The sequence below is a fragment of the Pleuronectes platessa genome, chromosome 19 (assembly GCF_947347685.1).
Source record: "Pleuronectes platessa chromosome 19, fPlePla1.1, whole genome shotgun sequence".
Taxonomy (NCBI): Eukaryota; Metazoa; Chordata; class Actinopteri; order Pleuronectiformes; family Pleuronectidae; genus Pleuronectes; species Pleuronectes platessa.
The window spans coordinates 19,983,508-20,041,092 of NC_070644.1; the positions used below are offsets into that span (position 1 = coordinate 19,983,508).

At 45.8% G+C, this 57,585-nt stretch overlaps 5 protein-coding genes across 5 annotated transcripts; 3 read left to right on the forward strand and 2 right to left on the reverse strand.

Moving 5' to 3' along the window:
- Positions 1-213: 213 nt before the first annotated feature.
- vldlr (very low density lipoprotein receptor) lies at positions 214-28,988 on the forward strand. The gene is made up of 20 exons (XM_053411739.1): positions 214-547; positions 6,884-7,003; positions 8,421-8,543; positions 12,093-12,215; positions 13,326-13,534; positions 14,637-14,799; positions 14,936-15,058; positions 15,795-15,917; positions 16,256-16,375; positions 16,776-16,901; positions 17,257-17,428; positions 17,980-18,204; positions 18,299-18,417; positions 18,793-18,932; positions 19,766-19,907; positions 19,987-20,136; positions 26,281-26,346; positions 27,610-27,687; positions 27,813-27,982; positions 28,637-28,988. The coding sequence occupies exons 1-20, from the start codon at positions 430-432 to the stop codon at positions 28,670-28,672; spliced, it is 2,646 nt and encodes an 881-aa protein (XP_053267714.1). The 5' UTR covers positions 214-429; the 3' UTR covers positions 28,673-28,988.
- Positions 28,989-30,803: 1,815 nt separating this feature from the next.
- On the forward strand, positions 30,804-34,613 carry kcnv2a (potassium channel, subfamily V, member 2a). Its single transcript, XM_053410677.1, has 9 exons — positions 30,804-30,944; positions 31,236-31,367; positions 31,778-31,956; positions 32,037-32,208; positions 32,742-32,930; positions 33,041-33,295; positions 33,380-33,496; positions 34,118-34,243; positions 34,323-34,613. Exons 1-9 carry the CDS (start codon positions 30,810-30,812, stop codon positions 34,611-34,613), a joined length of 1,596 nt encoding a protein of 531 aa, XP_053266652.1. The 5' UTR covers positions 30,804-30,809.
- Positions 34,614-35,294: 681 nt separating this feature from the next.
- On the reverse strand, positions 35,295-40,947 carry pum3 (pumilio RNA-binding family member 3). The gene is made up of 18 exons (XM_053410897.1): positions 40,711-40,947; positions 39,810-39,877; positions 39,370-39,723; positions 39,059-39,242; positions 38,784-38,859; positions 38,528-38,621; positions 38,366-38,432; positions 38,071-38,245; positions 37,873-37,976; positions 37,702-37,780; positions 37,482-37,580; positions 37,333-37,386; positions 37,140-37,220; positions 36,910-37,052; positions 36,584-36,806; positions 36,377-36,464; positions 36,091-36,181; positions 35,295-35,969 (listed from the first exon to the last, which is right to left on the reverse strand). The coding sequence occupies exons 2-18, from the start codon at positions 39,874-39,876 to the stop codon at positions 35,840-35,842; spliced, it is 2,109 nt and encodes a 702-aa protein (XP_053266872.1). The 5' UTR covers position 39,877; positions 40,711-40,947; the 3' UTR covers positions 35,295-35,839.
- A 1,653-nt stretch (positions 40,948-42,600) lies between these two features.
- LOC128424484 (cilia- and flagella-associated protein 44) lies at positions 42,601-52,182 on the forward strand. Its single transcript, XM_053410678.1, has 34 exons — positions 42,601-42,658; positions 42,794-42,923; positions 43,094-43,256; positions 43,437-43,539; positions 43,626-43,842; positions 43,980-44,094; positions 44,188-44,352; positions 44,459-44,614; positions 44,704-44,751; positions 44,890-44,989; positions 45,079-45,173; positions 45,256-45,465; positions 45,555-45,665; positions 45,771-45,923; positions 46,077-46,265; positions 46,450-46,592; positions 46,688-46,961; positions 47,052-47,107; positions 47,255-47,417; positions 47,648-47,778; positions 48,113-48,321; positions 48,395-48,539; positions 48,628-48,805; positions 48,892-49,133; positions 49,211-49,442; positions 49,545-49,748; positions 49,842-50,043; positions 50,124-50,240; positions 50,355-50,485; positions 50,613-50,729; positions 51,030-51,231; positions 51,339-51,499; positions 51,701-51,835; positions 51,949-52,182. Exons 1-34 carry the CDS (start codon positions 42,601-42,603, stop codon positions 52,180-52,182), a joined length of 5,289 nt encoding a protein of 1,762 aa, XP_053266653.1.
- Positions 52,183-52,667: 485 nt separating this feature from the next.
- Positions 52,668-54,334, reverse strand: brcc3 (BRCA1/BRCA2-containing complex, subunit 3). The gene has a single exon (XM_053411111.1). It carries the CDS (start codon positions 54,251-54,253, stop codon positions 53,471-53,473), a length of 783 nt encoding a protein of 260 aa, XP_053267086.1. The 5' UTR covers positions 54,254-54,334; the 3' UTR covers positions 52,668-53,470.
- Between the last annotated feature and the right edge of the window lie 3,251 nt (positions 54,335-57,585).

The window sequence follows — 57,585 nt, forward strand, 5'->3', positions numbered from 1 at the left end:
CTGCTCTAAATTAATTAATAAAATATACGATATTAATCATACGAGTCGTTATTGAATATTGATTATTTATCTCTCCTTCTCTCTCTCTCCTTCCCTCTCTCTCTCCTTCCCTCTCCCTCTCTCTCCTTCCCTCCCTCTTTCTCCTCCCTCGCTCTCTCTCTCTCTCTCTCTTTTACCGGAGGCCGTGCCGCGGCGCGTGGTGGTAGAGGGACATCAAAGGGAGGCGCGTGCTGCTCGGTCCGGTCCGCACGAGCGCCTCTGGACCGTGTTTGTGTTTGCGTGCGCGTGCATATCTATATATATGTGCGTGTCGTGTGGTTTGCGCGTGAACCGGCTGATTGAAAGCGCGAGCAGGCCGAGCGCGAGAGGCAGGAACCGAGAGGACGCGACCCGCGAGCTCAGCTACAAGCGACCGATCCACCGGGAGACATGGTCCGGTCCACACCGGGAGACACGGTCCGGTCCACACCGGGAGACACGGTCCCGTCCAGCCCGGGGATCCTCCTGCTGCTGCTCCTGTGTCTCCACAGCACCGGGGACGTGCACGGTAAGTCTCCTCCACACCGGGGCCAGGTCGCTAACGTGGCCGAGCTGCGTGCACCTGTCTCGGCTGCTCCTTGAAGGAACGACCGCCTCGGGGCTCGTGCACCTCCGGAGCAACGCGGCCGACTCACCGCCTCTGTGGGGACCGACACCAGCCGTGCACCGCTGCCTGTGTGTTTCAACGCAGCGTTTAGAATCATGGTGGATTATTCGGAGTGTTTTGTCTTAAATGATGAGAATTGGGGGGGGGCTGGAGCGGCCCCGGCTGGTCGGAGCTGCTCCCCCCGTACATCGAGTCCTTGTCGCGGCTCTTTCTTGTCCAATCATCGGTCATTAAATTCCCTTTTTAGAAATCAAGACCCGGTTCTGTCCTCGTCCTCTCCGGATGTGTCCTGGTGCTGCATTGACATGTTCTCCTCCTCCTCTGTGGGTTTCTCCTCCATCTCCTCCACCCCCAGTGAGGACGCTCATTTATTTATTTATTCTCGGAGTGGGGGAGAGGGGGGGACAGTGGGGGGGGGGGGGGACAGTGGACTGTGAACGGAAGGAGGACACAGGTGATGTCAATGGAGGCCTCATGAACCTACTTCCTAACGACAGAAGACTTCAATCAGGGAAACATCCCATGTTCACTAATCACTATTAGTCTCCTGGTGATTTTGATTTGTAAGAACATGTTGAAATGATCAAAGTATTTTCAGTACATGTATATCGTAGTATACGTGAGTAGGAGTATTGTTTATGAGTAATCATTATCCAGCCTCTTGGTTGTAGCTTCTCTCTAAAGTGCAGATTTTCCTCTTTATTTCTTGGGACTGTTCTTTTGACTCTTACTCGGTTTTTATTCAGACTTTAACAAACTAAACGAGCAACTGGCAATTTATGTTTAGTTATAAGAGTTTTGATATCAAAGTGCGACACAATTTTGTTTGTATCGCACTTTTCAAGAGACTCAAACCTTTGTCGTACACCGACATCCACTTGATGAGGTGAGTTCAGGGACTTGATCTCTGAGTTGGGACTGAGTTCCAGAGGGGGGGGGGGGGGCAGCTACTGAGGAGCCTCTAATTAAGAGTAAAGTCAACGTGAGTCTGTCTGAGATTTGATTTGTAACATTTGAGAAATTGGAAGCAGCAAACGTTGTGTTTTTTATCTTTACCAGTTCAGTGTTTGTGTTAAACTTGCCTCTCGGGAGTGGGCTGATTTGTTTGACCTTGATTCGGAGCAGAAAAGGCAAAGATACAAGAGTGTGGATAATTATTATAATTATTATAAAGAGTAAAGAAACTACTAAAGGCTTCTTGAATTTAAACTTGTTGTGGTTTTCAGCCTTTGACTCTTATTGTTTAAGAAACGCAGTTAGAAAGAGAGAACTGTGGTATTTTCACGTTTGTGGTTATCATTTCCATATTAGCCTCGAGCTCCACCAATCAGATGTCGTTATTACACCTGAGGATTTTGGGTAGTGTAGTTCTTCTCCCTGACATCAGGAATAAAACACCTTTTCTTCTATAACTCAGTTGACCTCATTCAAACTTGTGGCTTTTACAGGAAGATCTGACATTGTTTCACTGACTCGTGGTGAGTCTACCCTGGATGGTTAAAACATTGTGGTTGAATATTGAATTCTCTATTCAGATGATGAATTATGCATTTTTACTTCTTGAACTCATCTGCAGCAGTGAAAAGTAAAGTCAACAGAAACCTGAAGTTGCTGAATGATTTATTGAACTTCTGTTATAGAGAGTTGAGACCCGAGTTCACAGCCTTTCAAAATAAAATCTCTGTAATTCAATTGCAGCAGCAACACAAGAATCATATTGTTTAATATCTTTATCAGAAATATGACTCCTTAATATCTGGAGGGACATCGACCCCAAAGAAAATCCATATCGAGTCCACGTCATGTGCTGGTGGAGGAGCTCGTCTGAAGGAGTTTGGTTCTTGTGGAAGTTTCTCTCTGACCTCATCTGCAAAAAGCATGAACCTTATTTTTATTTTATTAGTGCATTTACTAATTGTGTCGGCAGTGTTTGTGTTCTAACCAGTATATAGAACTGGGAGAAGCAGGGAGCTGTGGCTGCTTTTGTCTCAGATCCCCGTCTCTTGAATTCCCACCTACCGTGGAAAATGGCCTTTGGGGGGAAACACTGAATCAAAACTAGTACACACACACACACACACACACACACACACACACACACAGTGGGTAGCAAACACCCACCACCTCGTTCTTATTCTCATCTCCTCACACACACACACACACACACACACACACACACACACACACACAGTCTATTTGAACAAGACGTCACGCGTGTTAGATACCAGTGAGAGCGGCAGCGTGAACACTGGCCTGATTAAAATGGATGTTTTTCTTTTTTCCCTCCATGGTTACTGTGATATGTGCAAGACCCAGATCCTCGGCTATGGGGGGGGGGTTGCGTTCGGCTCTTGAAGTGGGGGGGCTGGTGGACAGGAGGAGGAGGAGGAGGAGGAGGACTCTGCAACCATTTCTGTTACTGGGGAAAATTGCATTACCATGACCTCCAGTGTGACAGCGTTTGTAGAGCGCACAATGATGGAGGGCCGTGCGGGGGAGACGGTTTGTTTCTGCTGCACGCCTGTTGGATCTGTGGTTTCAAACCCACGGGTCCTGTGTGGGGGGGGGGGGGGTGAAGCTTTCAGATAATCGCTGCATCACAACCAGAGGCTCTTCAGGGGATCGAGACTGTGATCGACACATTTTGAATCTCGGTTTGAGTCTTTAAGATTTGAGATATTTGGGGATTGAACCCAAACTGAAAGAGACTGTAAGAAGCCTAGTTTTGATTTATTGTGCAGCCTGATTGACATCAACTGATATAATTTTCACATGAAAACCTTTAGTTGCACAGAATAAACTTCGAGCTATGATGTGTATTTGTTTATTTTCTTCTTTGGGCCTTTGACGAGTTGATTGAGAAGCCGATAAGATGAGTAGTTCTCGATATGTGAGTCACATACACACAGAGATTCTGTGAATTATAGAGGAACTAAGTCAAAACTGGGATGAGACTCAGGATAATGTTTTATTATCATTATAAATAAGTGACGAAGAACTTGCTCCTTGGCGGTTGTTGGTTTTAAAATCTGCATAAGAGGAACTGAAGTGCTGGATCAGAGTTGGTGAGGAAATCTCAAAATGCTGACGCTGCAGAGGGAAACTAAGGAAGCAGGTCTGAAACTTAAAGTTTCCACAGAAGTCTCTTATTGTGCTGATTGGATCAAAGTGCCGAGTGTGCACGTTTCCAGACAGGAAGTCGATGGGATTCTGTAGAGACACTGGAACAGGGACTCCAGAGGAAACACTGGAATATCACCAGTCCCTGCAACTTGGGTTATTGGTTCCAGATTTTCATAATACAGAGTTTCTGTGGTGTACTTATCTCAATTTTAAAGTCTTTAAAATACATTAAAATATTACACTCGGGGTATCTGTGAACCTTTCTTCTTTTACAAAGGAATCTGTAATGATCATCCATCCATCACCCCTCCCATTAGATAAACTGTTATTCCAGTAATCCTTCATGCTGACGTTCACACCTTCAGGCTGTTTAATGATGAAACCGATGAGGAAAATGATCAGTGATGTTTCTGTCAATAGTTTGAACCGTTCAACTCGGGATCGAATCCCAAAACTAATATTGTGGTGAACAACATTTGTGCGGCAGCAGTTGACATACTTTGTATTTCATGAACTCTCCTGAAAACTGGCAACGGAGGATTATGTGTTCCATTATTCTTCTTTTTAAATTAATCTAAAATTAAAACCATATTTGCTAGAATGGTCACTTTATCAACTTGTCTGCTCCTGATGACATCACACTTGCAGAAGGTGTTGAAGTTACTCAGAAGCGCTCAGGGCTTGAATCCAACAATAAAAACATTTGCATAGTTCAAATAACTTCTCGGAGGATAAGAAATATTCTGTTCATATTTAGAAAATCCTTTGAATCAAGATGTTTTGTGTTGATTTAGCAAAACATGACGAAAAAAGTCAAATTCTTGTCTTCAAATGTATTGATTTGCATAAACTTTTTAGTTTTGGTTGCACAGAGTTTAGAGATATGAAGCATTTTGAGATTTTCCACTGGAGGAACATTGTGCAGAGTTTTTGTTTCGACTGCTTGTGTCTAAGCCAGGTTTTGTGTCTTTAGTTGAATGACACAGGTTTGTTAAACATCAGTATATGAACTTGTGTATTGCATCAGCTCAGCCTGAGGCTCTTTCTTCCCCCCCCCCCCCCCCCCCTCCGAGCTCCTCACTGTACGTCAGCAGGCGTCGGCGATGTTGTGATGAGTCAGGACTGAAAATCTCTTTGTCATGAAACGTCTCATGATGATGACTCATGTTTAGAGCTTGTTGCTTCTCTGGGGATGAAGTCGTGTGGGGGGGATTTAAGGCCTCAGGAAAATCGGACTCTCCACTGGATTGAAGTTAAAGCCGTGGTAAAAAGTGAAATTTGATTTTGTTTAAGATTTTTATTTTTGATCTGATTACAGCATCAGACACCCACCATCCAAACTACTCAGGCTCTTTTTTCTCCATGTTTTAAAATGAACAGGAAGTTCGACATCCTCGGCTTCAACTCTGTTTTTTTATCTTTTATGTTTCTCTGATTAAAACCAACATTAATTTACAGCCCCGGGGTGCGAGTGCGAGTCCTGAACCGGTGATCAGATATTTCCTGTTGACTTGAGCGGTCGTGTTTTTCCACCATGGCCTCTAAATTAAGACGTTGGATTCCCAAAGTGAAGCCAAAGTCTCTTGATGGAGTAAAACTGCTTGTTGGTATTTTAGCAGCTAATCTGAATAAAGACTGTCTGCAGGAAACTTTTACTTCCTTGAACAAAGTTTCTGGGACAAAGTAGTTCCAGGTTCTGTTCCTCAAAACATGAGTTATTGTTTTGTTAATGGCCCCAAAGTTTGCCCCAGTTATTCTATCTCCTATTTGAGCAAACACCTTTAACAGTGGAACCTTTAGTGACAGATATCCGACCCCTCGGTGGCATCACTCTGCTCAGCTTCCATCATATCTCTCTGCTCCACTTACCAACAGAGCCTCAGTCCAGACTACAGCCGGCGTCAAGGGCAGACGGTTATTTAAAGAGCCGGAGTCGTCACTATCTCACCAGACTGTACATCGTGCACATTGTGCAACAAACACTTTGTGGGACACAGTGGAAATCCTGCTTTCTACTGTCGAAGGGGAAACAAACCTTCACTTCCTTCAATTAAGAATCAGGGTCAATACTTTATTCAGATTGTAGTTAATCTCCAGATTATTTTTACTTCACTAAGTTTCATCTGTTTGTTCATTTGTCTGTTAGTTTGCCGGATTAAGTAGAAACTACTGGATGGATTAACCAAATGTGTCGGGTCAGATTAGAAGGAGATTTATATTAATGCTGAAGTGAAATCAATATTTAAAAACCCAGGAGGTTTTATCTAAATACATTTAATAAATCGAAGTGAGAAAATCCTTCTTTTTAAAAGGTTGAAAGCAGCAAATTGTGGACATTTGTTTGTAAAGTAATTTACAGATTGATTACTTCATTTAGTTTATTGTCTCTCTACTGATTTATTCTCCTGTTCAGCTTCGGTTCATCAGAATCAGAAGGTATTTATTGCCATGTAGGTTTACACCTACCAGGAATTTGCTCTGGTTATTGGTGCATAAAATGAACATGGAAACATAAAAACACAATAAATACAACACACATAACAAAAGCAATAAAAAAACAATATATATTTACTTCTTATTTACTCACTTTATACAAGTTACATTTATTTAGACTCAAACATATCTAAATAAAAATATATAAAAGATGTAAAAAGTGAAATGCAAAACAGTTCTGATGTGAACTGTTGAACAGACTTTGACCTGGAGACGCTTTCAGGTCACTGGAGTTTACGTCTCCACTAAAATATTGATGCCACTTTAGCTGCAATGCAAACATCCACACATCAGTTGTGTGTGTGTGTGTGTGTGTGTGTCTTTAAGTGTAACACACTGTTTAATTCAAGGACGTCTTATCTCCGCTGTGATAATTGATTTGTATAGAAAATGAGAATCGGTTGTTTTAGGAGGAAGAAATCAAATTGCTGTGGAGCTGCTGGTGCACAGACCCTCTGCTCTGTTTAAACCTTTTCTAACTGCATTACTGAGATCACTGCTCCGTGGGGGGGGGGGGGTGGCTAATTGCATCCAAACAGACAGTAAACGATGCTGATGAAAACAGTTGGGACAATTGACACTTAATTGTTCCTTCTTCTTCTTCTTCTGCTTCCTGTGTAGGCACGAAGACGGAATGTGAGGCCAGCCAGTTCCAGTGTGGGAACGGCCGCTGCATCCCGTCCATCTGGCAGTGTGACGGGGACGAGGACTGCAGCGACGGCAGCGACGAGAGCTCCTGTGGTGAGAACTGGGAACACTGGGAGCCGCTGACCACACCAGTGTCCGTACAGAGGACTGACTGTTCTCATGGGAAAACCAGTAACAGCTGGTGGCTTGTGGCCCCGACCACAGCGGTTTGGACCCGTCGGTGTCCAGTGAGGGAGGAGCCGACACCAAATAGCTTTAGACTTCTTTATATAGCGAGTGGGATGTATGTGGACAGGTCGCCTCACGGGGAAACCTGGTTCTTCACCTCCGCTCACATGGCTGTTGCGTGACAGATGTCATGTGATGTTCGACTGTCCCGTCCAATAAACCTTCCCAGAATCCCTCGGTACAGAATGACCTGGGGACGTGGGGGGGGGAGATGGAGCAGAGCTAAATATGGATACGACAGGAGTGAGCGTCGCTGTGTATCACAGACCTTCTTTCTCCATTCTCTTGTCGCGCATCTATCTGGGTCATATGATACTGGGAGGGAGGATGGAACAGCGTGAGGGAGGGAGGGAGGTGGAGGAAAAGAACAGCTGATCGCAGTGTGGGCGATTTTTATGAAAAATACAGAAATCCTGAAAAAACCCTTCGGACATCGATTTACTGGAAACTTCCTTCAGGGTTTTTCTTTGCACAGCAGATTAAATACTTTCATGCTTCAGGTGGTAAAACCCGTTTAATGTTTATTTTGTCACAGACGTCCCTGCAGCCAGAGGAACTCGACACTTCCTGTAGACGTTTCAAAATAAAGTCCCAACAGAATTGGATGAAACCAGTAACTTGTTGAAACTGTGTAATCCGACAGGAAGTCGTTGATATTCCCGATGACCTCATCCTTTCCCTCCTGTCTTCTGTGTGGACGACTTGTCATGTCCTCCGACGGCTTGAGAACCATCTGTCCCTCACTTCTTCTCCTTCGTCCTCCTTCTCTGCGTGTTCTTCAGCTGCTGGAAGCTCGAAGCTGTTGGACGTGATGCGTGTGAATCACGAGCATCCAAAACTGTATTAATGTAGATATCAGATGAATTTAAATTGCAGTTGCATTTAATTATCAATTCTTCCATAGAAATGTCCCAGTTATTCTTAAATATTCATCTGCTGTCATATCATTTTTAACAGTTTCCCTTCTTCACTTGTGATTTCACTTTGTCTCTTGGTGTTTTTTCTTCCTCCTCCTGAGTTAAAAATGAACGAATGCAGCAGTTAAATCTCAAAAGGTTCACTTTGAAATCTTCAATGCAAAATTTGTGCTTTGTCAAATTTAAACTCTCAAACCTTTTCACCTTTGAAAGGAAGAATATGCGGAAGGTGTCGTGTTATTCATATTTATGAGACGTGTGAGAATAACTCTCCTCTCCCCTCGCTTTGTGTTTCTCTTCTGCTCATGAGAGAATATGACGTCTGTGTGAGACTCTCCTCTGAGATGATTCTCTTCTCTCTCCAGTTAGGAAGACGTGTGCAGAGTTGGACTTTGTGTGTCAGAACGGACAGTGTGTCCCGAAGAGGTGGCACTGCGACGGGGAGCCGGACTGCGAGGACGGGTCGGACGAGAGTCTGGAGATCTGCCGTGAGTACAAGTCTCCTTCTCTGATGAACTCAATTTACAGATTCCAGGTCAGATTTTGTTCTGGGAATGTGTCGATGGAAGGTTCAAGGCTCAAACCTCAGATATTTAATATCCTCTCGATACAGACGTTCTTATTTTTATCCGTAAAGGTATTATTTATAAGTTACTTTGAACAAATATCTGAATGCAGATCCAGAACAAGGTGGAACATGATGAACAGAGCGTGTGAACCCAGGGTTTGTGCACGTGTCCCTCAGGAGGTCAGACAGCGTGAGCAGCCCTAATGCAGAAGTGCACAGGAGGCACACAAACAGCCAGCTGACCTAGGAACAGTTTACTCAACCTCCTCACGTGCCCTGTCACTGTAAACACGACGCTAAGTGAAGGATCTGCGGGTGTTTGTGTTGTTTCCACAGACACAATGAGTCTTTATACTTGTCGGCAGCATGTAAGTGCACAGTGTCAGGAATCCCTTCAGGTTTTTTATTTGCTTGTATTGTTTGTGGAGGATTAACAGGAAAAAAAAAGCTTCTCTGAGCTTTAAGCAGCTTATGAAACTGTTTTCTCCACAAACAGGAACTTTCCACCAGGAACCAGGAAACCTGCGTCTTCATTAATTTTCAGAGAGTCCCTGTTGGGGGGGGGGGGGGGGGGGGGTTGAACTTAACAAGCTCGTAAAATCAGATTCTGTTCTTTGAATCGAGAGCTTGGTGTTTTTAAAAACACTTTGTATGAGTGCTCTTCTCTTTATGATCAGAGATCGTAAATATGAAATAAAGATGCTTCGTCTACTTTAAAATGTTTCATAAAGCATCGTACAAACCGAACTATGGTTCAGTTTGATCCAGAACAAGACACCCCCCCCTTTTTGTTTGGACATCCAGACGAGTGAATTATTAAATATAATAGATTCTTCCGGTTTATCGTCCAGCAGACACTTGGTTTGTTCCTTTTGCAGCTGGATTCTTTTTACGATTGTGTGTTGAATCTTTAACAATATCTCACTCTGCTGCAGAAACTCAGTGAGGAGGTGGAGGGTGTGTGTGGAGGAGAATAAATAAGTTGTTTAAAAGGAAGTAACGAGCTGCTTTGTGACGTGAGGTCTCACTGAGCTGGAATCTGAGGAACCAGCTGTGAGCGGAAGTGTTTGAATCCTGAAGTCGGTGTTTTAACGAGGAGACAAATGGACTTTGAGCGTCGGAGATAAAAACATCAGAGGGAAGAGGAAGACGCTCGATCACTTGTTGGTGTGATGTTTGCGTCCTGGTCTGTTTCATCACAGGGTTCTGTTATTGAACTCTGGATCTCAGGTCTGTTCACAGCGTTAAGACGACAAATCGATTTTGCTGCAGTTTCTATTAATATCTTAAAATAAAGAAAAACTCTCAGCAGCTGTTTATCAGTTTGACTTTCACTACTCTCTTAATGGAAGTACTAAATAATGCATACAACTTGAGATATGATTGATATGAAGGTCTCTAATAATACAACCACTTCTTGAGTCTCTGATTGTGAAGTCTGATCGTTTTCCATACTTCCATCTCAGGGTGTTTGTGTTGTGTTGTGATGTTTGTCGCAGCCTCTCTGCACAGAAATAAACCAGTTACCTGTAAGAAAACAGTGCAGGTCCCAGTTGTACCACTGGGAAGGGGCCCCTGCGGCGCTCTCCGCCAAAATAAGAGCGCGCTGTAATCTGTAGAGCTGCTCAGGGTTCGAGGCTCGGTGCCGGGAGGAGCTCCAGAGTTTCTGCAGTTTGACAAAGAGGAAATAAAGTGTGGATGCTGCAAAAAGATGAAGTGACTGATGATGCATTAATATTCCTCGTGATGGATGGAGGTTTGGTTCTTCCCAGTTGGTATCAGCTCAAAACTGGAAGAATAAACTGGTGGTTTGTCTGTAGACGTAAAGTCTTCAGCGCTGAGTTGAATCCACTGAGCTGCAGCAGAGTTTCAAACCTGAACGCTGCTTCTCCAGGTTCAGTTCTGACTCCTTGTTTTTACATTTGTTTCTGATTAATTTGATCTTTTTTATACTTTTTTAAATCCATCTCTTCAAACTTCTGCTTCAGAGGAGACGCCTGCTGAGAATGAATCGAACTCCTGCTGCTGCTCCTGATCTCTGCCTCGCTGACTTTGTGACATTGGGCCTTGCTCGTGCACATTAACTGGAACAACCTGCGTGTGCATGTCTCCACTTGCACACGCGTGTTAAAGGGTGTGTGTCTGCGTGTGTTTGTGTGTCGTGTTAAGTTCCAGTTTGGCTGCAGTGGCGTACGTGCAGGTCAAACCCAGTCGACTACAGCTGTTGTGTCTCTGAACTGTTTGATCAGCTGTTGCATGTGACCTGGCAGCAGGGAATGGAATCTTAAAGTGTGTGTCTGTGTGTGTGTCTGCGATTGTGTGTTTGGAACTCGTGCTGGGTTCTTGCATCAGTGTTGAATTAAGGAAGTGAGTTTCAGTTTCTGATCATGCGTCTGCTGGAAATCTACAGACGTGTGAGTCCAGGTCTGTTCCCTCGGACTGTCTGTTGCTGTGGCTCCTTTTTTCAGCCACTGACTGAAACGCTTCTTCTTCTTTGTTGGTTTTACTGGCGAGTGGCACCTCCTGATGAAGCCCAGTCTGCTCTGATTGGTCAACTGGCTCCAGAGCTTGTATATCGCCTCATGTTTTATTCGCCTCCTCGTTACAGATTTGAAGTGAAGGGAAGACTGAGTTCTGGGCTTATTATGTAAATGTGTCTGGTGACATCACGATGCCCTGAAGCTTTGGACCACTCAGATGTTTTTAGTGTTTTCTCTGCAGCTTCCTTCGCTCCAGACTTTTTAAATTTGCAGAACTTTGACAGTCACTAAAATCTAACGCACTAGAAACCTTTTAATGTCTCCTTTAAAATTCATATAAAGTAAAAACCTCTTTCTTGTGTCGGGGAACTCGAAGCTCAACAAAACCATTAATCTGCCACAACAATAACAGCTGCTTGTCCTGTGTCCCCGTCCTCGTGTTATTTTAGTCCTCGGTGCACAAAGGGCAGCGAGCGTCACACGTCAACCTGTTGGTTCTGCTCCTTCAACTGATATATCTTGAATGTCCCAACTTTCAAAGTAAAACTGGTTAATTAGAGGTGTGGCTGCTTGATGACTGTAGTTTAATTCTTTCGTCTAGAATCTTCCAAATTGTTGTTAGACTGGAATCACAAACTTTACTGGTTCAGACTTTGCTTAGAATAAAGTTTATTTTCTCGCAACAGAATTCACAAAATAAAGTTTTGTGTATTTGATGGACTTACTATATGTAAGATGTGAATTAACAACCTGCTGCTTCCACTGAAGTAAGAAGGAAGAGAAACTTTTCTTATTGGACAGTTTGTCGCCTCAACAACTTTCCATTTCTCTGTCATTAAATATGAAAATTAATCCCCCTTCATTTTTATTTATTTTGCCCAAACAGACACTGCAGCACAAAGTGATTTGTGTTCATGTGTTAATTAAGAAAAGAAACAGAAACACACAATATAACCCTGATGACTGAGTGTGTGTTTGTCTGTCTTCAGACATGAGGACGTGTCGCGTGAACGAGTTCAGCTGCGGAGCCGGATCCACTCAGTGCATCCCCATCTTCTGGAAGTGTGACGGAGAGAAGGACTGTGACAACGGAGAGGAAGAGGTCAACTGTGGTGGGTACACGCACACGCACACACACACACACACACACTAGTCACAACAAACACACAAAGGGCGACCGAGCCTGAATCCACACATTGAGGATTTTACTCCACGTTGAGCTTTAACAGGTTAAATCAAACTTTCATTTACGAATGATCGACATTGGCTCCTACTCACAAAGACACATTTTATTTATCTACATATTTCTTTGTTATTCTCGGTTCCTTTTGTTGTAACATTGATGAGAAAATAGTTTTATGAATGAAGTTTACTATACATTTTTTTGGGGGAATATGCCTGAAACCAGCAGGAAGCAGATTTATTTATTTATATTGCAAAGAAGCCATTTAATTTAAGGAAAGAATCAGGGTTGTTGCAGCAACTTAACTTACAGGTGGTGCCTCCAGATTCACAGGATGAGAATCAGACTAAATCATTCAGGGCTGTGCATCTGATTTCATTCTGTGCAAGGACACACAACTTTCTGCACAAACGCACAACGCTGCTTCGGCTTTTAAAGATGCAATCATCCTTTCTTTTTTTTATGAAGAGGAGACGTGCTGTTGTTATTCATGCACGTGATGAGGGCATCAGTTACTCCTCGTCCTGCAGCTGTTTATCCTAAACACTGTTCCATGTCTTCGAGCTCCGCCTGCACAAACTGAGATAATTAAATCTGACAGAAAACAGTGAGGCAGCCTGTTGCATGCTGGGAACATTTTAACGAGGAGAATTAAATATACAAACACACACACACGCACAATGTTTATACATCAGACCGACTCAGTGCTTTCACCTAAAATAATGAGTATTGTGAGTCAGTTGTTGAGTTTTATTTATGCATCATTATACTCACAATGCTGCAGCAGCAGATCTCACTGGTTTGAACCACGGCTCCACTGTAACACACACAGACACGCACAACACAAACACACACACCTATCTGTCGGCCTTATGTCAATCAAAATGTGATGACCTGTCACTTTGCCTCGTTGTCTCATTGTTCACTTTACTCAGGGAAGCAGGAATCTACAAACCAGGTGCATACATGAGGAAAAAAGTTGAGGTTATTGTTATTCCTGCAAACTTATAAAATATAACTTCTTCCCATCTGCCTCCAGGAAACATCACCTGTGCTCCCAACGAGTTCACGTGCGCCAGCGGCCGCTGCATCTCACGGAACTTTGTGTGTAACGGCGAGGACGACTGTGGCGACGGCTCCGACGAGCTGGAGTGCGCCCCGTCCTCCTGTGGTCCCAGTGAGTTCCAGTGTGGGAACTCCTCGTGCATCCCGGCCAGCTGGGTGTGTGACGACGACGTGGACTGTCAGGTAAGATCGGAATGAAGCGAGAAGAAGGAACGTGGGCCAGGGAAGAACTTTCACTTTCTTTAGAGATTGTGAGATGGGACATTTTTACTGATTTCCCAGTTCCTAATTTATAGTTTAGGTTTTTTTAGGGGACTGATATGTGTGTGTATGTGTGTGTGTAATCTGGGGGCAGCTTGAAAAGACTTCAGAGGACGTGCACTGATACGGACTAAACCAACTCACGTTTCTGTATCTAACAATAAGCATAAATGAGCCTTTAGTAGATTTATCACTGTCACAATCTTAGTGTTGTGTCCCTGGACTCACACATTCTGCAAGTTCAACACTTGGATATTGACCTGACACTCAAACACACACACGCACTGTGAACATGTTTTCACACATGGCAGAACAAGTTCCCCTGAGTCAGCGTTTTCCTTTGCACCTGATAATTAACTGGGTGTTTGTCACTGTGACGAGGAAAAGAAGAATTCGACAAACACTCACACCCTTAAATGGAAATGCAGCGTTTAGTGAGAAGGTCATTGTCGCTCTCTCTCTCTCTCCCTTGCTCGCTCGCTCGCTCTCTCTCTCTTGCTCTCCCTCCCTCTCTCTCTCTCCCTCATCTCTCTCTCCCTCCTTATCGCTCTCCATCTCTCTCTCTCTCCCCCTCTCTCTCTCTCTCTCTCTCTCTCTCTCTCTCTCTCTCCCTCCCCCTCTCTCTCTCTCCCTCTCTCTCTCTTGCGTCATCACTGAGTGTAATGGAGCTGCAGGCACACACACAACACTCATTCTCACACTTCATTAATCTGCTCCCACATGAGTCAGGGACTCTGAGATGATGAAAGTGTGAGGAAACCGTTACCGCTGATCTCCGTCTGTTTGAATTCCAAATGAGACGTCCAATCACCTGTGAGATCTGAGTGTCTGTGACTAGTCCTCTGTCCGTCCCTCAGATCATGTGACCGCCATGTGTCTTCTTTTCCTTTTAGACGCTCATATTTTCCTCATGATGTTGGAACTGTAAAGATCTGTTTCCTCATTAAAACCAGTTTGTCAGGACGGTTGTAATAAGAGTCTGTCTCTCTCTCTCTCTCTCTCTCTCTCTCTCTCTCTCCTGCAGGACCAGTCGGACGAGTCCCCGTCTCGCTGTGGCCGTCACCCGACGCCTCCGGCCAAGTGTTCTTCCAGCGAGATGCAGTGTCGCTCGGGGGAGTGCATCCACAAGAAGTGGAGGTGTGACGGAGACCCCGACTGCAAGGACGGCAGCGACGAGGCAAACTGCCGTACGTGCTCACGTCTGATTTGTGTGTCCAACAATCAAATACTGTCAATTAGCAGTGATTTAATGATCTGTCAATCAGGTAATTGATGTGTTGTTTCAGGACCATTTGTGTAACTGTGTTTGTGTGTCTGTTGCAGCTGTACGCACATGTGGATCGGACCAGTTCAAGTGTGACGATGGAAACTGCGTCGCGGGGAGTCGACAGTGTAACGGTGTCAGGGACTGCGTCGATGGATCGGATGAAACCAACTGCAAAAACAGTGGGTGCTCAGTGTGTGTGTGTGTCTGTGTGTGTGTGTTTGTGGTTCTACAGACTGTGTTAAATTATCCTGAGAACACTGTCGGGGGGGGTGGACGGTACATTTACTTTTTTGTCCTCTGATCTGTTTCTGTTTTTGAATTCGACCTCTGGCTTTGTGTGTTTGTGTGTGTGTGTGTAGACTCTGTGGGTGTGTAAATGGTAATTGTGTGTTTTCCACAGGTGCTTTTACCCAAAATGAAATTACAGTCCCCTTCAGTTTGTGCTCACTTATAAAAGCAGGTTGTTTATTTCACTGGATGTTGAATCAGATTTATTTATTTATTCTACAATCCAACACTTTGACTCTTGATACATTTTGTTCTGATCTGAAAAACGCTTTTGTTTTGCACCAGTGGAATAAAACACAGCTTTGAGATCAGATTTTACAGATTGACAAGTTTGTGACACACTGAGCTTGAAGCTTTTCATATTTACTGAATTCATATTGAGATTAAGAACTTCATGAATCTTTCAAAGGATAAATTCAAAGTTTGACGTTTCTCAAAATGATTTTGTGAGAAGAAAACATTCGATAGAACTCAAGCTTTTGTTTTAAATACAATAAGCTATTCATAAATTTAGCCCATGTGCACACAGAGGCCCTTTGTGTTTGGATTTTCAAAGCAGGGAGTATTTGACGAGTCTTTTTCATTAATGGCTGCTGAGATGTTATATCCGTGTGCGTCTCTCTCCAGTGACTCAATGCAACGGACCAGACAAGTTCAAGTGTCGCAGTGGGGAGTGCATCGAGATGAACAAGGTGTGCAACAAGGCCCGGGACTGTCCCGACTGGAGCGACGAGCCCATCAAGGAATGCAGTGAGTGGTTAGATCAGATGTTATAGAATCTTGTTTGTGGGTTTAATGAAGATTTTTACATACCTGAAGCCTCATGAAGTGTTTCACGTGTCCTGTGGTTCAGGTGTAAAGGTTTGAAAAGGTTTTCATGCTCCAATGTTCAGAAAACATCACTTTGCTGCAGCTCCTCTTTTCAGCCTCTGTCTCAAACCCCTGGTTTTAGCTCCTGTCTCTTTAAGAGCCTCTTCTCAATGAACACACATCTAAAGAAATAAGAAAACGTGTTTAGTTTTATTTCAGTTTTCATTGTGTTGTACTCACCTGAAGTGGTCATGCCTGTCTCCTCCTGTGCGTCTCAGGTGTGAACGAGTGTCTCATGAATAACGGCGGCTGCTCTCACATCTGTAAAGACATGGTGATCGGCTTCGAGTGCGACTGCTCACCGGGTCTTCAGCTCCTCGACCACAAGACCTGTGGAGGTAAGAGACCTTCGCTCTGGAGCCTTGTTGCATCACAGCGGGAGATATTCACTAATAGAACTTATTGAATTCGTTAGTATTGTCAGATTTAGCTTTAGCTCAGCATAGCTAAATCTGCTCCCTGATGAATATCAACCTCTAAACTCTATTAAACTTTATTTACATGTGATTCTGATGAGAGCAGCTTGTTGCTAAAGAAGTAAATGGACTCTTATTCCATCCTTCTGACCCTGGGTTGATTGCCTCCATTTCCTGAAAACTGGATATCCCTGGTTTGCTAATTGTTTTAAATAAGATTGAAACACCACATCAGTCAAATTGAGGCGCTCGACTGATTGATTGATGCAGCGTGTTCGACTCCAGCTGTTTCCCTCCCTCATCTCTCCGTCTCTGTGTGCAGACATCAACGAGTGTGTGAACCCCGGCATCTGCAGCCAGATCTGCATCAACCTGAAGGGGGGGTACAAGTGTGAATGCCACAACGGCTACCAGATGGACCCGACCACCGGGGTGTGCAAGGCCGTGGGTGAGTGGAGAGCAGCAGGCGACGCCCCTCGGGCCGATTCACTCGCTGAAGAAAACTCTGTGGAATTATTTAGTTGAAACATATTTTTGGAGAATTCTTTACTCTGAGGCCTGAGAGTGAGTGAGAGTTACACACACACACACACACACACAACCAACAAATGAGTTATTGAGCTGCTCTGTTTTCTATTCATCACAAAGAACCCACGCACTTTAACAACATGTTTTAAACATTTATCAAAACCAGTTCAATCAGAGATCCCACTGTGAGGAACCTGAGGAACATTTTAAAGAGCCTTTCCAGCCGCGGTGCCTCGTGTGATGAGTGTCCTCTGTCCTCTGTCCTCTGTCCTCAGGGAAGGAGCCCTGCCTCATCTTCACCAACCGGAGGGACATCCGGCGTCTGGGTCTGGAGAGGAAGGAGTACACCCAGATCGTGGAACAGCAGAGGAACACGGTGGCTCTGGACGCAGACTTCAACCAGCAGACCATCTTCTGGGCCGACCTCGGCCACAAGGCCATATACAGGTAGATTATATACAGGTAGATTATATACAGGTAGATTATATACAGGTAGATTATATACAGGTAGATTATATACAGGTAGATTATATACAGGTAGATTATAAACGGGTAGATTATAAACGGGTAGATTATATACAGGTAGATTGTAAACAGGTACATTGTAAACAGGTACATTGTAAACGGGTAGATTGTAAACAGGTAGATTGTAAACAGGTAGATTGTAAACAGGTAGATTGTAAACAGGTAGATTGTAAACAGGTAGATTAGATACAGGTAGATTATATAGAGAAGCATATGAAGGAAATATGGCCAAGCAAGAGATAAGCTGGAGAATCGTGAAATCTGGTTGGACAGTTCTGCATGATTCAAGTTTGCTCAGTTTGATTTTCATGTTTCCTGATATGAAAGAAAGCCAGATGAAAAGACAAATTTCCATTTTTGCAGATTATGTTTTCCTCTTATGTGTTATATAGATCCTTAAGTTCTGCAAAGTTCAATGTTCTGCAGTAAACCACCTCGTTAGTCCCATGTCCTTGTCCTCTGTGTCCTCCCAGCACCATGCTGGACAGACGAGGGGACGTCGGCACCCACATCAAAGTGATCGACAACGTCCAGACCCCCGTGGGAATCGCTGTGGACTGGATCTATAAGAACCTGTACTGGTCGGACCTCAGCACCAAAAGCATCTCGGTTTCCAACTACAACGGAACCAAGCAGAAGGTTCTGTTCAGCAGAGGCCTCAAAGAACCGGCGTCCATCGCCGTGGATCCTCTGTCCGGGTCAGTGGGACGCTTGAGGAGGTCTCTTCACAATCTTCTATCTGCTAGTGACGGTGCATATTTATGAGTGTGTGTGTGTTTGTTGGTCATGCAGGTTTCTTTACTGGTCTGACTGGGGCGAACCTGCAAAGATTGAGAAGTCCGGTATGAACGGAGCGGACAGACAGGTTCTGGTGGCGAATGACATCCAGTGGCCCAATGGAATCACTCTGGGTGAGAGCACAAGAGAACCCTGGGAAATCTGCGTCCATGTTATCGCTGAACATTCTCTTCTCTGCCGATAGAAACATCCAGAATCATATTCATATAATCAAATCTGTGGCGTCGCTGATGAAATGTTTTATTGATTTTTACATTTCGTCTCTCCTCCTTCCTCTGCCCTCCATGTTTAATCTGTCTCCTCTGCTCTTCTTCTTCATCCTTTCTGCTTCCTCTTCTCCATCATTCCCCCCTTCTGATGCACTTTTATTCAATATTCATCTTGTCTTGATCGTTTCACACCTTTTGTAATTATTCCTTTCCTCCTGTTTTTTTTCTGTCATTCCATGCATCCTCCTCTTCTCGTGCACGTCCTCCTCTCGCCCTCAGATCTGATCAAGGGCAGGTTGTACTGGGTCGACTCGAAGCTGCACATGCTCTGCAGCGTGGACCTGAACGGAGACAACAGGAAGAAGATCCTTCAGTCCTCCGAGTACCTGGCGCATCCCTTCGCTCTCACAGTGTTTGAGGTACTTGAAGCTCAGCTCGTCGTTTAAATCCCTCTGAAAATACATGTCACAAAACATCTGGCTCCGATCGGCATAGTGAACGCGCTAATTTCTTTTTTTATTATCGTGCAACAGTAGTTTTTATTTTATGAGCAGGATGCAACACACGTGAGCTTCTCAGTTTTCAGAGCAGGTTTCAACCAATCAGCAGCTCCAGTCTATGGAGAGAGTTTCACGGCCTGTGTTCCCTTCACTCAGTCTTGTAGGTACTAAAGGGGAAAATCCTCAGCTGCATTAAGAGAGGTTCAGTTTCTTTGGGAATAAATGTGAAGAGATTTAACACGACAACATAAGCATTGAGATCTCAGTCCCCTAAATATAGATATACATGTAATATAATCTTTTATCCTTGCAAGTTTCATGGTAATCTGTAGTTGTTGTTTAATCCTGCTCAAAAACAAATGTGTGAAATCCTCCTGTTACCGATGTGATGGAGGAAATAAAAGAGATAATGAGCTGGGAGGCCAATGGTTTCGACAGTTTGGAGCCGTCCCCACTTTAATCTCTCCATCACGGTGTTTAGTAGGTATTTGGAAAACCATCTGAAGACGTCTGTTGAAAGTGTTTGAGGTAAATAGTTTGTAGAAATCACTTCCTTTAATCCAGATAAGAGGGAAGAAGTAATTATCGCACTTATTTGGATTTTAGTGCTGCTGGAGAACTTGTGCAGAATAACAATCATCAATATTAGATCCAGGGTCACAGAGGATTCTCCAATCTGCTTCAAGCCTCCATTAACAACACATGAATCTATTAATGCTTGACTCTGCTGCCTCGCTCTGTGGTCCCTCCAGGACCGAGTCTTCTGGACCGACGGTGAGAACGAGGCCATCTACGGGGCCAACAAGTTCAGCGGCTCCGACGTGGTGACGCTGGCCAGCAACCTGAACGACCCCCAGGACATCATCGTCTACCACGAGCTCATCCAGCTGTCGGGTGAGAACCCCACTGGAGGAGGGGCTCGGTGGCAGTTATCATAACTTACTGTATCTGATGTGTGTTTCTGTGTTGACAGGTACAAACTGGTGCTCAGAGAAAGGACAGAATGGAGGCTGTAGCTTCATGTGTCTGCCGGCTCCGCAGATCAACAAGCACTCGCCCAAGTACACCTGTGTGTGTCCGGAGGGGCAGGAGCTGGCGTCTGACGGCCAGCGCTGCCGACCCGGTGAGTCACCGCTCCACGTTAGTCCCAGTGAGGGTTTGAAACCACATCCCAGGAACCAGGGGTCGAATATCACTGGTTATCTGATTTGTATCTGGACACATTCAGGTCCCTGGAGATGACATCATGGGGGGAATGTTTGTAATTGTATGGTTTGGAGAGTAGAACACGTGAACTGCTGTGTGTGTGTGTGTGTGTGTGTCGGAGCTGTAGCTGCTCATTGATGTGAGTTGTCTACACAGACTCATGTTTGAAGTTGTGTTTTCCTCCTGCTGCTTCTTCACTGACTTCTTGCAGGATTGATTTGACTGTAAGAAACAATTCAGACTAATTCTTTGGGCTCAAATGGTTTCATCACTTCCCTTCGCTGCCACTTGTGTCTGTTTCCTTACAGTGTGTCTCTTTGTGTGTGTGACCAGCTGTCGCTCTGTGTTAGCAGTCTGACAGATGAACTGCAGATGAATCAGTTTGTGTTGTGATCCAGTTTTCAGCGTCTCTTTGGAGAGTCTCAGTGTCGCCTCACATCTGCAGCTCTGTCTCCTCCTCCTCTTCCTCCCCCTCTTCCTCCTCCTCTTGTGTTTGAGTCCCAACTCGACAGCTGCATTCCAGAGGTTGAGGCTGGAGGAGGAATCCATGTTTTATTCCCTGGTCTGAGCAGTGGTGTGATTTCTGCTGTGTTAGCAGAATGTTTGGTGCAGTGTGTGATCGTTGTGGTTTCTGTAACGACCTCCACTCGTCTGGAAAGATTCTCCACAGGAGTTTAGAACCTGCCAGCAGGGATTTTATCTGTTTAGCTGGAGGATGACGTCCTTTCTCTAAAGAATAGTGAGATAAATCAACCATCTCCTGCCCTCAATTGGCACTAATACCCTCCCAACAACAGAGATCTCAGAAACGGCTGAGAATCCTACCCATTACTTAGACAGCTTCTCTCTGATCACCCGTGATCAGTTTACCAAATTAATCTCAGGTTCTAAACCAACAACCTGTATCTTAGATCCCATTCCTACCAAATTACTTAAAGAAATTCTGCCCCTAATTGATAGTTCGTTACTTAACATCATCAATCTGTCATTATCATCAGGTTATGTACCACAGTCTTTTAAAATAGCTGTCATCAAACCCCTACTCAAAAAACCCACCCTAGACCCAGAGGTTTTAGCCAATTACAGACCAATATCTAATCTCCCCTTCGTCTCTAAAATCTTAGAAAAAGTTGTTGCCAATCAGCTGTGTGAGTTTCTCCGGGAAAATAATATATATGAAGACTTTCAATCGGGGTTTAGAGCCAATCACAGTACAGAGACAGCCTTGGCAAAAGTCACTAATGACCTTTTAATAGCCTCAGATCAGGGACTTGTGTCTGTCCTCGTTCTGTTAGATCTCAGTGCAGCATTCGACACAATTGACCATCAAATTTTATTACAAAGACTCAAACAGTTAATTAACATTAATGGAACCGCCCTTAACTGGTTTAAATCGTATTTTTCTGATCGCTCCCAATTTGTGCAAATTAATGATGAGTCATCTGTGCGCACCAAAGTTAACCATGGTGTTCCACAGGGCTCTGTGCTCGGCCCAATTTTATTCTCATTATATATGCTTCCACTAGGAAACATTATCAGGACACACTCGGTAAATTTCCACTGCTATGCGGATGACACCCAGTTATATTTGTCAATAAAACCTGAACAAAGTAATCAATTAACTAAACTTCGAACATGTCTCAAGGACATAAAAACCTGGATGACCCGCAATTTTCTCTTATTAAACTCAGACAAAACAGAGGTTATAATACTTGGCCCCAAACACCTTAGAGATGCATTATCTAATGATATAGCTGCGCTAGACGACATTGCCCCTGCTTCCAATGAAACCGTCAGGAACTTGGGAGTGATCTTTGATCCTGATTTATCCTTTAATTCTCACTTAAAACTAATTTCTAGGACCGCTTTTTTCCACTTACGTAATATTTCCAAAATTAGACATGTCCTTTCCCAAAAAGATGCAGAAAAACTAGTCCACGCCTTTGTTACATCGAGACTGGACTATTGTAATTCATTATTATCTGGCTCCAGCAGTAAGTCGTTAAAGACTCTACAGCTTGTCCAAAATGCCGCAGCACGTATCCTGACGAGAACAAAGAGAAGAGAGCACATTTCTCCAGTATTAGCGTCGCTACACTGGCTTCCAGTTAAATCTAGAATAGAATTTAAAATTCTCCTCCTCACCTTCAAGGCCCTTAATAATATGGCGCCTTTTTACCTTAAAGAGCTGTTAGTACCTTATAAACCCGCTAGAGCACTCCGCTCCCAGAATTCAAGCCTACTTGTCGTCCCTAAATTCTCTAAAAAAAGAGTAGGAGCAAGAGCTTTTAGCCATCAAGCCCCTCGGCTGTGGAATAATCTACCACTTTCAGTTCGGGAGGCAGATACCATCTTTTCATTTAAGAGTAGACTCAAAACCTTCCTTTTTGATAAAGCTTATAGTTAGAGCTAATTAGTGCGCCAGAACGTTACTTGTTCTATTTTATGACACATGACACACGGAGCTTCTCTTTCCAGCTTCTCCTTCCTCTTCTCCATCCCTATCCCCCTTCCCCGGAATCCCTTTGCTTTATCACCCGCAGATCCAGGGCCTCTGTGGCCGCACCATGGATTGCGGTTTGTGGATCGTACACCGGGGGTCGCGGTGGTGGATCCAGTGTGGCGGATTCTGAGTTATGTGGGCTGATCGTGGTGCTGGTGGCGGACCCTGTGTCGCGTTGGCATTGGGCACGGGCGGTGGACCAGGACCGCGGTGGTGGCTTGTGATGGGTCCTGGTGGGCGGCGGTGGACGGAGACTGAGGACTGGAGTGGCGTCTGGTCTGGATGGTGGATCGTGGTCTGGATGGTTGCTGACCATGGACTGTGCTTGCAGCGGGACTGCTTGGCATGTCATGTTGGGGTTGTCCTTCGGGATGTCTACCCTCATCAAATGCTGCTAGAGACTTTGATTATTGATGATGTTTTCCTGCACGTGGCATCTATTGCACTTCTGTCCGTCCTGGGAGAGGGATCCCTCACATGTGGCTCTCTCTGAGGTTTCTACATATTTTTACCCTGTTAAAAGGGTTTTTAGTAGTTTTTCCTTACTCTTGCTGAGGGTTAAGGACAGAGGATGCCACACCCTGTTAAAGCCCTATGAGATGAATTGTAATTTGTGAATATGGGCTATACAAATAAAATTTGATTGATTGATTGATTGATTGATATGAGGGTAATAACTGGATTTTCACTGGGATCCATGAATTATTCTGTGACCATGTGAAAACACTTCATATCTCAATCAAGTCCCAGACCAAAATGTGTCTAACTTTAATCATCATTTTTGAATTTTATTTTCAAGAACCGGAGGATTATTGATTATTTCTCAAGTTTAAACTTTATATATTTGGAGATGGAGAAGACAATATCTTTTGAATTCATGCTTTGAGAGATGAGTCTGTCGTCCTGCTCTCCTCCCTCCTCCTGGTGGTGAAAAGGATGCTGGGAAACTCGGTCCTCGCTCTGATCTACTTTCCTCTGCGTGTTTTGTCTCGGCTCCTTCCTCCGCTCCCACAGATTCGTCTTTTCATTCCGAAGCCGCCTCAGATAGAAGCTGTCGGATGAATTCTGTGCACATACTCGGCTAATTGGACTCAAACTTAGAGAACAAGACGCAAAGCTCTGGAATGTCTCCCCGCTCTGCTGAATGAGCGTCTGTGTGTTTAACCTGTGGAGTTTTCTGTCTCAGTCTGTTTCCACTGGTTCTTTCCTCTTTGAGATCTTTTATCTGCATTCATCTCCACTTGACATCACTCTGAATGACAAAGGAAGGATTTATTTCACATACACCAGCCCCCTGCACCCATTGGACGCTACTAGCTGTCAATCACATTGTATCCATGACCCAAAGGATCATCATTTACTAAATGAATGTTTTGTAGAAGACTTGAAACTAGAGACTGAGACACAAACTCGTTAGGAACATGTTTCCTGACGTTATATAAATCAAGTGAGAAGTCTCGTGCAGAGGCTTTGTGACTGCAGCTGTGTAGGTGTCACACTCAGACGTGTTTCTGAGTCGTACAGTCGGACGTGATGAACCGTGCACGAGTCCCAACGCAGCTCTGCAGCAGGTTTCACAACCTGCCGGCTCCACAGAAACCTAATGGGCTCCTGACTCGCCTCCTCACGGGCTGCTTGGGAATCTGGAGCTGCTGCGAGGCTCCTAACAGCCGCTGTGCTGACTGAATGTACCACCCAGTCTGCCAAGGGGGGGGTGTGTGTGTTGGTGTGTGAGTCTGTGTGTGTGTGAGTGTGTCCGTCCTCCTCCTTTCCACACTTCAATGCAGCTTGAGTGCTTTCATCCCTGCAAAGTGTGTGTGTGCCAGATCATTTTTATGAACAATGTGAGTCCATGCAAACTTAATGTTATCCAAAGGCTAGGTGTGGGTCTGTGTGCATGTGTGTGTGTCTCTGTGTGTTTTCATGCTAGCTCTGGTTGTCCTGCGTTTGCTTCTACAGCTGTTTACACGCCCGCCTGTGTCTAGAAGTGAGAATAGAGTGTGTGTCTGGGGGGGGGGGGGGTGAAAGAGGGATGCCTGTCACCCACTGAACGCTCCTCCACCTTCCTCCTCGTTGGGACGCAGCCAAAGGCCTCGCCTCCTTTTAAACCTCCAGTGAACACGTTTATCCCATTTGGACCCGACACAAACTGGAGCGTTGTGCGTCTTCCACCGACTCTAATCCCGTTAGTGGGAGAAGTAACAACAACAACGCTCTTCACTTCAGGGTGGAACCGGGAACAACCACACAGGGATTCATGTAACGGTCTTTAGAGGAGAGAGGGGAGCGTTCGTCCTGCAGGCGAATGATCACTCCATGAAATACACAATGTTTGAGTTTCTGACTCCGTGTGGAAACAGTTTGAATCTCATATCAACTGTGACTCTTACAGTCGTGATCTGTTTGATTCAAGCTCAACTTTGACTTTAAGAAGCTCATCAAGCCCCAAAACAGCTTAAATTCCTTTCTGCCTTTTATCTAGATTTATCTCCAGGAGAGTTTCCTGGGGGGGCCCCAGGCAAACGGGACCCCGGGGGGGGGGGCTCGGGCTCGTGCATACACATAAATAGTGAAGTAGTAAAATTTAAGTGCAGTTTTCCACCACCACACCAGGCACGTCATACACACACCGATACACTCATCTAAAACCAAACCTTTAAAATAATGAAACTAAAATGGACAAAGGTGATCTGCTCTTTGGGGGCCTCCTCAGCTCAAGGGCCACAAGCAGTTCTCTGCTTTACTGTCACTGATCCAACGCCTCGATTTACCTCCTGAAAGGTGTCGTTAGCTTTCGAGATTCTCATCAAAGTGGTTTCCTCTTGATCTGTCTGAGGTTTTTATGCCTTTTTGAGTCACTTTCCAGACTCGGGGAGATGAATGGAACACGTTCTCATCACGGCGCTCTGTTTGACAGTGTGCCCCTGAAGGCATCGTGGTGAAACGACAGAAGGAGGAACGAAGAGAGAGAAGTTCAAACGCTGCCTGACGTAGAGTCAGAAACGTTCTGAGGCCTCGATGTGCAGCTTCAGCCTCCGAGCACAAAACAACAACTAATGAATATTGCTTTGTCTCAGGGCTGCAACATATAAAACTTTAATTTCCAGTAAATCGGTTTCCTTTTAATAAGATATACAATTTATTTTTGAAATATGCATTTTTAATAGTGTGAATGAGGAAGTGTATGCTCCCTCTTCCATATCAAGAGAGATAAGTTTGTTCACGTGGGTTTTTGAAGTAGTCAGAAGAGAAATAAAGAAGAAATGAACTGAGCTCTGTTTCCATATCTAACGTTCAGGATAAATAAAACTTTAATGATAATTTTCTGTTGATTGATTAATGACCTCCTCGCTCGTTTGTGAACCGTCATGTAGAAGCAGTGAGAACGAGGTCGTGACCTTTTCTCTGAGCTGGATCTGTCTCGGCTTCTTCTTTCTGTGTAGCCTGATTTTACTGCTTCGCTCTCTTGAGACCTGATTTGTTCTGATCTGTTTAAAAATAGGACGACTTCCCCGTCTTGTTGTCAGTAGTGTGACTCTGTGGCTCTTTCTGTGACAGACCCTCCTCCTCCTCCTAAAGGTCCCTCACAGGATGATGGGAAAGCTCTGGTGAAGCCGCTGCCAGGTAAAGCCGTCGTGCTGGTGTCACTAGGACTTGTTTGAAGCATGTGGGCCTTTGCTCTAAAATAACCAGTTCTCCTCAGATGATAACAATCTTCCTCTAAAGTGGTTTGTTTGGATTTTGTTTGGATTTCTCTTCTTTCTATGAACTCTTCTGGTTTTTCTATTCATCAACTGACGGCATGAGAAGAGCTTCAGAAATTTAAACGTCCTCGATTGAAAATCTTTCCTCTGAAATATCGAGTCCTGACTTTGTTGTTGTGACTCATTCAGACTCGTTTCTTGCCTTTTTAATTAAGACTGAATTTTCCACTTGTTGTATTTGAGTCCCTACATTTCTACTTCTAATAACTTTCAAACTAATTGATGCAGATTGTTCCGTTTCCTCTGAGACATAAATAATAATAATAATATGATTGTCTACATGTGAATTCAGTGCAAACAGGAGCTGCCCTGTGACACTTCCTGCTGTTAAATAGGAGACGTTTGATTCAGTCGCTCTGTCCCGACTCTGGAAAATGCTGCTGATGAGGAACAGTTTGTTTCTCGTGACTTTAACTCAGTTATTTTGATTCTTCATAATGTTGTTTAAAGTGTTTTCCTGCTGCTGCACGTGACGCTGATGTGTCTGCACGACTCTGGACGATTCTCATGTTGAAACGACTTTCAAGCTTCGAGCTCTGCAGAGGTTTTATATAAAGCACAGGAGCAGCACCTAGTGGCCGAGTACAGGAAGTGACCAAATCCTTCATATCTAGAACTGGCTCCTTGTCATAGATTTTAAAGAGCTAGAGCTGGAAACAGACGTCAGACTCTTTAATCCATCGTCTCTCGTTCAGTTTGTGTCGGTTCACGGTGAATCTTTGAATCTGTGAATCTGTGGAGACGTTTGGCAGCAGCAGTTAAATAAATCCTGTCTTTTGTCTCTTTTGTCCGGACGTCTCCGGCGCTGCTTTCAGCCGCTGTTTACCAGTCATGTCACTCACTCGTTCACCAGAACCCCCCCCCCCCCCCCCCCCCCACCCCGACCCCAGCTCAACTCATAGAGTCTGGATAGTGTTGGAAACAGGTCTTTACACAAAGCTTAAAAAGAAACATTTATCTTTTAGAAAGTTTGGAACCTAATTTGTCAGTTTCAGGACATTTTTAACATTTTACTTCTTTTTCAGCTGATTTGAAACGAAGGAGACGACTTGAAAACTCAAATCTGTTGATGATTGTTAAAGTTCCGTATTGATGTTCTTTTGGTTTTGTTGTTTTTCCACAGAAGCCCACGTGAACACGTCGATCCAGTTGAACTCCACAGCCAGAGGTTCTGCAGCGGCCTGGGCCATCCTGCCCGTCTGTGAGTGGAGCTCAGACTCTGGAGCCCGGGTGGGGGGGGGGGGAAACGTCCTCGTCCCACTGCACCGACTCTGATTTTAAATTAAATGTCAATTACCAGTTCATCTGACTGTGTTTGTGTTTCAGTGCTGCTGGCGATGGCGGCGGCGGGCGGATACCTGATGTGGAGGAACTGGCAGCTGAAGAACCAGAAGAGCATGAACTTCGACAACCCGGTTTACCTGAAGACCACAGAAGAAGACCTGAACATCGACATCACCCGGCACGGCGCCAACGTGGGACACACCTACCCTGCGGTGAGTGAGCCGCCACGGAGCAGAGGGCATCATGGGTAAAAGTCTGGATGAACAGATCTTAACCCAAATCTCAATCAGGTCATTATCACCATAAGTGGAATGTGGTAAATAACAGCTTCAGCTCTTAATGCCGCGGCTTCTGAGCAGATTAAATCATTTCCCCCCCGAGGACGCCGACTTCACGATCGGAACCTCCACTCTCCCCCCCGACCTCCTGACCCGACGTAATCCCCGGGGCGCATCTCTGTGGGCACAGATTAATCAGATTAACCTAAACCCGGCCGGAGACACCAGGTGGACTCCGACCTCTGTCCCGGGGAGAAGCTGCAGCCCAACATCAACTTCTATTAATTAAATGAAGAAGATTTACTAACGAGCTTCAGATGAGTTTTCACTTTCCACAGAAGAATGTGTCTCTGCTTCCAGTCTCATGGAAAAACAGATCTACACTTAAATCTGTCTCTTTATGATCCAGTGAAATGTAGCGACGAAGAGAAAAGACTTGATTGAAAAGAACTGAGAGTTGAAATGTATATTTTCCACATATGCAAGCGACAAATGTTTTAATTGTGCAACAATGACTTGTAGAATAAACAATCATATAACCTGTTAATGACTTGTCCCTCTCCCCCCCCCCCCTCCTTCTCTCTCCAGATTTCCATCGTGAGCACAGAAGACGATTTGTCCTGATCGTCTTGTTTTTTTGTTGTTTTTTCTTTTTGTCGTTTGTCTTTTGTGCGGCAGCCCGTAGTGTTGCATGGCGCCTCCTTGTGGCCATGCTGAGGGGTGTGTGTGTGTGTGTGTGTAGCAGCCGGTACGACCTCATGACTTCTGAAGTGCGTTGATCATCGTCTGTGCTGAGGACGACCGGGGGAAGTGTTACTAATGTGAATACAACGAGGAATCATGACGGATTTCACTCAGTGCTACGTTTTTTTTTGTTTATGTTTTTGTTTGTTCGGAGCTCGGACGACTTCCTGTCTGCCCCCCCCCCCCCCCCCCCCTCCCCCCGTGCTCTTAGAGGAGTCCGACGCCATCTTGTCACCGACAGACGAGAGAGATTCTTTTCCTCTTTAACGAGGATTTCTGTGTCCGGACTGAACAGTGAGCAGAGACGCTCTGCAGGACCGGATCTGAAACTGGATCCAGCTCCAAGACCCGACACGACGGGGGGGGGGGGGTCGGGGGGGTCGTGCAGGAGTGAGGCTCCTCAGGAGAAACCATCGTCCAAACCTCATCTCCTTCCTCCTCTGATCCCTCAGGCTCAGATGTTTGTATATTTATGTTCGATCAGTAAATCAAAAAAAATGTTTTTTGTTTCATTTGTAAATTTTTATTTCTGCTTTTCTACAAAACCTCCTGAAACTCATTTTTACTATTCTATTATTATTATTATTATTATTATTGTTGTAGAAGCTGTGTGCGGTCACAGCGTCTGTAAACACTGTACATATGAATTCATCCAATCAGGACTCTTCAATGCACTTTGATCAAATGTTCTCGTGTAAATAAGATTGTATACATTTGACTTGAAATCCACTTTTTGCTAAAGTCGGGCATCGCACCAGGGTCACAGTTACAGAAGAGACGTATTTAACAAGAAAGAAAAAAACTTAAAATCACAAAAAAAAAAAATGAAATCAACACAATTTGAATTTGCTAAAACTATTTTGTATGTTTGTGCTGTTGCTGTGAACTTTTTCTAGACTTGTACAGTGAAGGGGAAACGTTATTAAAACTTAAGAGCTCTGTATCTGTGAGGAAACCGATTTGCAGAATAAAGTCTGATCCACAATGTTGTTCAGAACCTGTGTTGTGTGTGTGTTTGCTTCACGGACACATCGTCCATCTTTATGTACAAACTGAGGGAAGTGTCCAGATGGGTGGTGACCTTTGACCTCTCGGACACAAAGACTACAACTTAAAAAATAAGGAAGTGAAACTACAGATCCAAGAGGCAACAATACTTTTTCTCATCACACGACTGAGAATTCAAACTTTAATATTTATACATTTAGGCAGAATCGAACCCACGTTACTGACACATATAAAACCTCTGTGCCTCCATCTTTAATCTGTGAAACCTCCGCTCTGGTCTCGGCCGGATCGTGGCAGCTGAGTGAAGAACAGGAGGACGAGGAGAAGTGGGTCGTTTTCTTATTTGGAACGAGTCCGGTCCCATCGGTTCATTATCCCCGTTTCACTGCAGCCGGGATTAATCTCCACTTATCTGAGTTGTCAGTCGGACGAGATGCGTCAAACACACTGTTGGATTAAAAGATGTCAGATGTGACGTCCGAGTTCCACACGGAGGGAAAAGCTCCTGCTGCAGTTTGACCTGTGAATATTTATATTAGACTTTGAAAACTGGAAATTGGACGATAAAACATCCAAAGTATAAAATGTGTTCAATCTACATTAACTCCATTGACTCAACTCTTCCTCTTTCCAAACCCTGACATCACAATATATGCACGTGTTTCACTTTCCAGTATTTTATATTTTAAAGTATATCATCAGTTTTAGGATCTGTTAAACAATTTGACACAGAAGATTTAACAGAACCTCAACTTGCACATTTAGCTGAAGTGGGAGGGCGCTGGATGGAGGGGGGGGGGTGATGGAGGAGGAGGATGATAGTATTAAAAACTTTAATCACCCGGATCATCTCAGTCTGCAGCTGTAGACGATGAGAATCACTTCATTTCTCTGTGTCCCTGAGCTCTGCAGGTCTCCAGCTGTGGGTCTGTTGAGATGATGGGTTTTCCAGGATGTGTCTTCGTGCAGGTTTGAGTCGTTTTAGATCTGAACCCACTCAGCAGGGGACATGTTGTCCCACCTCCGGGCCCGGAGCCGGAGCTTGTTCCACAGCTACAAACCCGGCAGCCGGACTCAAGCTGCCAAAGAGCCGCTCGACCACGTGGACTTCACCTGCACCTTCAAGCCCTGGAGCTCCATGCAGGTCGGAGCCTTTCCTCCTCAGGAGCAGCAGCAGGTTCTCAGAGATGGAGTCGGATCATTATTCTATTCACTTCAGTTCTAGGTTCATGGACACAGGTTTTAATCAGTGGTGATTGGTCCTAATCGTCAAGTGTCAACAGATCAATTTATATACAGTTGTACATAGTTTATCCAGTATCATTTGAATTCCCTTGAGTCTTCAAATATTTAGATTTTATAATTTGATTCTTCATGTTGCATAAAACCTTAAATTGTTTAGTTCATGAGACTTTATTGGTTTTGTTTCGTGAAGGATCTGAGCAGAGACATCTACGATCTCTATGATGAGTACGAGGAAGAGGAGGATCGATTCCCAGTGTCTCCCTCGTACCTGCTGACGTGTCCGAACAAACACTTCATCCTCAACATCAACGTCGGAGGAACGGTAACTTCCACACGCTGCTGCAACAGGTTCTCCACCAGGAGGCGCTATGTACTGTTATCATACCCCTAGCTAAGATTGGGGAAATACTGTTTATCTCGAAGCACCACCCCCCCCTGTAGGGGATAAAAAGTAACAGCGGTAGCATGTGGACCTGCAGATGTACTGTGGTTTATGGGTGTGTCGCCACCTACAGGCACAAAGATGAACAGCTGCTGTAATTGTTGCTCTTGGGGGCCACCTGCAGGCAAAGAGCTGTTTTCTTTTTACATTTGAAGAGATTTTACAAAATCCTCCTCCGGCCTTTCATAGGATTTGCAGTTATTCAATATAAAAACATATAAACAGAATAACTAAATAAACCTTTTAGTTTCAGCTGTAGTCACTGGTTCTGAACTCCTTCCCTCCTCCAGGTTTACCACCTGCCCTACAGGCTAGCTGTCCGCTATCCGAAGACGCGGATCGGCCGCTTGGCCACGTGCACGGACCACAGCCGGAAGTTGGACCTGTGTGACGACTTCATCGTGCAGAGCAACGAGTTCTTCTTCGACCGAGATCCCAAAGTCTTCCACAACATCTTCAGCTTCTACAGGTGAAGCCCGGTGAGAGGAGACGTGACCGAACGTGTGTTGGACGTGATGTAAGAGTTGTCCTCCCTGTGCTCGTCCTCAGGACCGGAGTCCTCTGGATCAAAGACGAACTGTGTCCCCGCAGTTTCCTGGAGGAGATCAACTACTGGGGCGTCCGGATCAAGAACAGCCAGCGCTGCTGTCGCATCTCCTTCGAGGAGCGGCAGGACGAGCAGAGCGAGCAGCTGAAGATCCAGAGGCAGCTGCTGGCAGAGGTGTGGGGGGGGGGGGGGGCGGGAGTGTGATGTTACTGTGACGTCACAATGACAACACACTGACCTACAAGAATACACACAGCAAGACACACACAGCAGGACACTATGACCTGTGATGAAATGGTTTTGTCCAAAACACAAAGGTCAAGAGGTCGTCTCTGGTTCAGATCTGATTCTTCTTCCTGTGACGAGTCGTCTCTAATCTGTCGTCTGCGTCTCAGTCGTCTGACCTACATCTGCCGTCTTGACAGATGGACAATAAGCTCCGCCCACTGTCCTGCAGCTTGTTCCACCAGTTGTGTGTTTAATACATTTTTATCTGATGTTGACATTTCAGTCTCTAGGTTATTTGTCTTTGTCCCTATTCCAGGATGCAGTATCTGTTTTCATGACCCACATACAAACTGTACTTCTACTCACTGTGTTTTTACAACCTTAAGGTATTAATATCTGTGTATTTGAAAGCATTGTGCAGTAAACATCTGGCCCCTGCTCCTTGTGATAGTGTGTGTCTCTGGTGTGTGCTCGTCCAGGTGGAGGTGGAGAGGGAGGAGTTCTTTCACGAGATGGCGTTCGGGTCGACCCGCAGGAGAATCTGGGACCTGATGGAGAAGCCGTTCTCCTCGGTCACCGCCAAGCTGATGGGCGTGGCCTCCTCCGTCTTCGTGCTGGTGTCACTGGTCGCCATGACCCTCAACACCGTGGAGGAGATGCAGTACAAAGTCAGTTTTATTACACATAATCAAAGTATTCAGAAAGGCCATTATAGATATAATATGACCCTGAAGTAGAGTATCAGTCCAAAGCAGGATCCCTGTCCCTTCCTCTCCAGACGGCCTCAGGTCAGCCCAGCGGCAGATTCTACGGTGAGTACGTGGAGACCTTCTGCATCACCTTCTTCACCCTGGAGTACCTGCTGCGCCTGGTCTCCACCCCCGACCTCCGGCGCTTCGGACGCAGCGTTCTGAACATCGTGGACCTGATCGCCATCCTGCCGCACTACCTGCAGATGATGCTGGAGTGCTTCGAGGACGAGGACGTGCACCTGCATGCAGAGGACATCGAGACGGTCGGCCGGGTGGGAAAGGTACGATGAAGCCGAGGAGACGACCGACGCTTCAGGTTCCTTCACATCCTCGGATTCATCAGCTCTTGTGTTTCCTCTCGGCAGGTCGGTCAGGTTCTGAGGATCATGCGTCTGATGAGAATCTTCAGGATTCTGAAGTTGGCTCGTCACTCGACCGGCCTGCGGGCGTTCGGCTTCACGCTGAAACAGTGCTACCAGCAGGTGGGGCTGCAGTCAGTCAGTAGAGCTCAAACCTCCACAGAGGCCAAACTGTCCCTTTGTATAAATTCACATTTAACCCCTTAATGCCTGAATTAATTTCCAATTATATTAAAAAATATATATATTTGTGTTTTTTTGGCTGTCATACAGATGCTTAATTAATTGGAGATTGTTAATTTCAATATAGCATATACAATAGATATGAAATTAAGGTATGAGGCAAATTAGCGACATTAGGCATAATGGGGCATAACCTTAATTTAACACATTTTCCAGTCTCTGGTATGTAGATTGATGCTGCTTTTGATTGAAATTGAATAACAACATATGTTTCTGTACAATCATTGCTGTTCCATCATCACAGTATTTCAAATACAGCTTAATATCTCAAAATAACTTTGCTGCACAGTCCCAAGGGGCCTCCGAGCACTAGATGGCGGCAGAGTGCTTGAAATACCTTCCTTGGTATGTGTAGTATTTGCACCATCAGGCACAATCGTCACCTCGGCGGCATTAAGACCGGAATGGGGTTTGAGGTGAATTCGCGACATTCGTCCACAAGGGGTTAAGTTCCCTGGGTTTGAAACATCTTGAGGAAATGGAGGAACTGTTTGTGTGCAGGTGGGCTGTCTGCTTCTCTTCATGGCGATGGGGATCTTCATGTTCTCAGCCGTGGTCTACACGGTGGAGCGCGACGTTCACAACACAAACTTCACCTCCATGCCCCATGTGTGGTGGTGGGCCACAGTGAGTCATCTCCACACCATCACTCCACCTGGACACCATCAAGCTGCATCTGTTCACCTGTGTCTCCTTCGTCCTCCAGGTGAGCATCTCCACGGTCGGCTACGGGGACATGGTCCCTGAGACCAACCTGGGCCGGATCTTCGCCTTCGCCTGCATCTCCTTCGGCATCATCCTCAACGGCATGCCCATCTCGGTGCTCTACAACAAGTTCTCAGACTACTACACAAAGCTCAAGGCCCACGAGTACACGGCCGTCACCAAGGCCCGCGGGAACCTGCACCTAGCCAGGAGGACGGCCAGGAGGTTCGCTGAGTGCTGCGAGGAGGTCGCTCAGCCAAAGACCTCCGGCCTGACCCGAGTCCGGTTCTAGATTCAAATCGACAGAAGGATTCAAATCCTTGGAGAATGGTTTTTGGTGAAATTACTTGATCTGACCGTGGTAGCAGTTCCTTCAGAGACCAGTGGGGGGCGTCACACGCTGGAACATTTTCTACAGCAGTGCAACATTCTGTCGGTGCTTCAGGTTTTTTTATTTGATTTGTGAATAATTTTCTGTAACAGAAATCCTCAGTTTAATCTCCACATGTTTGTGTTGAAGCTTCAAACTTCATCAGCCTCTTCTCTTCCTCCGTCCACACTCACTCCATCATTCTCTAAAGCTCACGTGTAATCCAGGACTCGACAACATCACTGAATTAAATCACGTTGAGGAAACATCTGGACGTGAAAACTGTTTATCTCCCTCTTGTGTGTCTGTGTCTCCAATAATAAACGGTCTCTTTATCTTGTTATAAAGCTCAGTGTGTGTTTGTGTGTGTGAAGCAAACATATCTCAGCTACGGCCATCTATAACTTTTGACGTTGAGGTCTCAGCTGTCAATCAGGACGTTTCACTCAGTTTAATAACATCAAATAACTTGAAAGAAATCATCTTGTACATTGAGCTGAACTACAGCCTACCACCAGGGGGCGGTACAGAGGATTAGGCCTAAACTTCACCTCCATAGAGAACAGCTCTGTCTCGGGTATTGATTAAAGTCAATAATTGATCTTCTTCTGGTTTAAACAGTTTCATCAATATTTATTTTGCATCTAATACAATCATGACAAACAAAAAAATATGAAAGAAAACACAAAACAGGATGGATGAGGATCAGGGGACAGGAAGTTGTGGAGACTCACTCACTCAACGACTGGTCAACTGGTCCCAGTTGAAGGACCAGTTTATCCAAACTACCCAGAAAATAAATCTGTAGGTTTTATTTTTGTGGAGGTTGTGAGATGTGTGTTAAAACAAACTTAAAGCTGTTTACTACAGATGTATAAAACTAAATATGCAAGATGACGATACAGGAGGTCACTGAGCGAGTCTCTAAAGGAAGAGAAAAGTCCAAACAACAGAATATGGGCCCTTTGCTGTCAAAATGTTATTTGAAGCTTTTTTCTCGTCTTCCTTTAAACACGTTTATTTCATTATTCACACAAACGTGTTCCAGGTTGTGACCTCGACCTTCAAACGTTCCCTCGGACTCTCGCGGCTGGTCGGGCTGAACAGGACGTGTCACGTGAGCAGGTTGTTTTTCAAATTAAAAGTCTCTACTTGTTCAGGTTCTCCAACAGGATCTCAGCCCCTTTGTTGTTGGTGATGCTGCTGATCTGAGACGTGATGGACTTCAGAGCCTCCTTCACCTCCGATGACACTGACTTGTCACAGCTGTTCAGGAGGCTGCACACACACACAGAGACACACACACACACACACATTAAAAAACAAGTGGTTAACAAACTATTTAGTTTCCTCAATATGCTCATGAACATGTTTGTAATCTGTGTGTGTGTGCACTGACCTGCAGAGAACCATGGCTCCTCTGTTCACCTTCACCCAGCTCTTCATTTTGTCTGTTCCCACCGTGTCCACCAGGATCCTGCCAAACCGCTCTGAGAGGGCGAGCGAGGGAGAAGGAGGAAGAGAGAGAGGGGTTTTTAATATTTCACTTTTATTCACCTTCACCTCCAGATTCTGTTTATTAAAAACTCTACAGAGTTCCGTGGGATTTGTTGGAAAGTTCAGTCCTGGACTACCAGTTTAAATCCCCTCTTCACATGTCCAGTGGGTTAAACTGGTTTGTTTACCTTCTTTCTCGGCCTCAGCCAGCGTCATGTCCTGCTCGATGAGCCACTTCAGCACCAGGTGTCCTGCAGGGTGTTCGGCCATGTGCAGCTGCAGAGAAATAATAAAACCCGTCACACGGAGGAACCTCAGAATAAAAAAACACTTCAACTCGACCAATCGTTACGAAGCAGAAACAGAAAACTCTTCATGAATCCTCTGACACGCACCCGACCCTCGATCCCCCCCGGCTGCAGCTCCTCGTTGGCCAGCTGAGCCACGGCCGTCATGGCGGGCCTCAGGTCCCCGCAGGCCGACGCCAGGATGTCGCTGACGGTGACGCTGGTGGCCTTCACCATCACCATGGTGCCGGCGTTGTCCCTGAGGTACTCCAGCAGCGGGGGGGAGACGACCTCCAGCAGCTCCTTCCTCCGGATGGCCGGTTCCTTTTTACTGAAGAGGAGACGACGGAGCTCAAGTCACCGTGTTTCATCGCTTTGTGACTAAATCAACTTTGAACTGTTTTAAAATCACTGCAGATTAATAATCTGTTTACCTGTGAGCGTTTCCGTCTCCCTTCTCCAGCACCTTGGTGATCTCTGGCAGCAGGTGAGCCGGGTCTCTGGGGCTCAGCAGGTACAGCAGAACCTTCTTACCGTACTTATTATTGATGACCTCGTCCAGGGACAACAGGATCTCCTGAGCAGGACGGAGACCAGAGCAGATTTAACTCTGAGTCACATGGAACTGAATGAGTCCAGCATGTTGAGAAGGAGAGGATCTTACTGAGAGCACGGCTTGTTTCACCAGCTTGGTGTCGTCCACGCTGTCGAACAGAGCCAGAAGAACCAGGTGACCGAACTCCCCCTGTGGACCAATCACAGGAGGTCTGAGCTTTAAGACCTTTTCTAAACTTCACTTCTCTAATAACACTAAGATCTTGTGTCTGTGACTGAATGGAGCAGCACTGAGAACTCACCGTAGCAAACTTCACCATGAACGTCTTCATAGTCTTGATGATGACTTTTCTGTCCTGAAACAAAGAATAAAACAAACAAAGGTATTGTGCTGTCTCTTCTACTGTGTGTGTATTTGTGTGAGACTGTGTGTGTGTGTCTCTCTACACACCTTGGCCGTCCCGTGCCAAAAGCAGTGCATAGCCACTCGTGCTCCGTCGTGTGTGTGAGCCATGTAGACGACCGACTCTCTGATGGACTCGATCATTTCCTGCTCACCAAACAGAAGCAAAAACTAACTATCACACAAACCTGTGGACTCTTCATCCAGGAAGAAGTTTCTCATCTGTGTAAAGTTTTAATGTTCATCTGGGAGTCGAGGTTCTTCTCACCGTTCTGGGTTTCTCCGGTGAGAATAGGAAGAAATCCAAGAAAACCTTGTGAACCAGCGAGTGTTTGATCACCTGCTCCCTGGAAACACACAAAGACAGGAGCCGGGGTTAGAGGGCTTAGAATTCATCGTCAGATAATAAAGATATAAATGATTTTTATTTTGATCTTACTTTGTGGCCATGGGAGTGAGACTCTGCTTCATCTCGTCGATTATGTTGTTCAACTTCCCAGGGTTCCCCTCCAGCACCTTCTCGATGGTGTTACACACCGAGGACTGAACCACGGGGACAGAGACAGTTAAATGTGGTTCCACGGAGGAAGTGCACACTCTGCATTGTGGGTCTGTGTGTGTGTGTGTGTGTGTGTACCTTGCAGACGATGAAGGTGGTGCCGTACAGCTCCTCCGTGAGCATGAGCCTCTGTGCGAGCACGGCCTTGTCGTTGTAGGCGTACTCGATGATGGACGAGGCGGATGAGTGACGCAGCATCGTGCGCACGTGACCTTTAAACGTTTGGATCACGGCTGCCAACAGCTCCTTGTTCCTGAGGAGGAAAGAAACACACAACGAGAAGTGAGGCCATGCAGCTGAACAACATCCCAGTGAGCAGGTTGATATAAAAGAAGCAGCTGAACACAGAGAGGAAGGAAACCGGAGGACTCACCCGTACATCAGCAGCTTCTTCACCACATGTCGGCCATATTGAGACTTACACAAACCAATGACATCATCTGGAAATAACAAATGACAACAGTTAACCAGGAGCTGGACCACAGATCAGATTCTCCTCCCATCAGCCTCAGAGGAGCAGCTGCTCAGCTTTTACCTTTAAGTTCATCGAACACCTCCTTCCTCTGCTCGTGGCTCCCGAACTGGAGGAAGCACTGAAGCACTCGCACCGAGTCGTGAGCAAACGCCATCTGGAGCAGGGAGAAGATTCCAGTTCAGACAAAACACCAGAGCGAGAGCAGCAGCATCAGTTCATAACAAAGAGGTCGACAACACACACTTTGTACCGCAAAAAATACTCAACACAATAACAAGTCGTCAGTAAACAAATTAAGTAACAAAGTGGAACTCACCTGTTTGGTTTTCCCACGGATCAGATCATGAAGCTCCTTCATGAGTTTCTTCTTTGCCTCCTCGTCACATTTTTTCCTTTTGAGACACAAACACACAAAGGTTATTATTATGATCAATATTTAAATATTACAAAGAAACCCACTACAAATGGGTTACCTCTTATGGAGGATTTATGAGTCTGAACAACTGGAATATTTTCACTACATATTCGACCTGAACTGAAATGTTTCAGTTTCTCTTTCTGTTCAGATCCGATCAGTGAGAGGTCATTTACCTCCGGAGGCTTCCCCACACTTGTTTGGCGTGACAGATGATCTCGAACATGTCCTTCCTCTCCGCCTGCTGCCTGCTGTTCTTCAGGTCCTTCTTCATCTGCTGACGGTTTTTCTTTATCTCCTCCTCCGTCATCTCCTTCTTCGGCTCCGACTCTCCTTTCTTCGTCTTCTTCGCTCCCGCAGCTGATTTCACAATTCAAACCAAGAAAAGATTCAGAACCAGGCAGCGGAGGAACTGAAGGTAAAGTTCAGACGACAAATCCTCAAACTTTCCAAGTGAAATTCAAAAGAAACAAAGAGGATTTCTCACCTTCGCCCTCTTCACCTTCATCTCCATCTTTCGCTGGCTGGAGTTTCCTCTTCTTAGCTTTCACCAGATTTGGTTTGGAGAAACCAAACTTCTGTTCTTTTGTGACCTCAAGCTTCCCGTGCTCCGGCCGGCTCTTCTTCTCTGCGTTGTTGTACGGCTTGAAGGGTTTCTTACCGCCTGGTTTACCGCCCAGATAACCACCTGGTTTACCTCCCAGTTTACCTCCTGGTTTACCGCCCGGTTTACCACCAAGATACCCGCCTGGTTTACCTCCCGGTTTACCACCTGGTTTAAAGCCTGGTTTACCGCCTGGTTTACCGCCTGGTTTTCCTCCCAGTTTTGTCCCTATGGAGTCTGGACAGAGTGAGACACGTGAGTGACAGGACCGGTCAGGAAACAGAGAGCGTACACGTCCGGTTTGTTGTGAAACGGGACTTTACCTTTTCCTTTCTGACTAAACTTCTTTCCACCTTTGGGAGAAAAGGACTTCGGGGATTTGGCCTCCATCCTAAAGAACGAGGAGGAGAAGCAGCAGAAAGACAAACAGGCTTTAAGTCACATGACCTGGAGAGACCTCGGTGTTTGGACTCATTTCTGAGATGTCGATACTTCACGTTATTATTTCTATACAAGGTCACCAGTGCTCTACTCTGTTGATGGGTCACTGGATTGTGTGTTTAAAGAAAAACAACATGGAGTTGTGTCTTCTAATCTGAACAAAGTGCTGTGGAAGTTATGTAGAAAGGCAGTTTCAGTTTTATGTCCCTGTTATTGTGAATATTGATGAATTGAGCATATTCATATTTTAATTAGCCAGTTATCCAGAGAAAGCATGAGAGGATAAAAGGGACATTTTATAGATATGTAATAAATCTGTATGTTGTGTGTGTGTGTGTGTCATGTCTTTTTCCACATGTTTTGTTAATGTGATAGTGGAAGAAGGTGTGTTTATTAAATCTTGTAATCCAAAGAAGGAACAAATACACTGGAGTGATACAGAAATAAAACATATGTATTTAATGTGTATCTAATGCTGAACTGGACACATGCAACTTCGCTTACATGTGTTTCGTATTTGAACCAATGATAATTTCATGAATATCTATGATGTGTGATGATTAGACAGTGAGGAGATGTAAACACTGTGAGACACGTGGATATAAAGGTGGAAAACCACAGATTGATAAACATCAGCAGACACTAGATGAAGTTTCAGCTTTCAAACACCGGAAGTCATCGTGTTTTATAAAACCTCCGGTTCCGCCGCCGGTCTCTGTTTAGTTTGTAACATTTACACGAACATTAATAAAGTTCTGAATCGTTTTTAAAACTGTAACTCACGTTTCAGAAGCTCACACGCGCTGCTGCCGGGATATCCGCATGCGTTCTGCCACTGACTCGATTTACGGCACAGAACTTCCAATCAGGTTCGATGTCCGCTGCCGTAAAGCGAACAAGAGTCGCGACACCTGCTCTACGGGGACGGAACGCTGGAATACGAACATTTACCGTCAACGTGTTGGTAGATTTAAATAGTTTTAATACACGAGTCACCGACAGCAGCGTGAGTTGTTATCTGTCGGTGATGTTTGTCCTTTAGCAGCGACACGAGGCGGCCATGTTTGTTTACAAGTCCCATTTAAAGGGCCAGCAGCCCCTTAAACCACCTGTTAATACGGTAACACAAATATGTTGGGGTTTTTATTCATTTAAATCAGAATTTAATTATTTATCCATTCATCTAAACCCACTTAAATATTATTAGATCATAATTATGATGCTTCAATAGCTTTAAATCATAATTCTACTCAAAACTTTCCGTTATTTTTCTTCCCAAGTTACAGGAACCACCAGCCACTGCCATGATGACAGACGAGTGGCTCACGAACTACATTGACCAGCAGGCTTTGCGGTATGTTACTTGTTGCCTAGCACCGCCTCCAGACTGATACGGACGAGCAGAGAAAAGCAAAAAGGTAAAAATATTAAAATATATGAGTCAGAGTCATTTAGACCTTTTAAAAAGTTACATTTACATTTAATAAACGTTTCATTTATCAATCACATTCTATTTGTACAGCTCATATTGACAAATCACAATTTGTGTCATAGATGTAAACATGGTGCAACATCCTTTGTTCTTAACTCAACTTGAGTAAAACTTTATAAACAGTGAATAAAGCTCAGAGAGTCACATGTGAGGATCCGCTCCCGGGACACAAGTACAACAGATGATGCGTGAAACTGAACACAACAACAAAATAACACAATTTACTACATTGATCTGAATAAACTGTTTGAATAACATCATGTTTAAAGTCTTTATACATTTGAACATGTCTGATGGAGATGAAGGGAGCAGGAGATGAGGAGTTACTCTCAGTGATGGTAAATAAAGTGAGGTTCACAGCTCTAGTTCTCACCACTGTGCAGGAAACTAAGTCTAATCTCTGTACCAGATATTTAGATCTTTTATTTACACAATTTATTTGTTGACAGGGAAGCTGTGCAGAGAGAGATGGGCTTTGATGTCTGTCTGTCCCACTGCCTGGTGTGGAATCAAGGCAGCTGCCTCTTAACAGTGTCACAATAAAGGTCTTCACATATCACTGCAGTTTCCTCTGTTGCCTCTAAACGAGCTGCTGCTGCCACGATTTGAGCTCAAACTCACTGAACGCACCAGGAGAGAAAACCAGGTCATTAAACCTTTAAAAAAGCTACGTTTACATTTATTAATCATTATTATCAATAATCAATCAAATCCACCATCACCATCTTTCTTACATGATCAACTACAATGAGTGTTAACTTGATAGGAAATGACTTGGAATCCAGTTGCCAACTTTGTGATCTGTCAGTTAAACCTCAAAGGTGGAGCTGCACATTTCTTGGAATTGCACGTACTTCGACCTTTACACTTGTCACTGTGCTGCTTGATGAGTCTTTTAAAATCATTTGCACAAATTAAATAAATTGTATATTTCTGATATCTCAGCCTCCCGTCCTGTTTTATTCTGGATATATGTGTTGAACTCTAAATGCTTTCTCATCACTACAGAATTGGCCAATTCATGTCAATGTCTGATTTAAAAAGACTCATCAAGTAGCACAGTGACAAGTGCAAAGGTTGAAGTACTGGCCTGGACTTGACACAATTAAAGAGTAATGAGAGAAATTAAATTCCTCTGTTCATTTCACAGATAAAATAATAAGAGCAGCTGATCGTTCAAAATGTCTGAAAAAGAGGAAACTGATTCTGTTGGTGAACCGGCCGAGGAAACAACTGAAGGTAGAGACGCACTGAGCTCAGACTGCAAATAAAGATGGAGTTTGACTTTAATTATCTTTCTCTGTTATATTAGCTTTCTTGAGGGGGGGGGGGGGGGGGGTGTAAATCTGATGTTAAATGTCTCCTCCTCCACAGAAAGTGGAGATGCTGAGGATGAACAAACCAAGCATCTCCCTGAGGACATGGAGTACGACTATGAGGCTCTTCACTCCCGACCGACCATCACACCCGACTCTGACATCCCAGAGAACCTCCTGCACCTCTGGTAACCTTCTGCAATTCATATATAATATACAATATATATAATCTAAAACTATAACAACTTATAGAAATCAGTCCTCTGGAAATGTTAAGATAGAGTCTCGTGGAAATCAGAAAACAAAAGAATAACAAACAGTGAATGTGATATTGATCCTTTATTGATTCCACATCCAGTCACTCCTTCGGATACGAGAGTGGACGCAGAGCGAACCTGCAGCTGCTGGATGAGACGACTCTGATGTTCATCGCAGGAAACCTGCTGGTGCTGCTGGACCTTTCCACCGAGGAGCAGAGGTACCTGCGCTCCTGCAGCGGAGGAGGAATCGGAGCCATCACCGTAAGATGGCCGACAAACTGAAACTGTCCCACTGAGGATCCAGTCTGACAGAAAACTTCTTAAAACTCATGACGTGACACTCACTCAAGAAGAGCTTTGACGTGAAGCTTAAAAACGGTATCTTTGTGTGTTTGTGTTTGTGTGTGTGTGTGTGTTTTTGTGTGTATGTGTGATATGAAGGTACACCCAAGCAGACAGTACTTTGTTGTAGCAGAGAAGGGAACCCAGCCCAACATCATCATATATGAATATCCATCGTTACGACTGCACCGGATCCTCAGAGGTAAAAGAGATGGAATAAGTCGATTCTTTTTCATGAAGCTTTTATCACTTTTCCTCTCATGACCTTGTGTTGACCTTCACGTGCAGGCGGCACCGAGCAGGCGTACAGCTTCGTGGAGTTTAACCGTGACGGCAGCCTGCTCGCCAGCGTGGGCAGCTTCCCCGACTTCATGCTGACGCTGTGGAACTGGAGGGACGAGGAGGTGATGCTGAGCTGCAAGGCCATTTCCCAGGAGGTCTACCGGGTCACGTTCTCCAGGTTCAACCCGGAGCTGCTCACGTCGTCCGGATCGGGTCACATCAAGTAAACAAACAACCCGATGGTCCTGAAACTGTAAAGCCTGCCTCAGAAACACTTTCCACATCTTTAGAGGAAGTTTAGTTTATTGTTAGAAAAAGATCAGTCAATTCTATATGTGGTAAAAGTACCTTCTCTGTCAGGTTCTGGAAAATGGCGAGCACCTTCACCGGTCTGAAGCTGCAAGGGCTCGTGGGACGTTTTGGGAAAACTGCGTCGACTGACATCGAGGGCTACGTGGAGCTTCCTGATGGAAAGGTCGGTTCTCTGCTGCTGGGACAGGTCGGGTTTCCTCTGTCGGAGTCAAGGGAACAGATCTTTAAACCCTCGCTCTCGTCTCCTTCCTGTCAGGTGGTGTCCGGCACAGACTGGGGCAACTTGCTGCTGTGGGATGGAAACACCATCAAGGTGGAGATCTGCCGAAAGAACGGGCAGAGCTGCCACAACGGGTCGGTTCAGCCGTTTGTTCTGGAGGAAGGGCAGCTGCTCACCATCGGCTCTGATGGAATGGTCCGGGTGAGATGTCCTCACGTACCCTCAAAACACACGACATGGATGTAATGATATATTTCTGTAAGTATGACTTTGAGCCCCCCCCCCCCCCCCCCCTCCCGTCCTGCAGGGCTGGGACTTTGAGACCATCGACGCGGCCGACAGCAGCATGGAGAGCAGCCGGTTCGAGATGGAGCCGTTAAACGAGCTGGAGGTCGGAAACAACGTGTGCCTCTCGTCTGCGGTGAAGAGCCCGCAGCCCGACTCCTTCGTCTGGTTCGCTCAGGTCAGTGCAGGTCAAAGGGTCAAAGGTCATTTAGTGATAAACGATGCGTTCACACCTCAGCTCTGATCTCTGTGCATCTCGTGCTGCAGGATTCCTGCGGAGCGATCTGGAAACTGGATCTTTCTTTCACCCACACGGCAAGTTCCCCACCCTGACACGTTTATACACACGCCACTGGTTATATTCCACTTTGTTTATTTAGTAATGTGTAGCCTGTGTGTGTGTGTGTGTGTGTGTGTGTGTGTGCCTGTGTGTGTGTGTGTGTGTGTGTGCAGGCTCCCGATCCAGAGTGCCTGTTTTCCTTCCATGCCGGAGCGATCCAGGGACTGGACGTGTCCCCGAAATCCCACCTGATGGCCACGATCTCTCTGGACCGTGAGTCACACATTTCCACACCTGCGCACACACACACAGACACAGACACACACACACTACAAAGGATCTGTGTTTCTCCCTCTCTCCAGGTTCAGTCAGAGTTTTTGACTTCCTGTCCAACAGGGAACTGACCATCAGCCGCTTCTTCCAGGGTGGAACCGCTCTCATCTGGGCTCCACCTGAGGTGAGTGTGTCGGTGTGAAAACCACTCGTGCAGTCACGTGACTGGACAGAGGACTGACCCCCCCCCCCCCCCCCCCCTTCAGGTGAGCCAGGCTGGAGGTTTGCTGGTGACAGGTTTCGAGGACGGGGTCGTCCGCCTGCTGGAGCTGTTCGACCCTCAGCGGCTGCCGGCGGACGCCCGGCGCCAACACAAGGGAGACGCCAGACTTAACCTCAAACAGGCCTTCAAGCCCCACAATGCACCTGTGACCGCTGTGGCGTATGAGCGAAACGGGGACGTCTTAGCCACAGGGGTAAGAATGTTTAGAGATCCAGTCTGAACACATTAGAGGGAGCGACTCCACTGGTTTTAAAGGAGCTCTCACCTTGTGTCCTTCCTCAGAGCTCAGACAGCACCGTGTTCTTCTTCACTGTCGGGGACTCGTACCGTCCAATCGGCTGGGTCCATGTCCCAGGGCCGGTGCTGGGGCTGCAGTGGTCCCCCCACTCCCACGTGAGTCTGGTGTCCAGCCGTTCATCCCTGCAGGCTGCAGACTGGAGAACATGTGAGATGGAAAGTGACTGATTCCAACTGAATATCTTCTGCTTTTTCACTCAGGAGGAAAACCGGCTGCTCGTCCTGTGTGAGAACGGTCACGTGGTCGAGCTCCACAGTCCTGATCCCAAAGCTCAGAAGCCATCGAAGAGCTTTGAGCTGCCGGAGCTGCCTCGTAGGTCCTTCAGGTTCAGGAGCATCAAATCACGAATCAAGGTCTATATGACATCACACTGTCTGTTTTTCTATCCCTCATCTCCTGCTGTCTCAAGGTTTATTTGAAATGATTCCTCTTGGATGTTGTTGGAAATAACAAACTCAGTTGCCGTTATAATTTTTGGGTTTTAATTTAGTATATTTGTGTTTCAGAGAGAGGAGGAAAAGGCAAGACGTCAGGCTGAGAGGGAGAAGAAGAAGGCAGATCTGTTAAAAGAATCAAAGCTGGTAGGAGTAGAAGAGGAAGAGGAGGAAGAGTTACCGGCCATCTGCATCCCCGACCCTCCGAGTCCTCTCTACTGTGGTTTCTACTCACAGCCTGGACAGTTCTGGCTGTCAATGGTCAGAACGCACACACACACACACACAGACACACACACACACACACACACACACACACACACACAGTAACAGTGCCATAGAGCTGCTTTAAACAGTCTGAGGATGATCTCTCTCTCTCTCTCTCTCTCTCTCTCTCTCTCTCTCTCTCTCTCTCTCTCCCTCTCTCCCTCTCTCTCTCCTGTAGGGAGGCTTCGACTCAGGTTTCCTGTATCACTGTAGATTCTCTGAGGAGCAGGATGAGGATCCGGACCCTCAGCAGGATGAGCCCTTTGACTTCTTACCTGTTTGTGACACCGACGATGACCCCGTCCGCTCCGTGACCTTCAGGTAGCCCGAGGTCAAACCCTCCAGCCTCACATTCTGACTTATTGAAGATGGCAGCTGAAGTTTCCCGCCTCATGCTTTGTTGTGTTGTTTCGTAGCTCCGACAGGAAGCTGCTGCTCTGCGGGTTGCACTCAGGCAGCATCAGGGTCTACCTGCTGCAGGACCAAGGCCTCTCCTCCATGAAGGACTACTGGGCCCTCAGTGTTCACGACAACCAGAGCGGACACCTGCGGCACATTCGCTTCAGCCACGATGACAACTTTGTGCTGACGGCGGGTGAAGACGGAAACATCTTCTCCTTCAGCCTGCCCCCCCCGGAGGAGCTGCAGACCAGCCTGCAGAAGAGGAAGGCCACGGTTCCTCCACCCAGGGTCTGTCCACGCCTTATTAACCTTTTACCTTTTCACATGTGGAGAGGGATTGTAATCATTTTCAGTTTCATATGAATCATGTGTTCACAGGTGGGTGTTGAAAAAGAGTTGTATGCTCAGGACATCGAGGGCCCCACAGCTGACAGGTGAGAACATCCAGGGATCATCTCCTTTTCTTCCGGTCACCTCCTTCCTGTATCTTTCATTTTTCTTTCTATTTTTTCTATTTATGAAAATGTATCATAATGTAGATAAGTTAGTTGTCTTTATCATTTTCATTGAATCTCTTCCAGCATCGTGACGGCGAAGCTGAAGCTGGAGAAGGATCGTCTGCAGCGGGAGGCCGAGCTGAAGATCACCGAGAAGAAGAGGAAGCTGGCCGAGCTCCAGAAGAAGTTCAAACAGGTGCTGAAGGTCAACAGGAGTCTGCCCGAGCACGTCCGCCTGAAGCATGAGGTACACACACACACACACACACACACAGACACACACAGACACACACACACACACACACACTGTAAATTCACATATACTGCATACACAGCGTGTGTGGGACATCAGCTGGTCTTCATAAACAAAACCATTCAAGGTCAGACCTGGGTTGTGTTTAAGGTAAGGGTTTGACGTGTGGTGTGTGTGTCTGTGTGTGTGTGTGTGTGTGTGTGTGTGTGTCTGTGTGTGTGTAGGAGCTGGAGCTGCACCCCTGTTTCAAAGAAGAGGCAGAACGGTTGAAGCTGCAGCGGATGATGGAGGTCAGAGAGCAGCTGAGCTGGGAGAAGGAGCGCAGCCACATCGCATTCAGCAAACTGCAGGACTGGTACTGACTGAACACACACACACACACACACACACACACACACACACACGTGATTGTTTTAATCTTAAAAATGAAATATTAAAGCCAGCGTGTGTTCAGGGGCTTGTAGAAAGTGAATTTACAGCAATTGAACAAACACAACTTACTGAGAAATCCTCCATCTCATTAGTGACAGGTTGCATCAGAGAGAAGTGAACATTACATTAAAGGCACATACTAAATTTGTAATTGTGTACTTCTGAAATGGTGGATATGAAAAGGATTCTGTTTATGTGAGGGAAAGTCCAGAAGCTTCCAGCCAGAGGGAACCCCTCCTCTCATGTGTGGTTCACAGGTTCAGAGACTCCGTGGAGGAGGCCAATGTCATCACCTTAGTTGCGATCCGCAGCGACCTCCGAGTCTCCACCTACAGTTTGCTCAGCAAGTCCTCCGCCCAGCTGGGACAGCAGGACACGCCCAGCTGTCCTGACCGGGACAAACACGTCACATCAGACCGCAGGAAGTCCAGAACTGAGCTGGAAAAAGACAGCAATGACCGAGCAGGTAGCCCAGTGTCCGTGTGCGTTGGTTTCACAAAGACACACTTGACCCTTTTTAACCTGTGTGCGTTCTCCAGAGGAGGAGGTGCTGTGCCCCAAGGTCACTCGGGCAGCAGCGGTCAAACTGGGCGATCGGCAAGAGGAGCGGCTGAAGAAGGCTGCGGTGAAGGCCGAGCAGGCTCGAGCCAAACTAACCATCAGGAAGCAGGAGTGGGTCCAGCTGTGAGTGGGATGATCCACAACAAATTCTTCTATTGTCATCGTGTCCCTTGATGTGAACCTGTGATGATTCTGATTATTGGTTCCTCAGTTACGCTGAGAAACCAGACGAGGACTTCGAGGATCCGCAGGACGTGCAGAACATCATCACAGCCCGAGAGAACATCGGAGACTTGAAACTAAAGACGGACAAAGACTACACGGTGCCGAGACACCTGATGATGACCAGTGGGAGGAAGAGAGCGGAGCTGAAAGACCTGGAGGACAATGTACACACTTCTCCTAACACACACACACACACTGCCTCATTTACAGGTATGTCTGCTTCATCTAAAGACTTCCTCCATCCCATCAGATGTGTGAGAGGCAGACGGAGCTGAATGGACAGATCGTGGCCTTGCGGGACACCAAGGTTCTCCTGGTGTCTCAGTTGAGAGCTCAGGCTCAGCGGCTCCACAAGGTCCAGCAGCGTCTGGCGTCCCATCTCCACCGCGCCCCCCCCGTCCTGCCGACCATGCTGCCAGAGGAAACCCCAGAGAAGAGGCTGCAGAGCAACCGGGCCACCCTGGAGCGATACCGGGTTCTGAGGGAACAGAGGTACGAGGACAGTTCAGAATGAAAGTCTCTCTGAGTGCTGGTGTAAAGGTAAATCTAGAGTTTTATTGTTTTAACAGGTTAAAGGACACGCGGGAGGACAAGGAGGAGGGGACTACACGTTTGTTGGAGCAGCTGGAGAAAGAGATGAAGGAGAAAGAGGAGGATGATCAGGAGAGAGGAGGAGAAGAAGAAGACGAGGAGGAGGAGACATCAGTGGAGGAGGAAGTGGGGCTGACGGAGCTGGAGGAGGAGCTCGGCAGGGAGGAGGAGATCAGACTGTTGGAGGAGCAGGACTCTCTGCTGGAGCAGGTTTCTGATCATCAGTCAATAATCAGTCAGATGAACTTCAGATTCAATGTGTAAATGCAAAAAACATATTGTGATGTTTAACTTTTATTTTGAAATCCTCAGATGGAAACATCTGTGTGTCAGTTTGACGCTGAGCTCCTGCAGCTGCGTCACCAGAGGATTCATCTGGACCTGAAGCTGACGCTGGCCGACCTCCGTCAGCTGAAGCTCTACCAGGAGCTGCTCCTCCTCAAGGAGCTGGAGACGAAGGAGAGCAGCCTGCAGGAGAAGTTCGACGCATGCATCAGGGAGGAGAACAGCATCATGGTGGGTGGAGGAGGTTCTCTTCACATCGTGTTGTCCTCATGTTGTCCTCATGTTGTCCTCATGTGGTTATTTTGTTGAATCCTCTTGTCTAAGTCGGACCTGGAGGAGTGTAAGGAGCAGCTGCAGCTGAAGCAGCGGGACATGGTGAAGCTGCAGGAGAGAGAGAGGGCTCTGCGCACCGCCCTCCGGGCCTCGCTGGGCGACAACAACAAGTTTCTAGAGTTTCTCACCAAAGTCTTTGAGAAGAAAATCAAACGTGTGAAGAAGAAGGAGCCGAGAGGTGAGGGGGAGCAAAGTAACACACTGTGTGTGTGTGTGTGATTGTGAGGTACTGTGTGTGTCCTTCATGATCCCAGTGTGTGTTTGCAGAGGAAGACGTGGACAGTGATGAAGAGTCTGATGAGGACGACTGGGATGATGATGACGATGATGATGAGGATGATGATTACGACAGTGAGGAAGGAGCTCTGGATGACAGCGTGTGTCCTCCAGGTCAGTACTGTGCCACAGACAAACGTTCAAACAGGTGATGTTTGTGTGTGTTACGGCCTCAGAGCTTGTGTGTGTGTGTTACAGCCTCAGACCTTGTGTGTGTGTGTGTTTCAGGCTGCGACCCTCAGATGTTTGAATACACACTGCAGCTGCGTGAGCGTCGGCTGGACCTGGAGGAGATGCTGGCCGAGGACAAGAAGTGTGTGGAAGCTCTGAAGGACGAGTGTTCCGCCCTCGTCAAGAAGGTCGACTTGGATTTCCATCGTCCGACATGTTTCTGTTACCATGTGCAGCTTTATTCCCTCTGACATCATCCTGTGTGTGTGTGTGTGTGTGTCTGTGTGTGTGTGTGTGTGTGTGTTGGCTCTGCAGGAGAAACTGGGGAAGAGCAGTCGTAAAATCGTTGATGACGACTTGGAGTTGGTCAACAGAGAGAAACGGCAGAGAATGAACGAGCTGGATGTGGTGGTTCCTCTGCGCCTGCACCAGGTGATGATGACTGGTGTAACTGGTTATGAAAGTAAAATGCCAAACTGATGCACTTCCTGCTCGTGGAGGAGATGTTTGCCTCCGCTCAGTTTGAACGCAAGACTTATTGATTTCACGGTGCTCACAGTTAAATGAACTCTGCTTGTGCTCTAACTGTCCGCTTGCACTCGGATGTGTTTTAACCTGGAGAGATGGCCCTGCTCTCAAACGGAAACACGCTCTTGAACAAAATAAACCCTGGACTTCCACTCAAACACACTTTTCCTTTCCCCCCCCCCCTCTACTCCGTGTGTCTTCCAGATTGAGTTTGTGGTTGACGGCTCTGTGCCCTCGGACCTGAGCGAGGGTTTGGTGGTGGACCGGGTGGAGCTGGCCAGGCTGGGGCAGCGCATCAAGCAGCTGCAGGTGGAGAAGGCTCATCAGAGAGATCTGAAGGTTCAAGCCCGGCACCATCACAGCAAACTGCTCCGCGAGTGCAAGGACATGAAGGCTCAAGGCCTAGGTAGGAGACTCAAAGATTCAATACGTGAAATTCAGAGGCCACTTCTCCTGTCGTATGTTGACTGATCTGTGTGTGTGTGGTGTGTGTCTGTCTGTGTGTGTCTCTAGAGCTGGAGATGGAGTGCAACAAGCTGATGATGATGAAGTGTGGGCGGCTGGTGAACCTGGAGGTTCTGCAGACGCTGTCGGGGAACAGGGTTCTGGAGGAGCTGAAGCAGCAGAAAGACCGTCGTGCAGCTGCTTACGAGAAAGACCTCCAGCAGTGGGATGTACGTGTGTGTGTGTGTGTGTGTTTGTGTTTGTGTACGTGTGTGTGTGTTTGTGTTGATAAGACTGAGATATCGTGATACCTCACTTGTTTTCTTCAATCCCCTTCAAAGTCAACAGATTTAGGTAAGTTTATTGATTGATCTTGTTTTTTGTGTGTGTGTGTGTGTGTGTGTGTGTCTGTGTGTGTGTGTGCGTTTCAGGCGAAGGTGGCCGAGGCCCGCAAGGCTTCGATGGAGGTCACCAGGCGTAACACGAGACATCTCCTCACAAAGAAAAAGCTCCTCGAAGAGAAGATAGAGCTGGAGAGTAAACTCAACGCCAGGGGGAAAAACATTGTAATTTGTATTTTCACTTATTAATCAAATATCTCCAGATATCTCTGATCCTCTGTAACTTTTGAGTTGTCGGAACATGTGAGTTTGTGTCATCTGTGTGTTTGTGTTTCCAGCAATTCAGACAGTTCCAGGGCGCCAAGAGACGGAATATTCTGGAGTCGATCGGCAGCCTGCAGGAGGTGGTGAGGAGGCAGTCGAGTCAGGCCGAGTCCCTCAGGAGAGACATCGACGTCCTGTCCCACAAAGGAGGCCCGGTGTCCCCCCCCGGCCACAGCCAGCTGCCCACACCCCCCCCGTCCACCCGCACACGTCTGTCCAAACCACAAAGCTCAACCAGTGTTTCATGAGTCTCTTTCCTATGAATTATCCTTTATTGTTAAGAGATTCTTTGTCTTCTACTGTGTATTAGAATGTAGGATGTTGTCTCATCACCCGCTGGGGTTTGGAGGGAACTAAAAGTTAATGTGATATGAAATAAAATGGCGTCTGGACACTGGTTCACTTACTGAGTTTCAACATCTTCAAACAGAAAATAGTTAAATCTCATTGAAACAAACACGACAACGAAAAACTGAGATGATGAAAATATAACAAAGTGATGCAGATGAGAATGATGCCCGTTACAAAGAAAACATGAAGCCAAGGGCGACACCTAGTGGTTCAACACAGACACTAGAACGTTCCAACAAAGTGAAGGACTCAGAAAAATGAGAATCATTAGAATTCTTTGTGACTGTGTTAGATATGAAGTTACAGATTTAACAGAGTCTGAACGCTGCAGATATTTACAACATTCCCCTCTTTGGTTCAGAACTAAAGTGAAGAGATGAGGTAAATAAGTACATGTTTTATTTTACAGTTGGAAGAAAACATCACAAATCTGAATTTGTAAATCTGTGACGAGAGCAAGAACCCAAAGTCAAAGAGCATTGATGGAAGACAAGCACCTCTATATGCTTAACATCCCATAATCTAGATATACATTTTATAGTATCCACAGTCACACTTTAATTTGTCTACAGGCACATTTCTGTCTTTGTCCCTCGACAGAGACTAGAGGTTCATGTAAGAGCTTCGTGTTTCCACCTGTGTTCATCTGTTTGTCAACAGGATGAGACAGAAACTATCGGACAGATTCACATGGAAGTCTGAGGAGAGACGAAGGTCAAAGGTCATCACTTTCTTTAACTTTGTGATAAAGGGACAGACTAATCAATAATTAACCAAACTATAAATCTGACCAGATGTTAGTTCACAGCTGTGCAGCCGTGAAACGGAAGAAAATCCACCTGCAAGAATAAAGACTGTAAACAAAGAACTGAGGTTGGAACAGAAGAGAAAAGTGAAGAGTCTCTCGTCTGAAGATGGAGAACTGTCAAGTATCTCCACCATGTCCTCCATCTTCCACCCTGCCCTCCCTCCACCTTGTCCTCCTCCATGTCCTCCTTCCACCATGTCCTCCCTAAACCCTCAACCTTTTCCTCTCTCTATCCTCCACCATGTCCTCCCTCCCCCCTGTCTTCCCTCCAGACTATCCTCCCTCCATCCTCCATCCTCCGATCTGTCCTCCCTCCACCATGTCCTCCTCCATGCTCCAGTCTGTCCTCCCTCCATCCTCCACCCTGTCGCCCAGGCTCACAGGGCAGCCAGCTCCTGCAGCAGCGTCTCCTTCTCCCGCTGCAGCTCCACGACGCTCTCCTTGTTCTGCTCCAGCCGGTCCTCCAGCCACTGCAGCAGCGGGCCGCTCACCGCAGACATCTGGCTGCACAGGTTCTTGGTGAACACGGACCCGTTGTGGATCTTGGTGACGGGGTCCAGGTGCGCCAGGCTGTGGATCTTGCGGTACGTGTCCTGCTCCTCCTGGCACAGGATGCGCGGCAGCTCCACGGCCGACTCCAGGCACACCTTGCCGATGGCCTCGCGGGGCACGACGTGGATGGGGATCTCCACCCGCTCGTACTCGGAGCCCTTCTGCGCCTGCACGGACTGGAAGCAGGTGTACAGCACGCGGCCCGTCTTCGTGTTCTTGTCCTCGATGAAGCAGGAGAAGATGAGGCCCACGAAGCACTGGTCCAGCATCTGGTACATGGCCTGGGTGCGCACGTCGACGTGGGACGGCCACACGGTGATGTGCGGGTGGGAGTGGTACCAGCCCACCACCCGCATCGTCCGGCCCGTCATGTCCGCCAGCCGCTCCGCCTCCGTGGAGGCCGCGGACAGCTGCTCCGGGGAGATCTCCACCCGGTCCTTCCGCTTGTCCGAGCGGCGGAGGATGATGACGGAGTGGACGTGCACGATGCGGGAGCCCTCCACCTCCCCGATGCACAGGCCCATCACCTCCTCCTTCTCCGTGCTCAGCGCGTGGTTCATGCACACCAGGAAGGCGTCCGACTCCAGGTGGACCGCGCTCACCGCCATGGCTGCCTCAGGTCCGCAGGTTTACCCGGAAAGAGACGAAGACAGGAGACATCAACACAGAGGCACTGCTTCACTTCCGTGTTCTCGCGTACTGCAACAAAAACATTCCGTGTGGCTACAGGCACCGGACAAAGGTTCCGCTCTGTCTCAGATTCCGTGTCTCTGTCATTCATTTATTTATTTTCGTAAATCAACAGTGATTCTGATATGATGAGTTAATAAATACATAAATCAATACAAATCTACTTCACATTTAAACAGATTCAAACAGCCTAATGTATTTAGTCGTTGGAATTATATATTTCAATATTACCTCAAATCATTACTATTAGGGAAGCATTCAAATGTGACCACTTGTTAAAATTAGTTTTAAATTAATTTTATTTTTGCAGCTATGCGATAAACAAAGGTCTGTGAGGAGAAGTAAAGTGTTCACATAAATAAACACTATAATGGCCGACAGCAAAATATGTTAAAGCAGTGAAACATTTTAATCAGTGCATTGAAAACAATACATTTTAATTGTAAAACATACAAACACACAAACACACAACATACAAAAATATATACTGTTGGGCAACAGCAGCTTCTATAAGTGAAACCATTTTTTTAATTTATGTGTATTTATGAAAACAAAAGCTTGTTTGATTGAGTTACTGAATTTAATAATAAACTGAAACATCACTCAGTCGAGCTATATGATCAAAATATATAAATATGATCAAACTGCACCTCACTTTAGATAAATATTAGTCCTCTCATAGTCTCATAATGTTTAAAAAGTTATTTCTTTTCCAAGTTTCATGGTGATTTGCTCTTTTACTTTTTGTGTAATTATACAAACAAATGGACACGGGAGGTAATTACATATCAAATCCATAGCTGTTATTAAATCAGATCAATGATGACAGACTGGGGAAGCTGAGCCTTTGCTCTCGCTGTAACTCACAGAGCTCAGCTGCAGATCGATGGTTGTACGTGCTGAAAACACAGAGGCACTGATGGAGCAGCTGCGTCTGGAGCACCGAGGGCCTGAGTTGAAACACTCCAGAGCCCAGGACCTGTTTCCAATTCAATATGATTCGTTGTGAACGTTTGAAGGATGCTCCTCTGGTCTTTGTTTCCTCTTGTGGCTGTAAAACGTTCATCTCCATCTCTGTCTGTGACATCTTGGTCCACGTGTGACTGAAGACATCCTGAAGTTGACCTCTGACCTCTGACCCAGCCATGGTCAGATCCTCAAACTACAAAAAACTGATGCTGGGTAGATTCGTTGGTTTCTGAGACTTGTTGAGGAACTCGATGTGGTCTCCTGTGTTTAGGGGTTTCTCCAGCTTTGTGTCTTTGCTCCTCAGCTCATCGATCTCCTGCTGCAGCTTCTCCTGAATCCCTCCTCAGCTCGGGTGACTTCTCTTTTCCTGCTGGGATCTGATCTGCTGCTTCACGGTGATGAGACACACCAGCTGGGAGAAGATCTCCTCAATGTTCTTCATGGCTTCATCAGCAATGCGACTGACAGCCTGCACCTTCTGCTGAAGCACCTGCACCTCCCTGGACTCTGGATCTTCTGGCTGAATGCTTTCTTATCCAGGATCTTTATTTACATTAAATGGCTCAAACCAGGATTATGAATATGAATACAAAAATAAATGTGTTCCATGCTTCTTTCAGCTCTGACAGGTTCTGATGTTTGCAGGCCACGTGAACCTCGCTGTTACATCACTCTTTACAAAATGGTGGCTTGGAAGCTGTGATGTTTCTTCTCTTAACTCCAGTGGTGAACAGTTCTCTCGTTCTTCTCTCGTTCTTCTCTCGTTCTTCTCTCCTTCTATAGAGAATCCACTGTCATGTCTCTATGGCAACAGGTTGTGGTGGTGAAACTTTGATCCTGAATGCAGCTCGACACACACACACACACACTAACACACACACTAACACACACGCACACACACGCTATAAGCTTGCTAAAAACATGTGTGCTCAGGAGCTGCAGACCATTTGCTCTGGCAGCTCACATGTTTGCAGAGGCGTGTGGTGTCCATGACGACTAAGAGGCAGCCAATGAGACTCCACTGAAAGATTAACCGGAGCCCTGAGAGTTGATATTATTTACAATTAAAAGTATTAAGAGGCTGTTTATTAAGAGTTTATTAAAATCAGCTCTTCTTCTGCTGGAAATACAAATTATCATCAGGGTAAAAAAATAAGTGGCTGTATAAGGAAAATGCAGGGCTGGTGTGATTTTAATATTACTTCTGTTTTTGTCAAGAAATCACATTCAATTTAATTTATTAATCTTGTATTTAATTCATACATTTATTGTTTATTTGTCTTATGTTCATTCTTGTAGGATAAACACACTCGTCTTTGTGCATATTGATTTTCTCTGTGTTTTCAGACACAATGTATAGAAAGGCTCACTCTGTGGTTTCCTCCAGGATTGTGTGGTAGTGTGTTGAAATACTCTTTAAATATTAATATCATGAGACGATACTGTACTTTGTCGGGTCTGTGCTCTTTTCTGTTTTTATGTAATTAGTTTTTTATTTTCTTTTTTGTTTATTATACGTAGTTTCTCTGTTTGTTTGCGTTTCTAAAAGTTGAATAAGCACATTTATCATCACCTGTTGAACAAAGTGAATCAGGAGGAAACCCTGCAGGCGTTAGGACCCCGTGACGTCACAGCTCTAACACAGTTTTAAGTGGAGTCGCCATACACAAACGATGCTGCCTTCAGGTGCTGGAGGAATCAGCAGCCTCACATTTCAAAAGTGTGTTTTTTCCTCAAATTTTTGTCAATTATCAAATATATTCAACGTGCGATGGAGTAAAAATGCCCATACATCGTTTTTCTTTAGTGGCGACAGAGGTAGAGAAAACAACACAGATACACTTGAGAGATATTCATTTAAAATCTGAAAGAACAGTACAAAACTAATTTGAAGAAAAATAGGGTAAAAGTTAAGATAAATAAAAATAGATAGAAATATGTATCTATATCTTAAAAAGGTTCAAAGAGATGATAGTACAAATAGATAGAAGAGTCCATATATGACCATATACCATCACTGATAGTGTATCATACATTTTCTGGCTAATAAAGTTGTTCTAGTACAAGTGGCATTCATCACTAGTGTTTCCTCTAAATCGTACAAATTGTTGTGTTCTTTACCTTAGTATGGCCCCTTTATATTCAAACTCTTTATATTTGAACAGCTTATATTTGAATACTTTATATTAACATCAGGAGCGGCTCCTCTCTACGGAGGCAGCCATGTTCTTTACAGTAGCTCAGACTGGACAAACTAAACCTTTTGAGTTTTGACAACTGA

Coding starts and splice junctions, on each gene's coding strand:
- vldlr (XM_053411739.1), top strand. CDS start 430: ATGGTCCGGTCCACACCGGGAGACACGGTCCGGTCCACACCGGGAGAC. Junction 12,216..13,325: donor AGAGGAAGAGGTCAACTGTG/GTGGGTACACGC, acceptor ATCTGCCTCCAG/GAAACATCACCTGTGCTCCC. Junction 20,137..26,280: donor CGGCCAGCGCTGCCGACCCG/GTGAGTCACCGC, acceptor TTTCTGTGACAG/ACCCTCCTCCTCCTCCTAAA.
- kcnv2a (XM_053410677.1), top strand. CDS start 30,810: ATGTTGTCCCACCTCCGGGCCCGGAGCCGGAGCTTGTTCCACAGCTAC. Junction 32,931..33,040: donor TGGAGGAGATGCAGTACAAA/GTCAGTTTTATT, acceptor CTTCCTCTCCAG/ACGGCCTCAGGTCAGCCCAG. Junction 33,497..34,117: donor TGAAACAGTGCTACCAGCAG/GTGGGGCTGCAG, acceptor GTTTGTGTGCAG/GTGGGCTGTCTGCTTCTCTT.
- pum3 (XM_053410897.1), bottom strand. CDS start 39,876: ATGGAGGCCAAATCCCCGAAGTCCTTTTCTCCCAAAGGTGGAAAGAAG. Junction 38,860..39,058: donor GTGTGGGGAAGCCTCCGGAG/GTAAATGACCTC, acceptor GTGTCTCAAAAG/GAAAAAATGTGACGAGGAGG. Junction 35,970..36,090: donor GGAGCCATGGTTCTCTGCAG/GTCAGTGCACAC, acceptor GTGTGTGTGCAG/CCTCCTGAACAGCTGTGACA.
- LOC128424484 (XM_053410678.1), top strand. CDS start 42,601: ATGTCTGAAAAAGAGGAAACTGATTCTGTTGGTGAACCGGCCGAGGAA. Junction 46,593..46,687: donor GTCCGCTCCGTGACCTTCAG/GTAGCCCGAGGT, acceptor GTTGTTTCGTAG/CTCCGACAGGAAGCTGCTGC. Junction 48,806..48,891: donor TGAAAGACCTGGAGGACAAT/GTACACACTTCT, acceptor CCATCCCATCAG/ATGTGTGAGAGGCAGACGGA.
- brcc3 (XM_053411111.1), bottom strand. CDS start 54,253: ATGGCGGTGAGCGCGGTCCACCTGGAGTCGGACGCCTTCCTGGTGTGC.